At 46.7% G+C, this 72,089-nt stretch overlaps 1 protein-coding gene across 3 annotated transcripts; it reads left to right on the top strand.

The window, feature by feature from the left end:
- Positions 1-3,228: 3,228 nt before the first annotated feature.
- LOC137561728 (T-cell immunoglobulin and mucin domain-containing protein 4-like) lies at positions 3,229-35,182 on the top strand. 3 transcript variants are annotated; one of them, XM_068273067.1, is made up of 5 exons: positions 3,229-3,369; positions 9,434-9,778; positions 30,633-30,691; positions 33,483-33,576; positions 35,028-35,182. In XM_068273067.1, exons 1-5 carry the CDS (start codon positions 3,273-3,275, stop codon positions 35,093-35,095), a joined length of 663 nt encoding a protein of 220 aa, XP_068129168.1. In that variant the 5' UTR covers positions 3,229-3,272; the 3' UTR covers positions 35,096-35,182. The 3 variants fall into 3 exon arrangements, with proteins under 3 accessions (XP_068129168.1, XP_068129170.1, XP_068129169.1); XM_068273069.1 differs by lacking the exon at positions 3,229-3,369 and adding an exon at positions 8,329-8,359; XM_068273068.1 differs by lacking the exon at positions 3,229-3,369 and adding an exon at positions 8,339-8,599.
- Positions 35,183-72,089: the final 36,907 nt, after the last annotated feature.

Below are 72,089 nucleotides of genomic sequence, written 5' to 3' on the forward strand. Positions count from 1 at the left end.
TTACATGGGGAAATGTAAACTGCAGCTTTTCTTACACTGTTAATGGCAAGGTTCTCAAACTTCACACAGTTGGTCACTGGGTGACTAGGATTAATATTTGGAAAAGTAGGTGGAGCCTACAAGAGCCAATCAAAATTCACCTATTGATTTTCAAGGGGAATATTGAAACTGCAGCCATTCTCACACTGTTAATGGCAGAGGCCTCAAACCTGCTACAGTCGGGCGTTAAGTGTTTGGGGTTCAAATTCAGTAAAGGGGCGGAGCCAAAAACAGCCAGATTTCTTTGCTGGATAAACTGCTTCCATTAGCACAATTTTGATGCCAGGAACCCAAAAGCTCACAAACTTGGTCATTGAGTAGTGACTGTGTGTCAAGGTTACAAAAAGTGGGTGGAGTTAAAAACAGATTTTTCTGAGAAATTGTAAACTGCAGCCCTTCTTCACTGTTAATGGCAGGGTTCTCAAATTTAGCATAGCTGGTTACTGGGTGACTGGGATTAATATTCAGAAAAGTGGGTGGAGCCTAAAAATGCCAATCAAAAATCACATGTCACTTTTCAAGGAGAATATTAAAATTGCTGCCATTCTTGCACTGTTAATGGCACAAGCCTCAAACCTGGTACAGTTGGTCATTGGGTCACTGAGGTTCAAATTCAGAAAAGGGACAGAACCACAAACAGTTAATCAGATTTGTTTCATTTCATGGGAAAATACAAATGATTGATGCCAAGGACCCCAAAACTCACAAACTTAGGCATTGAGTAGTGACTTTGTGTCCAGGTTACAAAAAGTGGGCGGAGCCAAAAACAAATTTCACAGGGAAAGTGTAAACTGTAGCCATTCTTACACTGTTTATTTCAGGGTTCCCAATCTTTGCCCTAATGGTCACTGAGTGACTGAGATTAATACTCAGGGAAGTGGGTGGAGCCTATAATAGCCAATCAAAATTCACCTGTTGATTTTCAAGTGGAATATTTAAATTGCTGCCATTTTTACACTGTTAATAGCAGATGCCTCAAACCTGCTACAGTTGGTCATTGGGTGACTGGGGTTCAAATGCTGGAGAGGGGTGGAGCCACAAACAGCCTATCTGATTTGTTTAATTTCTATGGGAATATACAAATTATTGATGCCAAGGACCCCAAAGTTCACAAACTTGGTCATTGAGTGTTTGTGTGTTAGGGTTAGAAAGTGGGCGGAGCCAACACCAGTCAAATACATACACAGGCAACGCCGGGTCATCAGTGGCTGGAGACATATACAAATTTCACTGGGAAAATGTAAACTGCAGCAATTCTGTTAATGGCAGGGTTTTTAAACGTTGCACAGTTGGTCACTGAGTGACTGGGATTAATATTCAGAAAAGTGGGTGGAGCCTACAAAAGTGAATCTAACTTCACCTATTGATTTTCAAGGGGAATATTTAATTGCTACGATTCTTGCACTGTTCATGGCACAGGCCTCAATCCTGGTACAGTTGGTTATTGGGTGACTGGGGTTGAAATTCAGAAAAGGGGGTGGAGCCACACACAGCCAATTAGATTTGTTTAATTTCAATGCAAATTATTGGTGCCAAACAATGCAAAGCTCACAAACTTGGTCAGTGAGTAATTGTGTGTTAAGGTTAGAAAAAGTAGGTGGAGCCAACACCAGCCAAATACCTACCCGGGCAACGCCGGGCAATCAGCTAGTATATATATATATATATATATATATATATATATATATATATATATATATATATATATATATATATATATACTAGACCTTAGGCCCCTTACAATAACAAGTGCCAGGCCTCTGCCGCTACACCGCTCACAACCCCCCTCCCCTTCCGCCCCTGTTGCCACCGCCACATCGCCGCGTACCATTACCCACATGCACACGCCCGTCCTTCCTGCCCTGTCCTCCTGTACTGCCCAATGTCCACCCACGCACCACACATGTGCGCTGGACAAAACGCACGGACACGGGGACAGAGGAGGACGCAAGAACACAGGGGTTTTATTATAGAGGATACATACATACACACTCACACACACTCAGAGGGAGATATTCTTTGCTTGGCAGTTGGAAACATCCATTATTTCCCACAATGCAACGAGGTTCACAGACAGTGTAGGTAGAAAAAACAAAGTCTTGTAAAAGTAATACCTTTTAATGGCTAACTGATAGAGTAAAATGATGCAAGCTTTCTGGGATCTAGTCCCCTTCTTCAGGCATATTTCCAGATGTTAGCTGAAGTAAAACACTGATGCAGGTAAATAGTAAACAAGAAGATGACAGTTTGAGTAAATAGTGTTTACTATTTATCTGCATCAGTATTTTTCTTCAGCTAACATCTGGAAATATGCCTGAAGAAGGGGACTAGATCCTAGAAAGCTTGCATCATTTAACTCTATCAGTTAGCCATTAAAAGGTATTACTTAAGCAAGACTTTGTTTTTTCTACCTACATAATTTGTTTGGCTAACACGGTACAGAAACTCTTCTACTGGTTCACATGACATGACATCACACCATGGGAGGGGTTTCACCACAGTATCAGCTACACATACAACAAACTACCCTCCACCCATCCTGTGCCTAACCTACCCTATCCTGGGCCTAAAACTACCCTACACCCATACCGTGCCTAAAGCTACCCTTCACCTATGCCTGTGCCTAACCTACCCTATTCTGTGCATACCCTCCACCCATCCTCTGCCTAACACACTATCCTCCCCTGTCCCCTCTACCTAACACTAAACTCTCATCCCTTCTGCCTAACACTAACCTTCTCCTATAGGAGGCAAATTCTGATGCCAAATACGCTACCACAGCAGCCAGTGACTGATACAGTAAGGCGAAGGAAGTCTGGGGGAAGGGACAGTGGGGCAAAAAAAAAAAGGGTGGTGGTGTTTGAGCATCTAGAGTGCCCCCACCATCATGAACATGCATAGATGTAACTATCAGACAGTACAATCATAGTTTGCTCTCCTCAGCCAGATGCATTATAGACACTGACAAGCTTTATGTATTTGCAGGTCTCTTGTCATCAGCTCTGGAGGTGAGAGGCATGCTGGGAGGTGCGGTGATCTTACCCTGTGCATATCCTGTAGAGAAGTATGGGAAGACCCCCATGTGCTGGGGAAGAGAGTGTGACACATTTAAATGCAGCAATGTTATCATCAGCATAGTTGGCAGCAGAGTAACCAGGAGGAGATCTGCCAGATACCAGCTATCGGGGGACATCGAAGACGGGGACGTGTCACTGACAATCACTGATTTAACGATGGAAGACCAAGGAACGTATTGCTGCAGAGTGGATAGAGTGAAGAGGGAATTGTTTAATGACCAGAAACACATAATGACACTGAAAGTATATGAAGGTGAGAATCTCTCCATGTTAGTGTAACTCAGCCAATTACTTTGCTTTTCCTGTTTGGATTCAGTAATATGGAAGTTCTACAAAGTGGCACTATTTTTCCAAACTGACCAAACCCACAACTCTGCTGCACTGTCAGAAAAGCCTGCAGTATTTTACGTGATAAACAAATCGAATTTACTTTCACCAAAAGGCTAAGTCAGAAACATGAGAAACACGTTCTTCTCTGCTCTCCATCAATAAGCTAGGAGCAGCAGGCCCGGATTTACATCATAGGCACAGATGTCCTGGCACCCTAGACTTCACCCTCAATGACCCTACAAACCCCCACCAAACAACACTGCAAGTGTGTCGGCTGGCCCAGCTGTCACTTCTCACTTACTTAGGTAGCTACAGGTGTCCTTTAGTATTAGGTAGCCAGAGGTAACTTCTCACCATCATCAGGACTCTGCAAAGGAAAGGAGGGAGGCACATGGGGAGGGGAGTGAGCTGCCTTTCCATCATCAGGCGCCTGTAGGCACGTGCCTACAGTGCCTTATAGTAAATCCAGAGCAGGAAGTGATCACTTTGGGTGATAATCTATTATAGCACATCTATAGGTGTCCATATGCCCAATGCCCCCATTTCTGCTTTTTCTGCTTCAAAAGTCCACTGACCAGGTTATTCCTCAGCTGACCACTGTTGTAGTCCCTGATACCTTCTACTCATAATTCTCCCCTTCCCTCTCCATACAGCAGGGTAGTGGAGGGCCCAGCAGTGTTTGTACAGAGGTTGTTACAAAACGGTCACCTAAAGCAATCACAAAAGCTTGCCTTCTGTGATATCTATACATACTGAGTGCACGCCAGGGTCAAAAAATCTCCTCTCCTGTCACATAGGTGCATACCTCCCAACTTTTGGAGATAAGAAAGAGGGAAGCTTAAGCCATGCCCCTGACACACCCCTGATCACACCCCCGTCACACCCCTAGTAACACATACCATCAGGGGCGTAACTAGACATCACTGGGCCCCCTGCAAAACTTTGGATGTCCCCCCCTCCCGCGAAACTTTGGATAGGGCCCCCACCAGCCTCACTTTCTGCACAGGAAAACTGAGGACCAATGTGATTTCCCCATACAGATAAAAACACTTAGACTTAAAGGAAACGTCAGGCAATCTATGCTACCCCCAGATCTACTTACCCGGGGCTTCCCCCAGCCCCTTGCAGCTGACAACAAGTCCCTGGTTGCAGCTCTGTTCCCAGTACATACATACACACACAGCTGTATTATTTTACTACATGAGAGCACATGCTATATGAAGGAACAACAATGACATGCTGAACGTAAGATATAGTAACAATGTAACTTTGGCAAAGCATTCAGAATGTCACTGATTGTTACTGTTATTACAACAGAACTTGGACTCTGAGTGAGACAACAAGCTCTCAATGAAGCAGCAACAAAAGACATCAATCTCCACACTGAGTTGTAAAAGTATTCAGAGGTCATAAAGTCATTAGCTTGTGTGATAAGAATCTAGGATCCCTTCTGCTGAAAAGGGAACGTCTAGAACTTTTTTCAAAATGTGATGTTTTTGTTTTAGAGTTGTACATCAAGTCTTTAGAACTTTGCTGCAGTGTGAGACAGATGTTTTTTTACGAATCCTAGGGAGCAGGGACAGTGTAAAAATTCCAAAGTGTGTGTGACTCCTTATCTGTGTGGTGGACACATGCAGTCAATATAACAATGCTGTGAGAGCAGAATACGTTTTTTTTCTCCATGACTTAAGCTGTCAGTCTCTCAAACCTTTCCCCCCACGGGCCCCCTGTGGCATCTGGGCCCCCCTGCGGAGGCATCCCTTGCAGGGTCTATTGTTACGCCCCTGCATACCAGATTTCATAAGAAAAAGATGTTGTTTTATAATTCAAACCACACTGGTCTTTTCTGTCCTGGTTCATTTTCCTTCATATTAACATTTTAAAATTAGTAATGGGAATAAAGTTTGGAGTCAATCAAATACATTTTTTAGAAGATAAATATACATATTTACATAGAAATAGGGACAAAGTCCTGAAAGAGGGACAAATCAGGAGGTAAGAGGGACAAAGGGACAGGGCTCCCAAAGAGGGACTGTCCCTCCAAACGAGGGACAGTTGGGAGCTATGTAGGTGCTCTGCCACCTGGGCTGACCTGTGTTACATAGTAGAGTACAGTAGCTAAGAGTCTTCCACATGGGATTTTACATTTATGCAATCAAGTATGATGAAGCTGGCCATACATCTATTGATGTTGTGCTCCAATTGACCATCAGATTTGATAATTTTGTTGGATCAGATGGAAACTGGTGCCGCAACAAGCATGCCTAATCAACTATTCAAATGTATCAATGCTGGAAAATCTTCTGATGTGGTCCATCGGGTGCATGGCTGTAACGGTGTACGATATCACCAGGACCAATGAACGCAGCAACTGCCCCTCCAAATGTTAATGTGCCCCTCAGTGTGCATGCATTGTGACCTCACCTGCCCAGCTGCTTCCCGGTCTCGTTTACTGCTTCTCTCGAGCGTTGATAGGCACACGTGTGTGATGTCACACACAGGGCCGGGCCGAGGCATAGGCTGGAGAGGCTCCAGCCTCAGGGCGCAGTGTAGGAGGGGCGCAGAATTCATTCAGCTGTCATTCCTAATTGTGTATGAAGCAGAAAGAAATAAGAAAAGGGGATACATGGCAGTGACTGCAAGCCATATAACTAGATATTAAGGTGTTGGGGAGGTTGTGGGCCCTGTGGCACCTCTTAGTCTAATAGCAATCAGTGTGTGACAGCTGGGGTGGGAGGGATGGAGGGGCGCACTTTGGTGTCTCAGCCTTGGGTGCTGGAGGACCTTGCCCCGGCTCTGGTCACACACGTGTCATATGCTATACATGCGGTGTCTGGGTGTGACAGTGGTGCTCAGGGGAAACAGAGGACAAGACTGGGAGCAGCTGGACAGTCATGGCCAGTGGCGTAGCTAAGGCTTTATGGGCTCCAGTGCAAGGTTTGCATTGGGCCCCCCAAGCATTCTATACAAAACAATTGATACGGCGCACCAAAACCTGCCAATGGCAACTACAGTGTCAGAGGTGCAAGAAGGGGATGGGGAACATCTTGTTAATGATTACCACTAATCAAAGTATCTATAGAAATGATTATTACCAACACAGGACCAAAAGAGAGCTAATACTGTGGTTGAGCCCCCCGTGGGGTCCCATGGCCCAAGGGCCCTAGAGCGGATGCAACCTCTGCATCCCCTATTGCTACACCACTGGTCACAGTAGCAGGAACAGGTGAGATTTGAATGCATAGACGCTAGAGTTGGGGGGGTGGGGGACACATTAGTATTGTGAGGGACAGAGGACAGGCAGCAGAGGCAGAGTCATGAGGCCAATTCCCAAGGTATTTCATACTGAAACAGATTTGGAAATCAGACCTGCGGTGTATGGGCAGACGATAGATTTCTCTCTGATCAGATTCAATCAGAGAGAGATCTGCCTCATGGTCGTTCTGCCCATACATTGCTATATGTATGGGTACCTTAACAAACCTATTGCAGCTCTGATTCAGCTCCATTTTTATAACTGCATAACACTATCTCTCCTTAACTATGTCTAAGACTATGAGCTTTATTCACAAAGCGGTGCTAACTGTTGTGAAAAGCCCCTCTATACACCTAAAGTCAGTTTGGTCGCGCTAACTATCGCTCGCGCACAAAGTCCCGTGCGCAAAACTTTTCCCGCGCACATCGCTGTGCACGCGAAACATTGCATCGCGGTGCGACGAAAACGGTGCACCCGATGCGCCTATAAGGTCGCATTGGGTGCAACCTTAACATCGCACTATGCAACGTTAAGGTCGCACCCAATGCGACCTTCTAAGTTTGCGAGTGGGATTTTGCACGCAATCTAAATTTCACTGGTGCGTGCTAAGTACTTAGCACCCTAGTTAGCATGCCCAAAGCCTTTACCAGCACCACATACTGTTGCCTGCAGATCTCCATGAGTATATATATATATATATATATATATATATATATATTAGCTGATGGCCCAGCATTGTCTGGGTATGTATTTGCCTGGTGTTGGCTGCGCCCACTTATTCTAAACTTAACACACAATAACTCAATTACTCAATGACCAAGTTTGTGAGCTTTGCAGTCTCTGGCATCAATAATTTGCTTTGAATTGAAACAAATCTGATTGGCTGTTTTTGGCTCCACCCCCTTTTCTGAATTTGAACCCCAGTCACCCAATGACCAACTGTACCAGGTCTGAGGCTTGTGCAATTAAAAGAGCAAGAATGGCAGCTATTAAATATTCCCCTTAAAAATCAATAGGAGAATTTGGATTGGCTGTTGTAGGCTCCACCCACTTTTCTGAATATTAATCCCAGTCACCCTCCCTCCCACCCTCCCGAAAAGGCTGCAGCAGCTGATGTGACATCCTGCAAGTCCGTCCCCTGAAATACAGAGTACTAGATAGTGAGGTCAGGTGGCCTCTCCCACCCTATCCACCCTGCGCCTCTCTGCTGGCTACATGTGATAATATACAAAGAGGCACAATGGAGTCAGCCAGCGGTACGGCAGCTGTCACCAGCTTCCAGCAGCCATGTGCTCCCTCCTCTTGTTAGTCTGTGGCCACTAACGATACAATTTGCTGAACGATCATTTACATTCAGATCAGATTGATGAGATTGATCCAAAATCGGATCAATTTCATTAATCTAATTGGATTGGTTTAGAGATGGTTTGTCCATTAGTGGTCCCAAATGATCAATTCCAATAGTTTGTATGAATAGTCGATCGTAAACGATCATTCGGCAAATTGTGTTGTTATTGGCCACCTTTATTGTCACTCCAGCTTTGTCTCTGTGTTGGGTAAGAAACAAGTCATGTGATGCGGTTGTCAAGCTTCCTGTTTCTCTGCACCTTGTTGGCGCCTGGGTCCCTGTATCTGTTGGCAGCCAGTCACTGACACAGTAAGGAGGAAGTCTGGGGGGAAGGGACAGTGGGGCAATCATGATGCCAGTAAAAAAAAGCATAGCTCCCAATTGTCCCTCTTTTGGAGGGACAGTCCCTCTTTGGAAACCAAATCCTAATAGCAGCTCTGAAAAAAGTCATTACAGCATAAGGAGTTACTAAAAACGGAATCTGATTAGTCGCTATGAAAGTCTTCATTACAGCAATAAGGAATTACCGGATGATAAGTTATACCTGCGGTAAGGAATAGCAGCACACTGTGCCCAAATTACTCTGCCTGCGCCATGATAATGACTGTAGTGGCAAAATTACATTGGAGCAATAGTTGCGCCCAAATTAACTAGCGCTATTATTACTGTGTTCGCACTCTGTCCCTCTTTCTCCCTTATTTGTTCCTCTTTCAGGACTAATGCACAGATCTATGTAAATATATGTATTTTATGTACTGAAAATAATGCTTAACTAACTCTGAACTTTATTCCCATCAATTAAATTGATGTATGTCTTATTTGCATGTGTTAATATGAAGGAAAATTAACCAGGATAGAAAGGACCAGTGTGGTTATGAACCAGGATAGAAAGGACCAGTGTGGTTTGAATTATAAAATGTGAAATCTTTATGGCATGCGTGACTAACAGTGTCAGACAGGGAGCTGGAAAAGCTGAGGAAATCCACTTGCTGGCCAAGCAGCAGTAATCAGGTGTCGCTGCTCACAGTGAAGACTTGCTGCAGGTTTCAATTGGGAGTGATAACACAGGGTTTCTGCTGGTTGGTCAGCAGGTGGATTTCCTCAATTTTTCCACCTCCCAGTCCAACACTGGTGACTAGGGGGTGTGACTAGGGGGTGTGGGAGGGGGGTGGCTTAAGTGTCCCTCTTTTTCATGCCAAAAAGTTGGGAGGTATGTGTGTGTTGGGTTTGAGCACCAAGTGCACCCTCCTTCATGAACTTTATTATTATTATTGTTAATTTATAAACAAGCGTAGATGTATAGATCTAACTGTCAGACCGTGCAGTCATAGTTTGCTCTTGTCAGCCAGATGCATTGTAAACACTGACATTGTGTATTCGCAGATCACTTGTCAACAGCTCTGGAGGTGAGAGGCATGCTGGGAGGAGCGGTGACCTTACCCTGTTCATATTCTGTAGAGGAGTATGGGGAGACCCCCATGTGCTGGCGAAGAGAGCAGTGTGACATCCACTTTATATGCATCTATGAGATCATCAGCACAGACGGCAGCAGAGAGATTGGGGGGGAATCACACAGATACCGGCTACTGGGGGACATCACACAGGGGGACGTGTCACTGACCATTACTGATGTCACTATGGAAGACCAAGGACCGTACTGCTGCAAAGTGGGGCTTCCTGGGTGGTTTAATGACCAGAAACATGAGTTCACACTGACAGTACATGAAGGTGAGAATCTCTCCATTTTCTTCAAGTGTAACTCAGCCGAATCCTTTTCTTTACCTGTTTGGATTAAGCAATATGGATTGAAAGTTTTCTGCAAAGTGCTGTGTCTATCCAAACTGACCAAACCCACAATTCTGCTGTACTGTCAGAATTTGCTTAGGGCTCGTTTCCACTAGTGCGGCGTGCGTCTCGCAGACGCACGCCGGCACTGAGCGGGTGGGTGGGAACGCAGGCGAATCCCATGAGCCGTGCCATGCACGGCTATGGGATTCGCAGCCTCCGCCGTGAATTCTGCGGGGGGTTCCGGCCGAATCGCTCTCGTAAGCGATTCGGCCGCGGCGCCATTATCCCTTATGGGAGTTTCCCCGTGCTATTGATGTGCGGGGAAACTCTGCGGAATCACGGCGCAAACCGTAATAGTGGAAACGGGCCTTCACAGTACACCACAAGGCTGAGTCAGATACATAAGAAAGCTATAGCTGAGCAGGAAGTGATCACTATTCTAGCACATGTACAGGCATCCTTAGGCTTCCCCTCAACAACCCAACCCCCCCCCCCCCTCCCCCCATTTTGGCTATTTCTATTTGAAAAGTCAAGTGTTATTCCTCAGCTGACCACTATTGTAGTCCCTGATACTTTCTACTCATAATTCTCCCCTCTGCATACAGCAGGGTAGTGGAGGGCCCAGCACTATATTTATACAGAGGGCCCAGCAGTGTGTTTGTACAGAGGTTATTACAAAACTTTCACCTAAAGCGATCACAAAAGCTTGTCTTCTGTGATATCTATACATAGTGAGTGTACAGCTTAAGCCAGGATCAAGAAATCTCTTCTCTTGTCACATAGGTGCTCTGCCCCCTGGGCTGGCCTGTGTTACATAGATATTAGAGTACAGCAGCAGAGAATCTTCTACAAGGAATTTTAACCACTTCGCATCCAGACCTTTTTTACCACTTAAGGACCAGAGCAGTTTTTACATTTTAGCTATCTCCCTATTTAATCAGCAATAGCTTTATCCCTACTTATGACACCTAAATGAAATATATATTTATTTTTTTTTAAAGACACACCAGACTTTCATTGTATGGCATTATCTCCCTAGAACAATCTTGTTTTATATGCATTTTAATGAGAAAAAGAGGAAAAAATAGAAAAAAACACATTATTTCTCAGTTTTACAAATTTCAGTTTAAAAATAAAAAGGGCTACTGTAGATAAAAAACACAAGTTTTGTTTGGCTATTTCTACTGTTTATCACAAAACTTAGATTATGTTCCTGTCACAATTTATGGTGAAGATATTTGATTTTGAAATAATACAGGGTGCATTTTTTCAGGGCTGTGGAGTCGGAGTCGTGGAGTCGGGCAATTTTGGGTGCCTGGAGTCGGAGTCGGGAAAAAATGCACCGACTCCGACTCCTAATGAATTTGTAACTGTAATTAAAATAGAAAATATGATAAAATGTTCTATTTCTCGGATAATAGTCATTAAAAATAATGTATATATACAGTATATATACAGTAATAGCTATGTTTAGTCCACAAAAATTAAATAAACCAATCAAAATTAGTTACTTGTGCTGCTTCAATAAAGCAGTCCCCGTATTTTTAAGGTCAGATATACATATCTGATTGTGACTGTATATATGATGTGTACACAGGAATCTCTTATATATACTAAATAACATCTATGCTGTAAGAATAAAGCCTGATGTGTAGCTGTGTCACTAATAGAGATGGTCAATGAGATGGAAATAATTCTGCATTGATGCTGATTTATGCAAATGTATGCACTCCCTTTGCTGATTAAATCAAATAATGTGATATGTTATTAAAATTTGGTTTGGTGACTACAAATTAAAGGGTAACTGAGACGGATGAAAAGTAAAGTTTTATACATACATGGGGCTTCCTCCAGCCCCCTTCAGGCTAATCAGTCCCTCGCTGTCCTCCACCACCCGGATATTCTGCCATGAGTCCTGGTAATTCAGCCAGTCAGCGCTGTCCGGCCGCATGCTGCTCCCACAGCCAGGAACATTCTGCACCTGCGCAATAGTGCTGCACAGGTGTAGTATGCTCCTGGCGGCGGAGTGTGTGCATGCGCACTACGCCCGACTGGCTCAAGTACCTGGACTCATAGCAGAAGATCCAGGTGGTGGAGGACAACGAGGGACTGATTATCCTGAAGGCGGCTGGAGGAAGCCCCAGGTATGTATAAAACTTTAATTTCATCTGTCTCAGGTTTACTTTGTTACACAGTAGTACTATACTCTACATATGCACTCCCCACAGAGCAGCAGGGAATCCACTGAGAATGCTGTGCACATTGAACACAGAGGTGTTGTCTGTTTACAATCTCCTCATTCCCCTGCAGAGTACCTGCACATCATTCTTACATGTACCCACACATCATTCTTACATGTACCCACACTTACATTGCCTAGGGCCTGATAGATGTTCTTTGTTCCGGTTTGTACCTTTTACAAGTACTCTTACCAAGGACTAGTTTTAGTCTAAAGAGAATAAATATAGTAGTCTACATATCCTTCTCACTACAGTTGTCTTGTAAAATTCCTAAGCGTTGGCAGTTAAGAGACGAATTTCATGTTACATACTTTTAATCAACAAAATTGTAATATGCAAATTAGAGGAGTCGGAGTCGGTGGACAGTGGAACTGAGGAGTCGGAGTCTGATTTTTGGACCGACTCCACAGCCCTGCATTTTTTACTATGAATTGAGAAAATAAAAGTTTTTTAATTGGTTAAAATCAATCTTATTGGTTCAGGGAACATATATTCCTTTTCACCAATTAGTGCTGCTGCAGACAGTGCCAGAGGTGTGCACAGAAGCAAGCCCAATGGTGCACAGCTACAAGGCCTGCATCAGCTACAAGACGCATATCTACGTCCTCGTGGCTTAGATGAAGTCACAGAGGACGTAGATATACTGTAGTGGTGGATAAAGTGGTTTAATTGATGCAATCAATTATGATAAAGCTGGTCATACATCTATCGATTTTGTGGCCCAATCATCCATCATTTTATCGAATCGGATGGAAACTGGTGCTGCAACAAGCATGCCCCCATTGAGTATTCAAATGTATCATTGCTGGAAAATCTTTTGACGTGGTCCATTGGGTGCACAGCGGTAATGGCGTGCAATATCATGACAATTGATAAACATGACAGACCCCCAGCCGCTGTCCCTCCAAATGTTAATGTGCCGTGTTCAGTAGAGTTGGGACGAACCTCCGATTTTAGGTTCGCGAACTTCCGCGGAAGGTTCGGTTCGCGTTAAAGTTCGCGAACCGCAATAGACTTCAATGGGGATGCGAACTTTGAAAAAAAAAATAATTATGCTGGCCACAAAAGTGATGGAAAAGATGTTTCAAGGGGTCTAACACCTGGAGGGGGGCATGGCGGAGTGGGATACATGCCAAAAGTCCCGGGGAAAAATCTGGATTTGACGCAAAGCAGCGTTTTAAGGGCAGAAATCACATTGAATGCTAAATGACAGGCCTAAAGTGCTTTCAAACATCTTGCATGTGTATACATCAATCAGGTAGTGTAATTAAGGTACTGCTTCACACTGACACACCAAACTCACCGTGTAACGCACCGCAAACAGCTGTTTGTGTAGTGACGGCCGTGCTGGACTGGTGCGCACCATGGCGAGAGTGCAGGTTTTGGTGGCTTTACAGCCCATATGGTCGCCTGGCTGATGTAGCTGAATGACAGAACAGTGACTGTCCAGCTGATCAAATTTGGTCTGACCACAATGAGGCAACGACCTTATTATCGTGGGTGTGCCCCCCGACACACTCATCTAGGCGCCGGTCATTGCTTCATTGTGATACGCAAGCCCCTTCACCACGGCAAGGTAATGATCACGAAGGGGAATGGGCGCATGTACATGCCTTTTCTTTTGTTGTTGCAGCTGCCCGCAGTGCAGCCAGAAAAATTAGGCAGTCATGTACACGCATCATAAAAATTATTACAGCGGCCGCTGCTAGCAGCGGCCTAAAAAATTCAGCAATCTGCCTGGAGTCCCGGACCCTTTTGGTGGTGGTGGAGAAGGTAGTCAAGCGGCCTGCAGGCAGACATGCTGTGTGGAGTGTTACTGGGAGCGACTTAGTCTTCTTGGGGCAGCCCAGGCGGCCAGTCACACGGCGTGCAGGCAGAGATGCTGTGTGTGCGGGGACTGACTTAGTCTTGGGGCGGGCAGCAGCCCTCCGGGATCCATGCCTCATTCATTTTGATAAAGGTGAGGTACTTAACACTTTTGTGACTTAGGCGACTTCTCTTCTCTGTGACAATGCCTCCAGCTGCGCTGAAGGTCCTTTCTGACAGGACGCTTGCGGCAGGGCAGGAGAGAAGTTGGATGGCAAATTGGGACAGCTCTGGCCACAGGTCAAGCCTGCGCACCCAGTAGTTCAAGGGTTCCTCATCGCTGTTCACAGCAGTGTCTACATCCACACTTAAGGCCAGGTAGACGGCTACCTGCCGTTCCAGTCGTTGGTGGAGGGTGGATCCGGAAGGGCTACGGCGAGGCGTTGGACTAAAGAACGTCCGCATGTCCGACATCACCATGAGATCGCTGGAGCGTCCTGTCTTTGACTGCGTGGACACGGGAGGAGGATTAGTGGCAGTGGTACCTTGCTGGCGTTGTGCTGTCACATCACCCTTAAACGCATTGTAAAGCATAGTTGACAGCTGGTTCTGCATGTGCTGCATCCTTTCCACCTTCCGCTGAGTTGGTAACAGGTCCGCCACTTTGTGCCTGTACCGAGGGTCTAGTAGTGTGGCCACCCAGTACAGCTCATTCCCCTTGAGGTTTTTTATACGAGGGTCCCTCAACAGGCAGGACAGCATAAAAGACGACATCTGCACAAAGTCGGATCCAGTACCCTCCATCTCCTCTTGCTCTTCCTCAGTGACGTCAGGTAAGTCAACCTCCTCCCCCCAGCCGCGAACAATACCACGGGAAGGTTGAGCAGCACAAGATCCCTGCGACGCCTGCTGCGGTTGTTCTCCTGCCGCTGCCCCCTCCTCCTCCTCCTCCTCCTCCCCCAAAGAAACACCTTGCTCATCATCCTCTGAGTCTGACTCGTCTTCTGCACACGACTTCTCTTCTTCCTCCTCCTCCCCCCTCTGTGCTGCCGCAGGTGTTGAGGAAACAGCTGGGTCTGATGAAAATTGGTCCCATGCCTGTTCCTGCCGTAACGGTTCCTGGTCACGCTCATTCACAGCTTCATCCGCCACTCTACGCACAGCACGCTCCAAGAAGTAAGCGTAGGGAATTAAGTCGCTGATGGTGCCCTCACTGCGGCTCACCAGGTTGGTCACCTCCTCAAACGGCCGCATGAGCCTGCATGCATTTTTCATCAGTGTCCAGTTGTCGGGCCAGAACATCCCCATCTTCCCAGACTGTTTCATTCTACTGTAGTTGTAGAGGTAGTGGGTCACGGCTTTCTTCTGTTCTAGCAGGCGGGAGAACATGAGCAGGGTCGAGTTCCTGCGAGTCGGGCTATCGCAAATGAGGCGTCTCACCGGCATGTTGTTTTTGCGCTGAATTTCCGCAAAGCGTGCCATGGCTGTGTAAGACCGCCTCAAATGCCCACAGAACTTCCTGGCCTGCTTCAGGACATTCGCTAAGCCAGGGTACTTTGCCACAAATCTTTGAACCACTAGATTCATGACATGTGCCATGCAGGGTATGTGTGTCAGCTTCCCCATATGCAAAGCGGCAAGCAGATTGCTGCCGTTGTCGCACACCACGTTGCCTATCTCCAGGTGGTGCGGGGTCAGCCACTCATCCACCTGTTTCTTAAGAGCAGCCAGGAGAGCTGCTCCAGTGTGACTCTCCGCTTTGAGACAAGACATGCCGAAGATGGCGTGACAGCGTCGTGCCTGGCATGCAGCATAGGCCCTGCGGAGCTGGGGCTGTGTAGCTGGGGAGGAGAACTGCCACTCAGCCAAGGAGGAGGAGGACAGCGAAGAGCATGTAGCAGGAGGAGAGGAGGTGGCAGGAGGCCTGCCTGCAAGCCGTGGAGGTGTCACAATTTGGTCCGCTGCGCCCTGCTTGCCATCGTTCACCACCAGGTTCACCCAATGGGCTGTGTAGGTAATGTAGCGGCCCTGCCCGTGCTTGGCAGACCAGGCATCCGTGGTCAGGTGTACCCTTGACCCAACGCTCTTCGCAAGAGATGACACCACTTGCCTCTCAACTTCACGGTGCAGTTGGGGTATGGCCTTTCTCGAAAAATAAGTGCGGCCTGGCATCTTCCACTGCGGTGTTCCGATGGCCACAAATTTACGGAAGGCCTCAGAGTCCACCAGCCGGTATGGTAACAGCTGCCGAGCTAACAGTTCCGCCACGCCAGCTGTCAGACGCCGGGCAAGGGGGTGACTGGCCGAAATTGGCTTCTTCCGCTCAAACATTTCCTTCACAGACACCTGAATGCTGCTGTGGGCAGAGGAGCAGGAACCGCTCAAGGGCAGAGGCGGAGTGGAGGAGGGTACCTGTGAAGGTGGAAGGGAGAAAGCGTCAGAAGCAGATAATGCACCTGATGGAGGAGGAAGAGGAGAAGGAGGGTGGCTTTGCTTTTGTGTGCTGCTGCTGCTTTTGCTCAGGTGGCCATCCCATTGCTGTTTGTGCCTTTTCTCCAGGTGCCTTCGTAAGGCACTTGTCCCTACGTGAGTGTTGGCCTTTCCACGGCTCAATTTTTGTTGGCAGAGCGAACAGATGGCTTTGGTCCGATCTGAGGCACACACATTAAAAAATTTCCACACCGCTGAGCCACCCTGGGATGTGGGCACTATGGGGACCTCAGCAGCTGATGCTGAAGGGCAAGTTGGCTGGCTGTACATAGGTGGCGATACATGGTGCCGGACTCTGCCACCAGCTGTTTCTGACGAAGAGCTGCCCCAGCTTCTTTCAGCAACTTCTCTCCTCCTACTACTCTCTGACTCCCCCTCTGAACTGTCCCCCTCTTCATCTCCTCTATTGGGAACATACAGAGGATCCCTATTACCGTCATCATCGTAGTCATCCTGCCCAGCTTTGCTTGCCTCAGACAAATCCAAACTTGCACCATCAGTAGGTCCTTCATCCTCCTGACACGTTACATCCATAGTGTTGGCGCGTAACTCAGACATATGAGCTGGTGAAAATTCATCTGGCTGTAACAACAATGGCTGTGCATCAGTGATTTCACCACTAAATAATTCTTGCGAAGTGTCAAATGCAGCGGAAGTGGTGCTAGTAGTAGCGCTGGTGGCTGAGCAAGATGAGGTGTTCTGTGTCGCTAAATACTCAACCACGTCCTGACAATCTTGGGAGGTGATGGGACGTGCCTTCTTCCGAGCACTGTACTGTGGGCCAGGTCCACACGAAATTACATTTACACGACCTCGCGCAGACCTGCCGGGTGGCCTTCCTCTGTCTCTGGCACTACCTCTTCCTCTACCTGTTTTGTCCATATCGGGTATGCACGGAGTGGTATATCACACTGCGTGCACTCACGTAGGTAGGTGGGTTCACTTAACTGCACAGGTATGCGCACTGATGCGGTGGGTTCACTGAACAGAACAGGTATACAGTGGTGGGTTCACAGAACAGGTATGCAGTGGCAGGTTCACTGAACACAACAGGTATGCAGTGGCAGGTTCACTGAACACAACAGGTATGCAGTGGCGGGTTCACTGAACAGGTATACAGTGCCGGGTTCACTAAACAGAACAGGTATACAGTGGCGGGTTCACAGAACAGGTATGCAGTGGCAGGTTCACTGAACACAACAGGTATGCAGTGGCGGGTTCACTGAACAGGTATACAGTGGCGGGTCCACTGAACAGAACAGGTATGCAGTGGCGGGTTCACTAAACAGAACAGGTATACAGTGGCGGGTTCACAGAACAGGTATGCAGTGGCAGGTTCACTGAACACAACAGGTATGCAGTGGCGGGTTCACTGAACAGGTATACAGTGGCGGGTCCACTGAACAGAACAGGTATGCAGTGGCGGGTTCACTAAACAGAACAGGTATACAGTGGCGGGTTCACTAAACAGAACAGGTATACAGTGGCGGGTTCACAGAACAGGTATGCAGTGGCAGGTTCACTGAACACAACAGGTATGCAGTGGCGGGTTCACTGAACAGGTATACAGTGGCGGGTCCACTGAACAGAACAGGTATGCAGTGGCGGGTTCACAGAACAGGTATGCAGTGGTGGGTTCACAGAACAGGTATGCAGTGGTGGGTTCACAGCACAGGTATGCAGTGGTGGGTTCAATGAACAGGTATACAGTGGTGGGTCCACTGAACAGAACAGGTATGCAGTGGCGGGTTCACTAAACAGAACAGGTATACAGTGGCGGGTTCACAGAACAGGTATGCAGTGGCAGGTTCACTGAACACAACAGGTATGCAGTGGCGGGTTCACTAAACAGAACAGGTATACAGTGGCGGGTTCACAGAACAGGTATGCAGTGGCAGGTTCACTGAACACAACAGGTATGCAGTGGCGGGTTCACTGAACAGGTATAAAGTGGCGGGTCCACTGAACAGAACAGGTATGCAGTGGCGGGTTCACTAAACAGAACAGGTATACAGTGGCGGGTTCACTAAACAGAACAGGTATACAGTGGCGGGTTCACAGAACAGGTATGCAGTGGCAGGTTCACTGAACACAACAGGTATGCAGTGGCGGGTTCACTGAACAGGTATACAGTGGCGGGTCCACTGAACAGAACAGGTATGCAGGGGCGGGTTCACTGAACAGGTATGCAGTGGTGGGTTCACAGAACAGGTATGCAGTGGTGGGTTCACATCACAGGTATGCAGTGGTGGGTTCAATGAACAGGTATACAGTGGCGGGTCCACTGAACAGAACAGGTATGCAGTGGCAGGTTCACTGAACAGGTATGCAGTGGTGGGTTCACAGCACAGGTATGCAGTGGTGGGTTCACAGAACAGGTATGCAGTGGTGGGTTCACAGCACAGGTATGCAGTGGTGGGTTCAATGAACAGGTATACAGTGGCGGGTCCACTGAACAGAACAGGTATGCAGTGGCAGGTTCACTGAACAGGTATGCAGTGGTGGGTTCACAGCACAGGTATGCAGTGGTGGGTTCACAGCACAGGTATGCAGTGGTGGGTTCACAGAACAGGTATGCAGTGGTGGGTTCACAGCACAGGTATGCAGTGGTGGGTTCAATGAACAGGTATACAGTGGCGGGTCCACTGAACAGAACAGGTATGCAGTGGCAGGTTCACTGAACAGGTATGCAGTGGTGGGTTCACAGCACAGGTATGCAGTGGTGGGTTCACAGCACAGGTATGCAGTGGTGGGTTCAATGAACAGGTATACAGTGGCGGGTCCACTGAACAGAACAGGAATGCAGTGGCAGGATCACTGAACAGGTATGCAGTGGTGGGTTCACAGCACAGGTATGCAGTGGTGGGTTCACAGCACAGGTATGCACTGGTGGGTTCACAGAACAGGTATGCAGCCAGACAGGAACAAGTTAAGCCTAACTAATCTTTCCCTGAGAGACAGTCTGCAGCAGCTCGCCCTACTCTCACTAACGCAGGCAGCACACGAGTGACCGTAATGGCCACCGCTGCCTGCCTTATATAAGGGGGGTGGGGCTCCAGGGGCTAGTGTAGCCTAATTGGCTACACTAGGCCTGCTGACTGATGTAGAGGGTCAAAGTTGACCCTCCATGTGCATTATGGGGCGAACCGAACTTCCGCAAAGGTTCGCCTGCGGGACGCGAACGCGAACCATTGAAGTTCGCATGGAACCGTTCGCAGGCGAACCGTTCGGCCCAACTCTAGTGTTCAGCAGAACATTTAATGTTTCCTTCTTTCTTAAAAGAATTAGGACCCCGACATACACTTCCTGAAGATGTCACAGCACAAACCACTGCAAGGAACGCAGAGCTCCATACAAGTAAGTCTTTATACCGTAACCTGACCTGGCGAGGTCGGCTTTGCCAGCGGAGGAGACCGGGAGCCTCCGGAGCTGCGGCGAGGACACAGGACGCTGCCACGGGCTGGAGGAAACCCTAGGTAAGTGGATTTTGTTTGTTTGTTTTTTTACTTCTTGGATGTTTCCTTTAAGCTGATTTTTTTTCTAAATCTACCCAGCAAAGTTAATGGCTGCAATTGGGGACCAGGAGGGGTTAATGGCTAAAGTATTGCAACCATTAATGGTGTGTAAACACTTGAAAGATTAATGAAAGATCTTATGCTGGGGATAGACAGTACGTTTCTGTACCGTGTATCGAGCCGCACAATAGATTGCGGCGCGTCTCCGCGGCCGCCCGGATCGATTCCCGATTGTCTCCGCGGGCACTTCTTATCTTTTCCTCATTTTTCCCTATTGTCCCGCCCACGGTATCGAGCGGGGAAAAGATCTGGCGGAGTATCAGACACGTCGGAAATTATCAGCTGAGCCATCAGCGGCTCGATACTCGGTACAGAAACGTACCGGTTATTCCCAGCATTAGACCAATTTTCCCCCCTTCCATGTAGTATGAGAGCCATACCTACACAGTCTATTCTATGGAGCTGAACTCCCCATCAGATAGAAATCTTTGCAAGATGCTGCACACACAGATGCTGTACACATGCAACAGATCAGTATCTGCAAAAGATCTGTTCCTGCAAAAGATCCGTTCCTGCAAAATGCATTCATAGTCTAGGAGATCTGCAGATCTCATACACACCTTGTTTAACGGACAATCATCAGCGTGCCACATAACGCCAGTCCTGCACTCCCTTCACTGGCTACCTATAGAATGGAGGGTCCTATTCAAGATCGGCCTACTGACATTTAAATCCCTGAATAATCTAGGCCCTGGATACATGAAAGAAATGTTACAGCTGTGTAGCAATCCCCGCATTCTCAGATCCACAGGTTCTAATAATCTAGTCATTCCCAGAGTCCACTTGGAAACTTTTGGTCCCAGAGCCTGTCATGCTGCTCCTACGTTTTGGAACTCCTTTCCTCAACAGATCAGGACAGCTCCATCCCTGGACGTGTTTAAATCCACACTGAAAACCCACCTGTTCAGTTTGGCATTTGCAGAAATATAACTTTTGTTGTGTGACTACTTCATCCTACTACCAATTACTGAATCTGAGAGAGCCTAAGCGCTTCGAGTCCTATGGGAGAAAAGCGCTATAGAAATGTTATTGTATTATTGTATTGTATTGTATTATTATACTATACAATACATAGAAATAAAGATTAACTTGTGCAGCAAAACCTTAAGCCACCCTTCTCATCCCATCTCACATCACTGGCTGCTCTGTGCCACTTGCATTTGCACCTTTTTACCTGACTGGCCCACAGAATATGGTTTAGCCTGCTTCTTTGGTGCCCTTGCTCCTGTGGTGCCATGGCCTAAATCCGGCCCTGGTAACTTGCAGCCTTTATGTGAAGGCCCCTAGCCCAATAAATAAACCTACTTATTTCCCTCAAACCACCCCTCCCACCCCAAGTGCTTACAATGTTTAACAAAGGTGAGTACGCCTCAAACATTTTTGTAAACATTATATTATGGTTTATGATTAATTAAAATCATTAAAAGAGTTTTTTGTGGTTGCATTTTTGATTCCATTTAAAGAGAATCTGTACTCTAAAATTCTTACAATAAAAAGCATACCATTCTATTCCTTATGTTATCCTGGGCCCCTCTGTGCTGTTTCTGCCACTCCCTGCTGCAACCCTGGCTTGTAATTGCCATTTTTATGCAGTGTTTACAAACAAAAAACATGGCTTCCAACCACTCTGAGAACAGCTTACTGTGTGACTCATGCAGAGCTTGGAGAGTGTGTGTATAGCTTCTGCCAATGACAAGCAGTGCTGCACATTCCACACATTCCAGCCTAAGCCCGACAGAGCCGACAGAGGAAAGAAGATAAGATTAATTACAGAGACAGTGCAACTAGGAAAGGCTGCAGTAAGACAGACCACATTAGAACAGTAGTAGGAACTTATAGGATAGAAGAAATAAGGCTCAAAATGTTGTTACAGAGTCTCTTTAAGTCTTTGAGGAAGTATTCAGAGTGTGGGACATGTTTGGGCAATAAAGAAAACCTTGTCAAACATGAGAGAACTCACACTAGTGAGAAACCAATTCATGTGCAGAGTGTGGGAAATGTTTTGCACTGAAATCACAAATTGTCACATGGCAGCTTTCCCACTGGAACTAAGTACCATTCCTGTTTTGAGTGTGGGAAATGCGTTGGGCATAAATCACTGCTTGCCAGACATGAGAGGTCTCACACTGGTGAGAGGCCCTATTCAGGTGGTGAGGATGGGAAATGTTTTGCACAGATATCAGTTTTTCGCGGTTGCATTTGTTTTATTCAATTTAAGTCTTTGAGAACATGTTCAGAGTGTGGGAAATAATTTCGCCTTAAAGGAAACCTTGTCAAACATGAGAGAACTCACACTGGTGAGAAACTAAATTCATGTGCAGAGTGTAGGAAATGTTTTGCACAGAAATCACAACTTGTTACATCCGGCAGCTTTCCCACTGGAACTAAGTACCATTCATGTTTTGAGAGTGGGAAATGTGTTGGGCATAAATCACTGCTTGCCAGACATGAGAGATCCCACACTGGTGAGAGGCCCAATTTATGTGGTGAGGGTGGGAAATGTTTTGCATTGAAATCAGTTTTAAAGAGGAACTGTAACGACAAAACGGCCCCTGGGGGGTACTCACCTCGGGTGGGGGAAGCCTCAGGATCCTAATGAGGCTTCCCACGCCGTCCTGCGTCCCTCGGGGGTCTCGCTGTAGCCCTCCGTACAGAGGTGACGCAATATTTACCTTCCTGGCTCCTGCGCAGGCGCTCTGATGGCTGTCGGCGCCGAAGTAGGCGGAAATACCCGATCGCCGTCGGTTCTGCTCTACTGCGCAGGCGCAAGTTTCCGGTGCCTGCGCAGTAGAGCGGACCCGACGGAGATCGGGTATTTCCGTCTATTTCCGTGCCGAAAGTCGCCACAGCGCCCCCGCTGGAGCCTGCAAAGGTAAATATTGAACTGACAGTCGGCTCTGTCGCCGGCTGTTCGGAGGGCTGCAAAGAGACCCCCGTGGGAAAGAGGACGGCGTGGGAAGCCTCATTAGGATCCGGAGGCTTCCCCCACCCGAGGCGAGTACCCCCCAGGGGAGTTTTTTGGTGTTACAGAGTCTCTTTAAAAAGACCTTGTAATTTTTGGCAAAAATCGATTTTGAATACTTCAAAGAAAACATGTTTTTTATAGTCAGCAGAATGACATTCTGCAGCAGGATTCAGGATGTTATTGCTCTGGGGCTTTCTATACTTACCATAGCAAGTCCAGGACTGGGAATGGGATTGACGTGTGCAACACTGTTCATTGGTGCAGGGATCTATGTGTGTGGTGTTCTCCATCATTCGTCGGGTATTGAGAGGATATGGCACTGGATCATTTCCAGGGATACCGTCATGGGATTAAGGAAAGGTATATATATTTATTGTTAATTAAGATCATTAAAGGACTTTTCGTGGTTGCATTTTTAATTTAATTTAAATCTTTGTGGAAATGTTCAGAGTGTGGGAAATAATTTTGGCAATAAAGGAAAACTTGTAGGAAATATCACACATGAGAGATCTTTTTTTTTTTGAACAAATTTTTATTATGTGGTATTCTCACATCATATCTATTAACATCATCAGCAAAATAGAAATTGCAAGGCAAAAAGTACAGTGAGTAAGACCACGAATTTTCCCCTTTAAAACCCTTCCCCAAAACAGCAGTAAACCCACCCCAAACCCAGAACTTCCCTCCCTCCCCACCCCTTCCACCCTACGAGTCACTGTGTACAATGAATTTTCTAGAAGTAGAAATAGATAGTTCCAGGAGTTAATGTCTAGAGGTAACTTTGAGAGGTCCCAAATTATCTCCTAAGTCTTCAAGGCAATACCAGGAAGTCCACATAAAGTCTCTCATTAAGGCTTGAATTTGTTGCAGTGTGAAGTGTCGGGTTACAAAGTTCTTCCAGGTTTTAAAGAAGGTTTTTGTGCGCTGCTCCTTGGCCTGGAGAGTGTTTAAGCGTTCCATTTGAAAGATATATGAGAGTTCTTGTTTGAGCATTTCTATACTTGGGGGGGGGGTTGGGATCAATGCATTTACATAGGATAGCCCGACGTGCAGCTATTAAAATTATGTGATACAAATGTGATGGAGCACAAACGGGATCAACCGAAGCAGTACTGTGATAGTTAAACAAGAACAAGAGCCTATTTTTTACAATTCTTTTCTTACAAATTTTGTTTGCATATTTGAGTACTTTACCCCAGAAGATCTGAATAATGGGACATTCCCACATGCAATGGTGTAAGTCTGCGTCTTTTAATTTGCATTTAGGGCCCCAGGGATTATAGTAGGTAGGGGTGGTTTTATATTTAATATTAAAAGCAAATTTTCCCCTGTGTATGAATAATAGATGAGATGCTCTCCATTTCTCATCCTTTATAATCTTTCTGACCGTCATATTTCCTATGAGTATGTTATCCCCTACTCCTTCTTCCTGTAAGATATGTTCCCATTTTTTCATAGCTTTGGCTGAGATCTTGTTGTTATCTATTTCCTTTAGGGCCTGATAAAAATCTGCCAACGAGCGAGTATCATTTCCTGGCTTGAGGAGGGCATCAAATTTGGTGGGAATCATGATGGAATTTAGTGGTGAGAGATTTTGGGCAGCCATCGAACGAGTCTGGGCATAGGAAAGGAAATCACTAGAGGGTAGTTGATATTTTTGTCTTAACTCATGAAATGGTAGCCAGCTGCCTTTTTGTATATCAAACATGTTGCCTAGATTCTTTAAACCCCTGTCATCCCATCTTGCAAATTCTTTCTGTTGGATACTAGGAGGATAGTTTGGGTTGCCCCAAAGGGGTAAATATTTACATATTTTGAATGGGAGGGAGCATTTTTTCCGTACTGCCTTCCATGTGGCAATTGTGTCTCTAAAGATTGCGTTGTGTTTTAGCCTCAAGGGTAAGTTCTTGTATTGAGCATGGAGGAGACCTGTTAATGACCAGGGTTGGCTTTGTTCGTTTTCTAGCTTGGTACTCGAGTAACGTTCATTCCCTGTGATCCAATCATGTACATGTCTAAGGAGGGAAGCTAGGTTGTAGTCTCTTATAGAAGGAAGATTCAAACCTCCTAATATTTTTGGGAGGGCTAGATTTTTTCTTGCAATTCTAGGTTTTCCTCCTTTCCATATAAATTTGGACCACAGTGAATTCAAAAGTGTGACGTCTCTATGTTTCAGAAGAAGCGGAATAGTCTGTAGAGGGTAGAGGAGTCTTCCCATAGAGACCATTTTAATCAATGCGACTCTGCCTGCAAAGCCCAAAGGCAGATTTTGCCACCTTTCAAGTTGGGATTTTATACTATTTATCAGGGGTGTATAATTTAAATTGTATAGCTGGGTAGGGTCTCTAGAAATGAGTATGCTTAATAGTGGTGGTGGTCAATTTGACCCCCAAGGATGTCCAGGCTGTGGTGTCTACCCTAGAGGAGAGGGGCAAGAGTTCGCTTTTTGTGTTATTTATTGTAAAACCCGAAAATTTTCCCACTTCTTGAATAGTTTGTAAAGCTATTGGGACTTGTGTAACTGGGTCGGATAAAAATAGCAGAATGTCGTCCGCAAATAAGGCTTGTTGGACGAGTTTGTCCCCAATAGCTATACCCCCTAAAGTGATCTGAGTAAAATTGCCAAAGGCTCTAGGGCTAAATTGAAAAGAAGGGGGGAAAGCGGGCAGCCCTGTCTTGTTCCTCTCCTTAGTTCTATTGGCTTTGAGAGAAAGCCTGGTAGTGAAATTTGTGCCTTAGGCCTTGCATACATGGCTTGAATCGCATTGATGAAAGGCCCCCTGAATCCCTGTTTTCCAAGTATTCCAAAGAGCCAGTCCCATTCCACCTGATCGAAAGCCTTTTCTGCATCGATACTTAGAATAGCCGCTGAACGATTGGAAACAGGGAAGGCTCTGACCTGCTCAAGAATCATCAAAAGTTTACGGATATTTGAAACTGCAGCTCTCCCCCTGGTGAAGCCTACTTGATTAGGGTGTATTAAACATGGCATAATGTTTGCCAATCTATTTGCCAGTATTTTTGATAAGAGTTTGACATCAGGGTCAATTAAAGAGATTGAGCGAAAGGAACTAACTAAATGTGGATCCCTTCCTCCTTTGGGTATGATTTTTATGTGGGCTAGATGGCCCGTGGTAGGATATTTACCTGTTTGCATGATTTCATTAAAGACCTTGACTAAAGTTGGGGCTATGTCTTTTTTTAGTATTTTGAAGTATTCTGCGGAATAGCCATCCGGGCCTGGTGCCTTACCCAGGGCTAATGAGGTGATGGCAGACTTGACCTCTGCGATTGTTATTTTTTCATTTAATGTGTCGCATTCCTCCTGTTTGAGGACTTTAGGCTTTAGTTTGTTTAAGAAAACCTCAAGATCTGATTGTGAATTAGAATTGGAAGAATATAAATTTTTGTAATATTCTGCAAAGAGCTCACAGACTTTGGCCGGGTGATGAGTTAGGGTTCCCTGCCTATCTTTGACAGTTATGGGTTTTCTATTTGTCTGAGTGTTTTTTGACAAAGCAGAGAGGAGTGTGCCTATTTTTTCGCCATGCTTGTAAAAATAGAGAGAGCTATAAGGTCTATAAAATTCTTCTCTTACTCTAAACCAGGTGTCCCCATTTATCTTAGTCTTTATCCAGGTTTTACGATTTATGTCAGTGGGTTCTGCTCTATAATGCTTGTAAGCTTGTCTTACTTCGTTAACTGCTTTTGCGTATTGTGTATCTGTTTCAAGTTTTTTTGCTTTCAGGTAAGCTATGATCTTTCCCCTAAGTACTACCTTCGAAGTTTCCCAGAGCAGAATTGGATTATTGGTATGTTGAGCATTGTCGCCCATAAATTCAAGCCACCAATTATTTAGTAATGTGGTAAATTTTTCATCTTGGTATAATTTGGATGGAAATCTCCATATTATGTCTGTGCCTTTTGGAGTTAGGTCTAGAAGATTTAGGGTGATAGGCGCATGGTCTGAAATGACCATGTCCTCAATTGTTGCACCTTACAGTCTTGGCACGAGATTGTTTCTAATTAGCAATAGGTCTATTCGTGAGTGTGTCTTGTGCCTATGAGAATAGTAAGAATACTCACGTTGAGAAGGATTTAGAAACCTCCATGAGTCTAGGAGATTGGTGGTTTCCATCAGGGCGACAAGTCTCTTGTCATGTGCTCTAGCGAAGGTATCTCTGGTGGATCTGTCTTCGTTTACATCTACCACCGAATTCATGTCACCACCAACAATGAGGTTGGTAGTGACAATTTTCGAAAGTCTGGCGAGTAAGCTGTCAAAAAAACCTTGATTTTGTTCATTAGGAGCATATATATTACAGAAAACAAAGGGATCATTTGCGAAGTTTGTATGTATAATGACCCATCTACCTTGTTGGTCTGATTCACATGCGTTAATCTCTAGTTGTAATCTTTTGTGTACTAGAATTAAAACTCCTGCTTTATTGTGAAAAGCAGGGGCTCCGTAGACTTCCCCCACCCAATTTTTTTTTCATATAGTTAAATTGGTGTTGTTGTAAGTGCGTCTCCTGTAAAAAGCAAATATCAGGAGATAGTTTTTTTGAGGTGAGTTAAGATCCTGGATCTTTTCCCTGGAGATTGAAGGCCCTTAACGTTCCATGAGATTATACGCATGTTCTGTCAGCTTCAAAAAGGTATAATAAGCAAGCTATCAACCCATAGAATGTTAATAACAATTTAACTGTCATGTACATCAGTGACTCGTTACCCACCCTTGCCCTTACCCCTACTCCCTTAAGAAATTTCCCCTTTAAACTGGGGAGATCTAAATGTAGGTTAGCCGTTGGCCATAGTAGGGAGAAAACAAAACACATTTCCCGTAAGAGTACTTCTCTTTTTTCCCGGTGGTAGATCTTCTCCTCCATTTTAAGCTCCGTAGCGGCCAAGCCCACGGGTGTAGTAGGGCCTCTCATGTAAATCATGAACGACTGGAATAGTGGCGGCTGGTAAAAATGAAGGTGACCTCAGGTTTCGTTGTCCTCAGCCTCATGGGAAGGTGATCCTTGGCGTGAGGTAGTTGCAGAGCGTGGTGAGTGTGTAGGGCTGGTGGCATTTTGTGCGAATCTTCTTGCTTCCTCTGGCGAGAAAAAAGTAAGTTGTTTTCCGTCAGCAGCTGTGATACGCAGTATGGCGGGGTATAGTAGCATGAACTTAAAGCCTCTGCTTGCCAGGGTGTTGCAAAGAGGGACATATGCCTGTCGTTTTTTGGATACTGCTGCTGAGTAGTCGTTAAATCTTCAAAACTCTTCAGTGAGATTGTTTAACATATGGTCGTCATGTGCTCGGTAGGCAGCCATCAGTTTGGCTTTTTCAGCAAAGTCCAGGTAGCGGATCATTATCATTCGGGGAGAGGCACGACTGCTTTTGGCTTTCAGTGGGCCTACTCTGTGTGCTCTCTCCACTTTTAAGGGAGAGTCTATTCCCAACGCTGCTGGAAGTTCTTTGGCGCAAATGTCCATGAGCTGGTTTGCTGGAATATCTTCCGATAGGCCTACCAACCTAACATTGTTTCTGCGAGATCGGTTTTCCAAGTCCTCAATTCTGTCATGCGAGTCAGCATTGTCTTTAAGTAAGATATCAATCAAGTCTTTTGCTTTCTGCAAATCGTCCTCACAGGTGCTTACACGTTGTTCAGCCTCTTTCAGCCTTTTACTGTGTTGCTGCACCTCCTGCTTGATTCCTTGCAATGATTTTTTTATGGCAGATTGTATAGTAGCCTGTAGCTCAGGCATAAGGGCCTTACCTACTTCCGCAGCCAATCTCTTATAGTCTATCTGGAGCTGCGAGCCATGTCTGGTGTCGGCTGCTGATTCATCTGATGTGTGGTATTGGGCTTGTGGTGCCGCCTCTACTTCAGCCGTTTTAGCGGCCTTCTTGCTCGTCTTCCCGCCCGCCATCTTGGATCCCTCCCCCTCCTGGTCTCCTCTTTGCTTCCTCTCTGAGCGTGTAAGATATCGCTCCATCTGCTTTTCAGTATGCGCCCGGGGGGTCTGCGAGGTGTCCGGAGGTTAACGCGGGAGTGGTGGCAGGCTTTGTGCTGGGAAAATTGCTTCCATGGGCCGCGGCGTTCAGGAGCTCCTCGCACTCACATCCACCTCACGGGCGCCGGAACCGGAAGTCACATGAGAGATCTTGTACTGTCAAGAAGCCTTTTTCATGTGCTGAGCGTGGGAAATGTTTTTCACAAAAATCAGAGCTTGTTTCATATAGCAGATTTTACACTGGAAATAAGTACTATTCATGTTCTGAGTGTGGGAAATATGTTGGGCACTGCTTATCAGACATGAGAGTTCTCACGCTGGTGAAAATACTATTCATGTGATGAGTGTGGGAAATGTTTTGCAAAAAAATCAGTTTCAAAAGCACCTTGTAGTTTTTAAGAAAATTGATTTTGAATACTTAAAGAAAACATAGGGGATCCCCTTCTACCCACGTGGGGCTCCACTACCTGAGTTGTACCAGAATCAAATGGCCCTTGGTATGGGCAGTACTCTTAAAAAGAAAGTTGACCAAGCTTCCCCCTCTCCTCCAGAGCCCCTTCCCATTCAGTGGGCAAGGGTCTCTTCCACACCCATGATGAGAAGGTAGGAGTGCTGATGCTCGGGGAAGGGGGGGTTATGGTGGCATCTGGGAGTCCCCTTTAAGCTGGGGACACCTAGATACCTGCCCCCTCCCCATGTGAAATGAGTATATGTATATGGTTGCTGACATACCCCTTACCCATTTCCAAAAGGTATCTTTTGGGGTACATCTCTTTAAAGACCGTTGAAAACCTGTTTGCACAAAATATATCTTTTTGGCAAATATTCTGCCATTGATCTCCCTCCGTCATGCCACTGTGGGGGGGGGGGGGGGGGGGGGGGCATTTTTTACAGAAATTGTTGTTGCAGAAAAGCCCTGAAGGTTTTGGAAGTTTGTTACCCAATAAAGTCAACAGGGCTTTCTCTAAACAATCATTTTGCAATGTTCGGCCATCCCTAATTACAGGCAAGTGCTAACTAGCCTTAGTACTATATGTACCCATAATTATCTCATCATGTTACCTCAGTTCAGTGACTTTATCTTTTCACAAATCAATACACTAAGTAGCATAAACGAGTCCTCATAATTGAAATATAAGAGCACTTATAGCCATTAGATTCCCCACATTGAACACAAGTGACTGATAAGTAGTGACTTACACTGGAAATATTTCCCACACTCAGCACATGTATAGCACTTATCACCAGTGCGGGATCTCTTATGACCGACAACTGATTTTTGCAACAATGCATTTCTCACGCTCAGAACATGAATATGGCTTCTTGCTAGTGTGTGATCTCTTAGGTTTGACAAGTTCTGATTACTGTGCAAAACATTTCCTACACTCACCAATATAAGATCTCTCATGAATGACAAGGTTTCATAAAATCCCAAAACATTTCTAAGACTCAGCACATGAATAGGAGTTCTCATCACTGTGAGATCTCGTGTTACAAGAACTGATTTATGTGCAAAATTTGATTGGTCCATTTTGAAGCTGCTTAAAAATCGAATAATCCTGTATCAGCCTGAAATTATTTTTATTTTATTGACCATCCTTAATGCTGGGCAGAATAGAATGTAAATTTTCAGTGCTGAGACATGCCACGGTGATCTGCCATTTCTACTAAGGGGTATGCAGGTAACAATGCAGAATTATTTTGTCCCTCTAGGTGGCGATGTGTTGGATCATTTTACATCTACAGAAGTAACAACCACACAGATAATGGAGGTAAGTCTGATTCAAACGTTTCATACTATAGAGCTGCCAGTATTACTTGTAACTTGTGCTGGTGTTCAGGTTTGTGTCTGATTCACTCTGAAAATCACATAGTTGGAAAAATACAAAGCTGAATGTCTGCAAAATTCCTGGCGGGGAATTGTTTATATGACAACATAATGCTCTGGACCCCATTCATGGACAGCATTCCGCAGGGCGATGAAATCCTATTTGGGTAGAAATATTTCTTCCCAACATAGGCTCTGGACACCATGTTTGTGGTGACAGGTGTCCTACTAAATGACATGGGTTATGAACTCATTACATATAAATCACATCATATCTCAGGTGAGTTAGCAGAGAAGAGAGCAGACAGCATGAGTCATCAGAAGGGAGGGGTGAGGAGGGAGTTAGCAGAGAGAAGAGCAGACAACATGACTTATCAGAAGGGAGGAGTTAGGAGGGAATTAGCAGAAAGCAGACAGCATGACTCATCAGAAGGGAGGGGTGAGGAGGTAGTTAGCAGAAAGGAGAGCAGACAGCATGACTCATCAGAAGGGTGGAGGGAGTTGGGAGAGAATCAAGGCAGAGCTGCAACTCCCATCATGTCGTTGTGAAATTTCAACACAGTTTTCTGTTATTTGGACTAGAAAGAGGTAAGATTTTACCAAATAAGAAGCAGCAATGTTTGTAGACACATGGGAGGGCTCAGGGCCTCATCAGGGTATCTCTGTAGCTGTAGTCATGTTTTCTAATGAAATATCCATGATTAGACATATTGGGCATCTAAAACCTAGAAGAATTACCCAGAGGTGGGGTGTACAGTCAGGTTTGTGGCAGGTTTACTTTAAATTAAACCTGAACTGATAAATGAAAATTAAATAATATGTGGTGTTCCTAAAACTTATTCTTGATGGGCTCCAGTGTAAACCCCTCCTCCACATTCACTATTAAATCATCTGTCATGCAGCCCTCTACTGGCCAGACCGTTTAGTGCCTCCCAATCTGCTTCAGCCCACAGACCACCCTGTCTTGTGGATAGAATTGATGTGCTGGAGTAGTTGAAATTGGGCATGCAGACAGGAGGGAAAGTGTGAACACACACACAATTTTATGGGTAAGCTGCCACCACATTTCAATTATAAAGGGAAAGGTCCCTTCTGACTATTCTAAGCCTTCAGAAAGAAAAAGGTTAAAGAGGAGCTGTCAGCCATACTAAAGAAAAAATACACATATGTTAGTAGATAAATACTTGCTGTACTTACATAACATATGTATTGCATTGTCCACATTTTTATTTTAGTGATTTTCTATAGTAAAAAAGAGAGAAAATCTTTCTTAGGATTCTCCATTTTAACTATGTCTATCTTGAAGCCAATCCTGATGTCATTTCCTCCCTTACTCTCCTCTGCCTGATTGTGTATGCATTGCCCACCCTCCTCCCAGTCTTCAGGCACTCCCACCCAGCTCTGCAATAGAAAGTGCATTGTCTCAGCATGAGAAATATTGCCCAATCAGAGAGGACCAAAGGTGTGGGAGGGGAAACAGGAGGGGAAGAGGCTTCAGCCAATCAGGGTGCATTAGTTAAGTCTGAGAGGAAAGTAAAGAAGCAAAAAGACAACCCAACATGCCCTGCAACTTCCTTTATGCGGCAATGTACCATGCTGCAAGATGTCGGGCCAAAGTTCGGTGGTTGGGTGCATGGCGGGAACAGCATGCAATTTCCTGGTAATCGCCGCAACCATGCGCCACCTCGCCGCTGTGCCCCGCCATTCCAAAATGTATACATTACCTGTCCATGGCCTTTGCTTGTCCCCCGCTGCTCCGGGCGCATTCTCATCTTCCGCATACATGCACGCCACACGTGGTTTCCTAGTAAGGGTGCATGTGTGATGTCACACACGCTCGCCCTTACTAGGAGACCATATGGTGCATGCATGTATGCGGAAGAGGAGAATGCGTCCGAAAGCCGGCGGGGGACAAGCAAAGGCCGTGGACAGGTAATGTATCACTTTGGCACAGCGGGCATTAACCGATTACTTTAGCAGGTTAATTGTAAAGCCCCTATACATGTTATTGACAAATATCTGCTAGGCATGTTAGGGAGAATAGTGGGAACAAGTCCTTTTTGTTTAAAGACCTTGTAGTTTTTTTGACAAAATTAATATTTAAAATGTTAAAAGAAAAATGTTTTTTAAACTTGGTAAAATGATTCAAGGAGTTAAAAAGGCTTGGGAGGAGAACACACGCTGTTCATTTTCTTAAAATGTGCATCCAGAGCTTGGAACTCGGTATATATTAAAGTGTACTGCAGAAAAATGCCATTTTACGCATCTAACAAAAAGTTGCAAAGGAACTTTTTAAATTTATTTCGTCAAAAACTACAAAGCCTTTTTGAAAATTAAATTGTTTTTACTTGCTCCCACTGTTTTACCCAGCACACCTAGCAAATTGTGACAATAGCATATATTGGGGCTTTGCAATAAATCGTTAAAGTCATCATCAGTATTGACTTCAACGTAGAACGTAATTTTACCAAATTTAAAAGCTATATTCTCTTTGAACTTTTAAAAATGTATTTTGATAAAAAATGACAAGGGTTTTGGGTTTTTTTTTTGCTTGTTTACACTATTCTCCCTATCCATGATACGCGTGGGGTTGACTGTGCTGTATACATTAAAATGCACATTTTTTTAATTGCTCTTCAATAAAATAGGAATATAAAATACGTGGTGCACTAGAGCTGTATACGATAGGTCTGTGTGGCCAACAGGACTTACCTCTGATCTCTCTGTCTCCCCAGACAACTGCAGTATTTAAATGTTCCGTCATCTTCCTGTTTTTCCGTATTTCTGCTCTGATCCTGTTCATCCTGACATCAGCGATCCTGTCCAGCCGTAAGTAATTCCCATGGCAAAGGGAAACAACACAAGACAAGGCAAATAACAATTATTTTGGGTTTTTCTCCAGGTGGACTCAAAGTGCTTGAGCTGCAACCACTAGGGCGCACTCAGTTAGGCAGTAGCAGTGTTAGGGAGTATAGCCCAGTGACTCCTTACTGAATAGGTTCTGGCTTACTGAAAAGGAGGAGCCGGGAACCCAGGTCCCCAGTGTCAGAGGCAGAGCCCTTAACCATTCAGCAGTCCAATGTCTGTGTCATCAGAACCAATCAGGAAAGCTGTTTAGGTACAACTCTGTGTCTAAACATACCGCTTAGTAATCAAATGCCAAAATGTTACCTTTTTCTTTGTCAATGGAGGTCCTCCCAACTAGCTGATATACAATCCCCCGTTTCCAAAAGAACCAACCACTATACTCACAAGGACTTTCAAAAGCGCTGGTGACAGCATGACACTGGGACTTACACTGGGACTTCCATCTAGCCACCATCAGCTTCTGGTAAGACAGGACAGCCCACATTCCTATCCTTTGCTGCTGATTGGAGAGAAGGTGTGGCTATGGAAACCACAGACCTCCCACTGAGTATATCAGGATATGCCATGAAGATTGAGAACAGCATTCATAAGAGCCAACATAAAACAGATACTTACCTAGGGAGGGGGAAGCCTCAGGATTCTAATGTGGTTTACCCCGTCCCTCGCCTCCCCTCCATTGCAGTGCTAGCAGTCCACCATAAGAAAACAATAATCACGATGATAATACCAAAAAAAATGCTTTCTGCTAGTGCTCCAGCAAAAATAGCCAAGAACGATGGGGTCCGCTGTACTGTGCAGATGCGGGCCATCTTTGCCTGCGCAGTAGAGCAGACATGATTGAGCTCAGCTATTACCGCCAGAGCCCGAGGGAAAGACGCTAGTGCGCTTGCACAGGAGCACCAACAAGCGGACTTTCAGGGGAGACAACGCTGCATCCCCTCTACTGAGGGGGACACGGAAGCATCTTTAGGATCCAGAGGCTTCCCCTTCCCAAGGTAAGTACTCCCTAGGGGCACGTTTTTCCCTTCAGGTACTCTTTAACTGATTGCATATTTAGTATGGGTGCTAAACATACCCTCCACCCCCCCAAGCAAAGAGTTGTGAGGTACATTAGATGGTTATGGGAAGTGCAGCTCATTATGAAGCCCAGTGTCATTGCTTGGCTCCACCCCCTCTATGATGTGCTTAGGAATGTCCCAGAAATTCTGGGGATTGAGCCACGCCCCGAATGAGAAGAAGTAATATAACTTAGTGTAGACCGAAATACAGCTCCAGGCCTGAAATAAGATCTGTTCTGCCCAAGAAATCAATGGCGGCCATTTTCTGTAGTGCAGGTTTGAGTCTGATTGGTTATTCCGGGAAATGCACGCTGCTTTATTCTGTACTCATATTTACATCTTTTGTCTCACTAGTTTTATGGGAAAGCTCCAGCTGTGAAAATGGATGTTCTGGCAGATGCAAGAAGTCGACCAATGAGTGATGCCCACACTGGATTCCCCCGCAAGAGTCTCGCATGAAAACAAGAAACAGGACTTACTGTATATCAGCCTCACATGTGGAGCTTAATTTCCCCTTATGGACCAGAGCAGATTTGACATTTTAGCTATGTCACTATATAATCGGCAGAAGCTTTTAACATCATTTCAGATACTTAAAGGACCTCTATCGTGAAAAATGTAAAATATATATAATGACATACAAATAAGAAGTACATTTCATTAGAGCCATAAAAGATTTTTCTCCTATGTTGCTGTCAGTTACAGTAGGTAGTAGAAATCTGACATTACCAACAGGTTTTGGGTTAGTCCATCTCTCTATAGGGGATTCTCAGCATGGCCTTTATTCTGTATAAAGATACTCCCTGAAAAAGGTTGCAACAAAGATGCTGACCAGCCTCCCTGCTCACCGTATATTTTTTTTCGGCAGTTGGATGGAGCAACTGTCATTTACTGAGTACTTTTGAAAATAAAGAAAACTCTAAGAATTCCCCATGAGGAGATGAGCTGGTCTCAGCATGGCCTTTATTCTTATAAAGACTACCTGAAAAGGATTTATACAAAGATGATGACCAGCCTCCTGTAGTCACTTCACATGTTTTTGGCACATGGACTGAGCAAATGCCATTCGCTAAGTGCTTTGGAAAATAAAGAAATCCCTGAAAATACCACATGAGGAGATAAGCTAATCCAAAATCTGTTGGTTCTGTCAGATTTCTACTACCTACTGTAAGTGACAGCAACATAGGAGAAAAGTCATTCATAGCTCATTTTACTCAGGAAGAAATGTCCTTAATACTTGTATGTTACTATATGTATTTTACATTTTTCGCGGTAGTGGTCCTTTAACCACTTGAGGACCACAGTTTTGAACCCCCCTAAAGAACAGGCCATTTTTCAATAAATTGGCCACTGCAGCTTTAAGGGCTCGCCACATGTCAGCACACAAGTGTGTCCCCCCCCCCGCCCTTTTCTCCCCACCAACAGAGCTTTCTGTTGTGGGGTCTGATCGTCCACCCCCCCCATGTTTATTTATTTTTTTTGTACATATTTATTTCTATTTTTTACTAATACATTTCCTATTTTTTATTTTTTCTTCTAGTCACTCCCTCCCCCGCCAGCCAATCACTGTGATTGGCTGTCATAGGCTTCCGCCTATGACAGCGGATCACCTCCAAGCCTACAGAAGGGACAGCCATGTAACGCAGCTGTCCCCAGTACAGAGTAGTGTTGGGCGAACAGTGTTCGCCACTGTTCGGGTTCTGCAGAACATCACCCTGTTCGGGTGATGTTCGAGTTCGGCCGAACACCTGGTGGTGTTCGGCCAACTGTTCAGGTTCCTGAATGCCCGGCCAAACAGGGCCCTGTTCGGCCGAATACGGCCCCCCTATGGGGTCGCAGGCATAAGGGGCGAGCATGCCCCGATCGCGGGGGGGGGGGGGTCGGAAATTCCCCCCACCCCCTCCGCTAGCGCTCCCCCCTCTGCCCGCTTCCACATACAAAAGTTTGACGAAAGTAAAATAGTACCGGTGGTGGTGGCTGGCTGCTGCAGTGGCTGGCTGGCACTATGAAGTGACTGAGGAGGAGGAGGAGGAGTCAGGGGCGTAGCAATAGGGGTTGCAGAGGTTGCGACCGCATCGGGGCCCTTGGGCCAGAGGGGCCCTGAAGGGCCCCACCCTCAACTGCAGTATTAGCTCTCTATTGGTCCTGTGCTCATAATAATCACTTCTATAGATACTTTGAATAGTGGTAATCATTAACAAAGTGCTCCCCATCCCCTTCTTGCACCTTTGACACTGTAGTTGCCACTGGCAGGTTTTGGTGCGCCGTATCAATTGTTATGTATAGAGTGCTTGGGGGGCCCCAATGTAAAACTTGCATCGGGGCCCACAGCTCCTTAGCTACGCCACTGGGAGGAGTAGGACGCGTTGAGGGAGGCCGGGCAGCGGGCGGTTCAGTGGTAGTACCCTTGTGGTACTTCCGCCCTTTCTCTGACCTCACGTCCTCTGCGTGATGACGCATACGAGGGTACGCGTGACGCGTACCCTCGTATGCAGAGGACGTGAGGTCAGAGAAAGGGCAGAAGTACCACAAGGGTACTACCACTGAACCGCCCGCTGCCCGGCCTCCCTCAACGCGTCCTACTCCGACTCCTCCTCCTCAGTCACTTCATAGTGCCAGCCAGCCACTGCAGCAGCCAGCCACCACCACCGGTACTATTTTACTTTCGTCAAACTTTTATATGGGGAAGCGGGCAGAGGGGGGAGCGCTAGCGGAGGGGGTGGGGGGAATTTCCGACCCCCCCCCCCCCCCGCGATCGGGGCATGCTCCCCCCTTATGCCTGCGACCCCATAGGGCCCCCAAAAGCGGGATGTTCGGGGAGTTCGGGGTTCGGCCCGAACATGCCGAACATCGCGGCCATGTTCGGCGAACGTTCCCGAACCCGAACATCCAGGTGTTCGCCCAACACTAGTACAGAGCTGCCGAGGATCGCAGTGCTGTACAAGCTAATTAGGCGGCGGTTTCACTGTCTAACAGTCTCCTAGCGGCGATCGCCGTTGGGAGGCCGAAGGCAGAGCAGAGCTCCGCCTAGCAAGTGGAGATGCGCGCGCCAATCGGCGTTAGGCGGTCCTGGGGCTGCTGCCACGTCCATCGGCGTGACGCGGTCGGCAAGTAGTTAAACCCAATTGTATGTGGTCCAGTGTTAGGCATGAAAATAATCCAAAGACATAGAGTTGTTTAGGCAATACCTTTAAAGGATTAACTGTACAAGATTTCCTTGCAAGCTTTCAAAATTTTAAGCTTCTTCTTCAGACTTGATACAGAACTGGAGCATATCCATTTTTGCATTATGCCTGAAGAAGAAACTTAAACGTTTTGAAAGCTTGCAAGGAAATCTTGTTAAAACACGCCCACATGGTTAAAACACAGTTAAAATATGCCTACACTCGCTGTGCCACAGACTCCTACATTTTTGCCTGAAGAAGTGTAAGATTCCATTGAAACGTGTTGCAGCTGGAGTGTTTTATGTCGTAGATGAAAGCTAATTTAGAAATGTAACTACATGTGTCACATATCCAGAGGCAAGACCACCATTACCTCCTTTTTAACTGGCTTTTAGTGTATGTTATCCTAAGTGCCACCTCTGTTTACCTGTTACTTTGATTTGTGTTATCCACCCTTGGTAGAGAGGTGTCACTCCTTTTCTCCTTATTCTACAGAGAACTACTCTTTTACCTGAGTGGGGTCGGGTTTGTTCCCCCACCTGCCTACACAGTGGTTGCCTTTAAAGTAACTCACCTATGTAATGATTACTCCTCTCCCTACTTTACAACCACACAACTTCACAAACTTATTACGCTATATTGGGCAATCAATTTCTCTCCCCATTTTTCCAAATGTATGATATACAGAATGTATACAGGGGTGTAACTACAGGAGAGAAGCCCCTGCAACTGCGGTGGGGGGGGTCCAGTGCTGTGAGGGGGTCCCCCAACTACTTATCTTCCCTTCCTCCTATAAAGGGGACCATCCAGTCACTGGTGTAGCTAGAGATCGAGAGGCCCCATAGCAAAACCTTCATCCATCATACTGTATATAGGCCCTCTTAAGCAATGCCACCTGCCCCTACCCTATGGATATGAGTTCATTGGGCAATTTACGTTCTCATGCAATTAACACTACATATAGTCTATGGGCAGTGAGACAAAGTAAGGCTGGATGCACACATAACATAACAAGAAAGGCTGCGTTGTATGTCATATTAATGTATGTTGTGTGCATTTTTGGTGCATTTGCGATGCATTTTTTAAACGTTTTGCGTGCGTTTTAATGTGTTTGCGGTTCGCATATACAAAACGCATATGCGTTTTCCATGCGTTTTTATATTTCCATTTATGCAAATCACTAGGAAGACAACAGGAAGCGGAAATACGGCAAAAAAAATTATTTTAGGTGAAAATATATAAAAACACATGGAAAACGCATGGAAAACACATGAAAAACGCGTACCATTGTGTTCCCATTGACTTTCATTATATGCGTTTTTGATGCACCTATGAAATATTATGCAACAAAACCAGCTTTTTTAAAATTGCAGGTTTGAAAATGCATAGAAAACTCATATGCGTTTTCATATGCATTTTTTCCATAGACTTCCATTAGCGGCAAAAACGCAGCATTTTCCGCAATGCTAGTATTTCTGCTATGTGTGCACCCAGCCTCAGGGAGTGTAGAAATACAGGGAAGTTAATGGTGAATACATTATGTACCACCTGGGCCCCCTCTGCTCCAGGGCCCCATAGCACCTGCTATGACTGCTATGGCTATTGCTATGCCCCTGGGTGCATCCTTCAGATCAGGCGTTTTTGTTGGTTCATTTGTTATGGGTGAGAAGATTATCATGGCCACACTACTTTATGAACCTTACAGGATGGGCCCCCAGGCTGTGAGGGTCAGCAAGGGGAGGCAAGGGAAAGGAAGTGAGCATTAGGGTGCCCCATCAATGTTTTGTTGGGGTCCTCATGATTTGTAGTTATGCCCCTAAATGTATACATTGCCTGTGAAATGCGTGTTATGCCGTTTTTGCGTAGTCCACATTATACAAGCAACATACGCATTGTGTGTTATGCAAATTACCTGCTTTGCATAATGCCTGGTAAACTGTATGTGCTCTGCCTACGCTTGCCCGTTTACTGGTCGGTACAGTGGAGACGGTACAAAAATCAACCCACTCCAACTCCGACTCCTCAGTTTAGGAAACCACCGACTCCGACTCCAGGTACCCTAAATGCCCCCGACTCGTCGACTCCGACTCTTTAGTCTAATTCTTACCAGGGTTGTGATTTTGGTAAAAAAAAAAATCACCCGACTCCACGGCCCTGATTAGAAATACACTTCACTGTATAGTGATGATATTCAATTTTGAAATAAAGGTGCATTTTTCCTACATCGTGTTCTTTTTTACTCCTTGAACTGTAACTATAATAAAAACATTGTTAAAGTGGACCCAAATCAAAAATACAAGATTTCAGAAATAAAATCTATTTTCTAAATTATACAGTAATGATCAGTGGTGCTCAGCAGAGCTCGAATATTCGAGTAGCTCGAATATTCGAGCTCTTTTTCAGCTATTCGAGCTCGGTATTCGAGCTCCGAATAGCTGTAGCTATTCGAATGGGCTATCCGAGTACACTCGAATAGCCCATTCACTATTCGAGCTATTCAAGCAACCCGGCGCTATTCGAGCTCGGTACCGAGCTCGAATAGCGTCATAGCCCAGATTGATGTCCTTAGAGCCAATCAGAGGGCTCCCAGGCCCTCTGACGGCAGCCAATCACAGAGGGGGACCCTGGCCAGCCCCTACCCTATAAATAGCGGCCGCCATGTTCCGTTTCTCCATGCTTGCCTGAGACTTGTACAGAGAGAGAGTTGCTCCTTTGTGCTTTGGCTTAGCAAGTGCTCTATTGTGATCATTTACCTAGCGTTTTTGCTCACCTACACCTGCCATATACACCTATATTGTTGTTAGTTAGATAGACATTGTATTTTAGTTAGTAGCTTGTGTGTTACATTAGAGACAGGCAGCTGCTGCAAGCTTACAGGTTTAGGCCTCAGGGGGGCCTTGCCTCTGTGGGCAGCTGTCCTCTGTTTATTTCTCTCATCTATACCAGTATTTCTGCTGTCCTTTACTAATAGTATTGTAGTTATACTGTACTAGGAGTAGGACACTCACTGACTGTCACTGTTTATAGGCTACTAGCTAGCTCCTGCGTGTGTGCACTCACTCACTGTCTGTGTGTACACACACTCTATTTCCTTCTGATTACTGATAGATTATTGTTAGTTAGTTGTACTTACTGTTACTACTTACTCTTACTGTACTAGGAGTCTAGGACACTCAGTCACTGTGTTCATAGGCTACTAGCTCCTGCGTGCGGGCACTCACTGTCTGAGTGTACACACACCACCCACACTCCATTTCCTTCTGATCGCTGATTGATTATTGTAATTAGTTAGTTCTACTTACTGTTACTACTTACTCTTACTGTACTAGGAGTCTAGGACACTCAGTCACTGTGTTCATAGGCTACTAGCTCCTGCGTGCGGTCACTCACTGTCTGAGTGTACACACACCACCCACACTCCATTTCCTTCTGATCGCTGATTGATTATTGTAATTAGTTAGTTCTACTTACTGTTACTACTTACTCTTACTGTACTAGGAGTCTAGGACACTCAGTCACTGTGTTCATAGGCTACTAGCTCCTGCGTGCGGTCACTCACTGTCTGAGTGTACACACACCACCCACACTCCATTTCCTTCTGATCGCTGATTGATTATTGTAATTAGTTAGTTCTACTTACTGTTACTACTTACTCTTACTGTACTAGGAGTCTAGGACACTCAGTCACTGTGTTCATAGGCTACTAGCTCCTGCGTGCGGTCACTCACTGTCTGAGTGTACACACACCACCCACACTCCATTTCCTTCTGATCGCTGATTGATTATTGTAATTAGTTAGTTCTACTTACTGTTACTACTTACTCTTACTGTACTAGGAGTCTAGGACACTCAGTCACTGTGTTCATAGGCTACTAGCTCCTGCGTGCGGGCACTCACTGTCTGAGTGTACACACACCACCCACACTCCATTTCCTTCTGATCGCTGATTGATTACTAGTTAGTTCTACTTACTGTTACTACTTACTCTTACTGTACTAGGAGTCTAGGACACTCAGTCACTGTGTTCATAGGCTACTAGCTCCTGCGTGCGGTCACTCACTGTCTGAGTGTACACACACCACCCACACTCCATTTCCTTCTGATCGCTGATTGATTATTAGTTAGTTCTACTTACTGTTACTACTTACTCTTACTGTACTAGGAGTCTAGGACACTCAGTCACTGTGTTCATAGGCTACTAGCTCCTGCGTGCGGTCACTCACTGTCTGAGTGTACACACACCACCCACACTCCATTTCCTTCTGATCGCTGATTGATTATTGTAATTAGTTAGTTCTACTTACTGTTACTACTTACTCTTACTGTACTAGGAGTCTAGGACACTCAGTCACTGTGTTCATAGGCTACTAGCTCCTGCGTGCGGGCACTCACTGTCTGAGTGTACACACACTAAATTTACTTGTGATTACTACTGATTATTGTAACTGCTAGTTGTACTTCCTGACTGTTACTACTTACTTACTGTACTAGGGGACACTCACTCAGTCACCTCACCAACCAACCCACTCCATTAAAGTACCCCACTTTTCACCCGCCCTTTTAAAAAACTTTTGTCTATACGCCCAAAACATTGAAGATGTCTGGAAGTGGCAGCCAGCGCGGTTTGGGCAAGGGGAAGGGCAGCAAGGGAATCAGGAGGAGAGGGAGCAGCATTGTGGCAAGCCGCGGCCGCGGGCGCGCCACCATGCACAGTTCCGCAGCAGCAGCAGCAGCAGCGTCAGTGGCTAACATTCCTCCCATAGCCACTGGCCGTGGACGCCTTGGGCGCCGCCCAGCAGGAGCATCTGCAACTCACGCTGCAGAGACACAGCAGCAGCAGCGTGTAGCACCTGCTCCCATTTTCCTCCAGCCGGGTCGGAAACGTCCCATTGAGGAAAAGGATGCAGACACTGTGGTGCAACTCATGACGGAGGATGAGCAGCCCGCCATCAGCTCTGCATCCGAGGCCTCCACCCTCACCACCACCACCACCCCTGTTCGCAGCAGCCGCCCAGCAGGGTCTGGGGAGGAGGCCAGTTCACCGTCACTCGCCGACCTGTCATTCAGCAGTCTTTTGACCCCAGGCATCATGAGCAAATTGTCTGCTGTTGTTGGCGATCTTGAGGAGGAGATGCTGATGGGCACTTTGGGGGATGAGGGATTGGACAGCAAGACTGTGGCGACAGTCAAGCAGCCCATCCATGCATCAGGAGAGGAGTTTGGGGGGTCCTCATCCCAGCAGGACATGTTTCAGGAGGGGGAGGATGATGATGACCCGGTGACAGACAGAGACTGGGTGCCACCACCTCCAGGGGATGTCGTCCTCAGCAGCTCTGAGGAGGAGGAGGAGGATGCGCTTGTGGGCCTTGCAAGGAGGCGCATCATTGCAAGCATTGGCAGCGTCCCACACCCTGCTGGTGTCTCAGGCTCAGCAGCAGCAGCATCAGCCAGTACCACCACCAGCCGCACCCAAGCCCCCCCCCCAACCACCACAGGGAGACAGGCAGCAGCGCTTCCATGCCGTAGGGGGATGTTTCTGTCACCAATCTGGCGCTTTTTCACCATGCCCACTGTGTACAGCAAGTACGCCACTTGCAACCACTGTCAGCGGAAGTTGAGCAGAGGTGCAGACCCCTTAAAGTTCAGCACCAGCTCGCTCATCAACCACCTTGCGGCTAAACATTTCCACCAGCATGAGGAGTTCCAGAGGCTGAAGGCATCTGGTGCTGGCAGTGGCACCACACCCATCACTGCACAGCCTTCAGCAGCAGCAGCAGCAACAGCAGCCACCCGCCCTCCTGCTCCTCCAGCAGCACCAGCAGGAGTGCGGAAACGCACTGCTCCTCCCCCCTCTGCAACTCCTGCCGCCGACACTGAGGCCTGTTCTGGCAGCCAGTCCTCAGTGGCCTCCTCTGCTGTGTCTGCTGATTCCCGTGTCAGCAAAAGGCCACGCCAGAGCCTTTTGAGCGAGTCCTTCCAGGGGGTGGTTAGGGCTCTGCCTCCCAGCAGCCGTCGCGTGCGACAGCTGAACGGCTTGCTGGCACGGGCCATGTGCTCCCAACTCCTGCCGTACACGCTCGTGCAGGAGGGGAGCGACATTCGTGCGCTGCTTGCTTGCGCAGCCCCAGACTGGCAGCTCCCCAGCAGACACTTTTTCTCCCGCAAGGCCATTCCTGCACTGCACCGCTTTGTGATGGCCAATGTGGAGCGAGGGCTGGAGCACGCGGTTGGTGAAAGGGTCCACGTCACCATGGACTCCTGGAGCAGCCGCTTCGGGACAGGCCGCTACCTGTCCTTCACTGTCCACTGGGTCAGCTTGGTGGAAGGGGGTGAGGATGGGAGAGCAGCAGTGGGCACAGCAGCAGCAGCAACACAGTGGGTGGTGCCACCCCGCAGGGTCAGGGGAACTGCAGCAGGTTCCTCCGATCCTCTGCCATCCTCCGGCACACCTGGCCAAACCCCCCGCCTCAGCAGCAGCGTGAAGGCCCGCCACTGCCAAGCGCTGCTGCACTTGGTCAGCCTTGGGAAGACCAAGCTGACGGCAACCCATGTGTTGGCCAAACTCCAGGAGCAGGAGAGGATTTGGCTGACCCCCAGAGGCCTCAGAGTCGGAGAGGTGGTGGCCGACAATGGGGCCAATCTGGTTGCCGCAATACACAGGGGAAACCTGACCCACATCCCCTGTCTTGCCCACGTGCTGAACCTGGTGGTGCAGAAGTTCCTGCGCACCTACCAGGGGATGGGCGAACTGCTGGAAACGGCAAGGAATGTTGTGCGTCACTTCCGGCGCTCGGCTGCAGCCTGTGCGAGCCTGGAAGACGTGCAAAAGGAGCTGGATCTGCCACGCCATCGGCTGATCCTTGACGTTCCGACTCGCTGGAACTCCACCCTGGCGATGTTGGAGCGTCTGGTTGAACAGAGGCACGCTGTCAAACAGTACCTTGCCCTGGCCACTGTTTCCGCAGCTCTGAGAAGGGACAAGACCAGCAACTTCCCGTCCATCGTCCCCGATGATGACTGGAGGCACATGCAGCAGGTGTGCTTAGTGCTGGCTCCCTTCCTGCAGGCCACAAACATGGTGAGCAGGGACCATGCTATGGTCTGCGAGTGGGTGCCCCTGGTTTCTCTGCTGAACAGGGCCCTCGATGCTTTGCTGGAACAGGGAGCGGCAGCCTTGGACCAGCAGGAGCGGCAACCAGCTGCGCAGTCCACCTCTGAGGGGGAGGAGGAGGAGGACTTGGTGGAGGTCCCTGACCTGGCTGCTGATGAGGGGGATCAGCACAGCGCAGCTGAGTTGGTGCGGGGGTGGAGAGAGGATGAGGCGGCAGAGGAGGAGGATGAGGACAGCACTGACGTCGATGTGCCAGCAGACGTGGCCCGCCTCTTCCCAATGGCAGCGCACATGCTGACGTGCCTGCGCAGGGACCCCAGGGTGATCCAGATGAAGCAGAGGGAGGACATCTGGATCAGCATGATGTTGGACCCACGCCTCAAGGGGAAGTTGAGCCAGTTCCTGCCGCCTGCAGGAGGAGACCCAGCGCAACAAATAAGGAGCTTGCAGCAGGCCCTTGTTGAGCGCTTGGAGGAAGCCTTCCCCCAGCCTTCCACCCCCACTGTCCAGCAGCCAGCACAGAGGCAGCAGCAGGTGCCTGCATCCAGCAGCAGCAAGCGCCCCACAGACCTGCTGTCTCTCAGCCACGAGCTCTACAGGACTGTAGAGGCTCCGGCAGCAGTGACTAGAGAGGAGATGCATGCAGCAGCATCCTCCTCCGGTCACAGCCAGCGCCTGACCCGCATGGTGGCTGACTACATGGGGTCGTACAGCGGGCTTGACAGCGATGCCCCTGTTGATCCCATGGAGTATTGGGTCAAGCGCATGGAGATCTGGAGCGAGCTGGCGCAGTACGCCCTGGAAGTGCTGTCCTGCCCCCCTTCCAGCGTGCTGTCCGAGCGCTGCTTCAGTGCAGCTGGTGGCGTGGTCACCGAGAAACGCTCACGTCTGTCTCACAAGTCTGTGGACAGACTGACGTTTCTCAAGATGAACCAGGCGTGGGTGGAAGGCGAGTTCCTGGCCCCTGTTGTCGGCGAGAGGGGGACATGAACTGGCTGCCGGAACCATCGTTAATGTGCCTTACCACTCTTTACCACCTCCTGGCTCCTGCTCACTAAGCCAGCCTGGTTCACTTTGACTATTACGTCACCTGCAGCCACACATTTTACACCTACAGTGGGCTGCTGTGTACTGCCCTTCTGCTGTCTGTCTGTGTTTCCCACTGCCAGGGTACACAGATGATTTACCTTCTGCTGCCACTCTGCCACCAGCTATTACGTCAAACAATAGCTATATTGGTTGCAAAACCAAAAACCAAAAAACCATAAAAAAAAAAAAAGGTTTAATTTTTCTGAGGTGCCCGGGTTGAAAACTGTGTTGTCCCAGTTGTGTATTGGACACAATGTGGGCTGCACGACCGCTGTCTGGGACCTCCTGTTGTGTTTATTTACAGCCCTGGTATCACCGCTAGGTACCAGGGCCATTATGTCACGCTGCCTACCTGCTGCCACACTCACACTGCTCCTCCATACCTCCTCCTGCTGCTGCTGCTGCTGTCTGTCTGTGTTTCCCACTGCCAGGGTAAACAGATGATTTACCTACTGCTGCCACTCTGCCACCAGCTATTACGTCAAACAATAGCTGCTCGCCTACTCCTCCATTCCTCCTCCTGCTGCTGCTGTCTGTCTGTGTTTCCCACTGCCAGGGTACACAGATGATTTACCTTCTGCTGCCACTCTGCCACCAGCTATTACGTCAAACAATAGCTATATTGGTTGCAAAACCAAAAAACCATAAAAAAAAAAAAAAAGGTTTAATTTTTCTGAGGTGCCCGGGTTGAAAACTGTGTTGTCCCAGTTGTGTATTGGACACAATGTGGGCTGCACGACCGCTGTCTGGGACCTCCTGTTGTGTTTATTTACAGCCCTGGTATCACCGCTAGGTACCAGGGCTATTATGTCACGCTGCCTACCTGCTGCCACACTCACACTGCTCCTCCATACCTCCTCCTGCTGCTGCTGCTGCTGTCTGTCTGTGTTTCCCACTGCCAGGGTAAACAGATGATTTACCTACTGCTGCCACTCTGCCACCAGCTATTACATCAAACAATAGCTATATTGGTTGCAAAACCAAAAACCAAAAAACCATAAAAAAAAAAAGGTTTAATTTTTCTGAGGTGCCCGGGTTGAAAACTGTGTTGTCCCAGTTGTGTATTGGACACAATGTGGGCTGCACGACCGCTGTCTGGGACCTCCTGTTGTGTTTATTTACAGCCCTGGTATCACCGCTAGGTACCAGGGCTATTATGTCACGCTGCCTACCTGCTGCCACACTCACACTGCTCCTCCATACCTCCTCCTGCTGCTGCTGCTGCTGTCTGTCTGTGTTTCCCACTGCCAGGGTACACAGATGATTTACCTTCTGCTGCCACTCTGCCACCAGCTATTACGTCAAACAATAGCTATATTGGTTGCAAAACCAAAACCAAACAAACCATTAAAAAAAAAAAAAGGTTTAATTTTTCTGAGGTGCGCGGGTTGAAAACTGTGTTGTCCCAGTTGTGTATTGGACACAATGTGGGCTGCACGACCGCTGTCTGGGACCTCCTGTTGTGTTTATTTACAGCCCTGGTATCACCGCTAGGTACCAGGGCTATTATGTCACGGCGAGCTGCCTGCCTCATTGACTGCCTGCTGCCACACACTCATCCTCCTCCTCCTGCTGCTGAATTTACCTCCTGCTGTCTTTGTGTTTCCACTGCCAGGGAGCACATACAATGGCGCTTCCAACATGCGTGCGCCCACCAGCTATTTGTTACGCTCAAAAATAGCTGCATTTCTTTAAAAAAAAAATTGAAAAGAGAAATACGTGAAGAAGACGATATTGAAAAGGAAGAGGAAGACGATATTGAAAAGGAAGAGGAAGACGATATTGAAAAGGAAGAGGAAGACGATATTGAAAAGGAAGAGGAAGACGATATTGAAAAGGAAGAGGAAGACGATATTGAAAAGGAAGAGGAAGACGATATTGAAAAGGAAGAGGAAGACGATATTGAAGAGGAAGAGGAAGACGATATTGAAGAGGAAGAGGAAGACGATATTGAAGAGGAAGAGGAAGACGATATTGAAGAGGAAGAGGAAGACGATATTGAAGAGGAAGAGGAAGACGATATTGAAGAGGAAGAGGAAGAGGAAGAGGAAGAGGAAGAGGAAGAAGATGAAGAGGAAGAAGAAGAAGAAGAAGAAGAAGAAGAAGAAGAAGAAGAAGAAGAAGAAGAAGAAGAAGATGACAATATAGAAGAAGAAGAAGAAGAAGACGACAATATAGAAGAAGAAGATATAGAAGAAGACAATATAGAAGAAGAAGATATAGAAGAAGACAATATAGAAGAAGAAGATATAGAAGAAGAAGATATAGAAGAAGAAGAAGAACAAGTATATACAGTAACACTACTGAACAAAATTAAGGACACAACTAGTGTTGGGCGAACATCTAGATGTTCGGGTTCGGGCCGAACAGGCCGAACATGGCCGCGATGTTCGGGTGTTCGACCCGAACTCCGAACATAATGGAAGTCAATGGGGACCCGAACTTTTGTGCTTTGTAAAGCCTCCTTATATGCTACATACCCCAAATTTACAGGGTATGTGCACCTTGGGAGTGGGTACAAGAGGAAAAAAAAATTTAGCAAAAAGAGCTTATAGTTTTTGAGAAAATCGATTTTAAAGTTTCAAAGGGAAAACTGTCTTTTAAATGCGGGAAATGTCTGTTTTCTTTGCACAGGTAACATGCTTTTTGTCGGCATGCAGTCATAAATGTAATACATATAAGAGGTTCCAGGAAAAGGGACCGGTAATGCTAACCCAGCAGCAGCACACGTGATGGAACAGGAGGAGGGTGGCGCAGGAGGAGAAGGCCACGCTTTGAGACACAACAACCCAGGCCTTGCATGAGGACAAGAAGCGTGCGGATAGCATGCTTTGTACCACCATGCAGTCATAAATGTAATAAAGATAAGTGGTTCAATAAACAGGGACCACGCGGCAACGCTAACCCAGCAGCAGCACACGTGATGGAACAGGAGGAGGCGCAGGAGGAGAAGGCCACGCTTTGTGAGACACAACAACCCAGGCCTTGCATGAGGACAAAAAGCGTGCGGATAGCATGCTTTGTACCGCCATGTAGTCATAAATGTAATAAAGATAAGAGGTTCAATAAACAGGGACCACGCGGCAACGCTAACCCAGCAGCAGCAGCAGCAGCAGCACACGTGATGGAACAGGAGGAGGCGCAGGAGGAGAAGGCCACGCTTTGTGAGACACAACAACCCAGGCCTTGCATGAGGACAAAAAGCGTGCGGATATAGCAGCAATGCTTTTTGCCGCCATGCAGTCATAAATGTAATACAGATGAGAGGTTCAATAAACAGGGACCGGAAACGCTAAACCATCCCAGATGTTCATCGGTCATGTTACTTGGTTGGGGTCCAGGAGTGTTGCGTAGTCGTTTCCAATCCAGGATTGATTCATTTTAATTTGAGTCAGACGGTCTGCATTTTCTGTGGAGAGGCGGATACGCCGATCTGTGATGATGCCTCCGGCAGCACTGAAACAGCGTTCCGACATAACGCTGGCTGCCGGGCAAGCCAGCACCTCTATTGCGTACATTGCCAGTTCGTGCCAGGTGTCTAGCTTCATGCCCGGTTTCAGGTCCAGCGGTGCCAGCCACAAATCCGTCTGTTCCTTTATTCCCCTCCAAATTTCCTCCCCTGTGTGCTGCTTATCCCCAAGGCAGATCAGCTTCAGCAACGCTTGCTGACGCATGCCAACAGCTGTGCTGCACTGCTTCCACGATCCTACTGCTGCTGGTGCTGGGTTAGCATTTCCGGATGAGGTACAGCTTTGAGATGCGTTGGAGGAGAAGGAGTCAGAGAGGTAGGTGCTGCTGTTGTTATCCAGCTGTTTGCGGCGTGGGCAACACCCGCGCCGTAGCAGGTGAGGAATCGCTGCCAGGCTCCACAAGGTTCACCCAGTGCGCGGTAAGGGAGATGTATCGACCCTGGCCGAACGCACTCGTCCAGGTGTCAGTGGTGAGGTGAACCTTGCAGGCAACGGCATTCTTCAAGCTTCGGGTTATTTAGCTGACCACGTGCTCATGCAACTCAGGCACTGCAGAGCGCGCAAAGTGGTAGCGGCTGGGAACCACGTAACGTGGGATGGCCACTGACATCATGCCCTTGAAGCTGTTTGTCTCCACCACTCGATATGGCAGCATTTCGCAGGCCAGAAGCTTGGCTATGCTGGCTGGCTGTTACTGCCACGGCCCGGGGGTCATTTGCTGGCAATTTCCTCTTGTGCTCAAACATCTCAGAAACAGACAACTCAACCGTAGCGCTGCACACCGAAGGGCTGTTGGTTGTTGTGTTTGATGAACACTGGGAGACCTCAAGAGCACTAGTCCGGAAAGTGACAGTGTCAGCATCGTCTGATGTTTGTGAATGTTGTGAACCACGCAATGGCTGGGCTACTGCTGCTGCTGAGGCGGGTCTGGTGGTGAGTCTGGTGAACCCAAGGGAGGCAGTGTTGCTGGTGGTACCCTGTCCTGCCGCGTTTGCCCACAGAGTGGGATGTTTGGATAGAATGTGGCGGCTCATGCTGGTGGTGGAGAGGTTGTTAATACTTTTCCCCCTGCTCAGGCGGGTCTTGCACACCTTGCAAATCGCCATGGTAACATCCTCAGTGCAGTCTTCAAAGAAAGCCCAGACTTTAACTGGCTGAGGACTCGGACCTCGTGCGTGATGTGCTGGTGCTGCTTAACCCACTGCTGGACGCTTGAGAGGTCATCCAAGTAATTATCTGGTCCTGTTCTTTTGGATCTGTGAGGGTTGTTGTCCTGGACAACATGGGCAGTATTGAGTGGGTTTTCTTGGGTGCTCCCCTGTGGCCTGTACGTGAACCGTCAGGGGAAACACCTCTTCCCTTGCCCCTCCCTCTTTCACCGGATTTCTTCCTCATTTCACTTATCCTTAAAGTACACGCTGACTGGCAGCAGTACAGTGGCAGTACAGAAATGCTATACAGTGGTGGGTGAGCGGTGTACCACTATTGTCAGCAGTGACACAGAGCACAATGCTATACAGTGGCGGGTGAGCGGTGTACTACTGTTCCCAGCAGACACAGAGTGGAAGTAAACACAATGCTATATAGTGTGGCTGAGCCGTGTACACAGAGTGGCATTAAACACAATGCTATATAGTCTGCTATATAGTCACCCCGAACAGGGTGATGTTCTGCAGAACCCGAACAGTGGCAAACACTGTTCGCCCAACACTACTGGGAGGGAACGCAGATTTTAGTACCTAAACACACGATACAACATGTTTTCCGGGGTCGGACTCTGAGGCACATACAGATGGTCCCGATCATCATCCTCATCATACAACTCTTCTCCTGAGTCTGACCCACCCACCACCTCTGCCACCCCAACATCCCCAGACACAGACCCCTCATCGTCCTCAACATTAACTTGGGATGCTGGCCTGAGCCAGACCTCCTCCTCCACATCAGGCCCCATCATCTCCTCAATGGCAGCCCTCATTAATCGCTCTGGCGACGGACTGATGGACACAACGTTCTCCTCCGGGGAGGGCTGCTGCTGACCACTGGCTGCTGGGGTGGATGTTATAGCTTGCGTGGGGCGTTGGCTGTTGCTGTTGTTGGGAGTGCTGCTCACAGCGGAGGTCTCTGGGGAACTCATGTTGAGCTCATATAGTGGTTGACGGTGAGTGGAGTATTACTGATCCCAGCAATATACACACTGACTGGCAGAGTACGCAATGCTATATAGTGTGGCTGAGCGAGGTACACAGAGTGGCAGTAAACAGAATGCTATATAGTGTGGCTGAGCGAGCGGTGTACCACTATTCCCAGCAGACACAGAACAGTGAACAGAATGCTATATAGTGTGGCTGAGCGAGCGGTGTACCACTATTCCCAGCAGACACAGAACAGTGAACAGAATGCTATATAGTGTGGATGAGCGAGCGGTGTACCACTATTCCCAGCAGACACAGAACAGTAAACAGAATGCTATATAGTGTGGCTGAGCGAGCGGTGTACCACTATTCCCAGCAGACACAGAACAGTGAACAGAATGCTATATAGTGTGGCTGAGCGAGCGGTGTACCACTATTCCCAGCAGACACAGAACAGTGAACAGAATGCTATATAGTGTGGCTGAGCGAGCGGTGTACTACTGTTCCCAGCAGACACAGAACAGTACACAGAATGCTATATAGTGTGGCTGAACGAGCGGTGTACTACTGTTCCCAGCAGACACAGAACAGTACACAGAATGCTATATAGTGTGGCTGAACGAGCGGTGTACCACTATTCCAAGCAGACACAGAACAGTGAACAGAATGCTATATAGTGTGGCTGAGCGAGCGGTGTACCACTATTCCCAGCAGACACAGAGTGGCAGTAAACAGAATGCTATATAGTGTGGCTGAGCGAGGTACACAGAGTGGCAGTAAACAGAATGCTATATAGTGTGGCTGTGCAAGCGGTGTACTACTATTCCCAGCAGACACAGAGTGGCAGTAAACAGAATGCTATATAGTGTGGCTGAGCGAGGTACACAGAGTGGCAGTAAACAGAATGCTGAGCGAGCGGTGTACTACTATTCCCAGCAGCGACACACAATGACTGGGGGGGACCCTGGCTAGCGTGGCTGGAGCGCGAACTACCCTGCCTGCCTACCCAAAGCTAAACCCACAGACAAATGGCGGAGATATGACGTGGTTCGGGTATTTATTTACCCGAACCACGTGACAGTTCGGCCAATCAGAGCGCGTTCGGGTCCGAACCACGTGACCCGTTCGGCCAATCACAGCGCTAGCCGAACGTTCGGGGAACGTTCGGCCATGCGCTCTTAGTTCGGCCATATGGCCGAACGGTTTGGCCGAGCACCGTCAGGTGTTCGGCCGAACTCGAACATCACCCGAACAGGGTGATGTTCTGCAGAACCCGAACAGTGGCGAACACTGTTCGCCCAACACTAGACACAACTTCTCTTTCCACATTTTTTTTTAAAGGAACATCCCCACATAATCACTTGCTGTTGTTACTTGGAAAAAAAGAGGTTTCTTGCATCATTCACCCTCAAAACAAGTGTTGGAAGCTATTTAAGGCCAATTCGAATAGTCAGCTCGAATAGTTAGCTCGAATACCGACTCGAATAGTGAGCTCGAAGTTCGAGGTCGAATCGAATAGTAAAAATTATTCGACTCGAATATTCGAATGACCTCGAATAATTTACTTTTCGAATTCGACCAAACTCGAATTTTAAAAAGGGGTATTTGAGCACCACTAGTAATGATAAATAGCAGCCTTTTTTCAGCAGCATGATGACAAATATAAAATATTTTACATTTATTGGATGAACCCCTCCCTTCCTTTCAAATTGCCGGGATTTTTCCGGCAAACTGGTGGAGGAGATAAAAACAAAACATAGGCTGCTACTGATGATGTCACAGGGGAGGTGATCTCAGCTTGTGTGAGATTTCACATAGACGACGCCCCTGTGAGGGAGGGTAGCTGATGACAAACACACCCATGATCTAAATCCTCCTACTAAGCTCAGAAATAATGGCTGCCACCTGTATAACCCTAGTTATGAAAAGAGAAGGGTGAAAAGCATGCACTGAAATGCTCATAGGCTTAAAGGAGTGTTTATTTATCTTTGTATGTGTCAGAGTGGTGCAACTAAATATTTTGAATTAAAAAAATGTTTGGTTTGGGTCCGCTTTAATTGAAAAAAAATGGGGTAAGAGGAGGTTAATAGCCTCTGCCAAAGTCATTTTTTATTATGTAGAGGGTGTGGTCTCAAAAGTGGACATGGTTATGAGGTGGCTAAACAATAATAACATTATAATTGCCCCATACTTCGTTCCCATTGCAGAATCTTTCTTGAGCACCTATTACAAGATCCCGCTCTCCTAGTTACACCCAATGTAGTGCCCCCATTATGGTACATTCTATAGTGTGCCCCCTTGTAGTGCCTTCATATATACTGCCCCTTTATCCCCCTATCTATGCTCTCTAATGGTAGCCTCTACGTTACACTGCCATATAATGGAACTAATGTTGTGGCTCCTTTCTCTGTGCACCTTATACAGCCCAGTTAACAAATGAGATCAGCAGTGCTGCTCATCAGGATTCCGGATATCCGGGTAACCCGGATATCCAAACTTTTTTCCGCTATCCGACCGGATTCGGTTTCCGGTTACCTGGGCCCAAATCCGGATAGCTATCTGCGGATAGTTGGCTGGGCAATGCCGATGTACGCGGATACCGCAGATATTAACCCCTTCACTATCACTACACTATTGTTGTATTGTTAATTAGCTTGATTTCATTGTGTGACCGTCAGTGTTTGTGCTGCAGGGCTGCTGCAGCTGCTATGTAACTGTGTGTGTGCTGTGCACAGACCAGGCCAGCTGCCGCCTGCTGGCCAGCTATTAGCCTTAGCTAGCTACAGTTTAGATTAGGTTAGGGATTAGGGAATAGGATTACTGTGTTATTGTGTAGTTAGTACTGTAATATTGCAGTCAGTGCTAGTAGTTGTTAGAGTAGTAGTAGTACTGTGTTAGCTTTCTACAGAACTGCTGTGCTGTGAGCAGTGCCAGTGTGACAGTTAGTGTGTACTAGTGTCTTCTCCTCTGCTGTCTGACTGTCACTCAGCACTTGGCACATGTCACGTGGCACTTGGCACATGCCATGTGCCAAGTGCCACGTGACATGTGCCAAGTGCCACATCCGGCATGCTCCTGGCACACGTTACACCTGCTGCTGCTGCACTGCCCTGCTCCTGCTGCCTTTGTTGCTCCCACCGCCAGGGTGCCACAGGCCACTGCTGCTGTGCTGATACCACCTATATTTAACCCAAAACACAATTGCTGCATACTTTTTTTTTTTTTTAAATAATGATTATACATGCCTCATTTACCCTAAAAAACATTTTTAAAACAATTTAAAGGCCACTTCTGGTTTTTCTATCCAGATATCCGAATCCAGATGGATACCCCGGATACTGAGGTCAGATAGCCAATTCAGATCCGGATTGGAAAATGTTGAAATCGGATATCCAACCCGGATCACATATCTGGGTATCTGGAACCGAATCTGATCCGGATTTTGAAAAGGGGTATCCAAGCAGCACTGGAGATCAGGACTGTAGGTTCATTCTTAATCCATTCTTAAAGCAATCTTAAAGTGAAAAGAAAAATGCCCATTTACTTACCGGGGGCTTCTTCCAATTCCCTGAAGTATGCCTTGTTCCTCGCCTTTATCCTGCACTCTCCTGTTTTTCCGATATCCCCGATATTTTATACTTGTTCCCATGGAATCAAACTTCACATTTTTGGGCCGTTCGTATCAACGGGTCATTCGTAAGACAGGTGTTCATACATCTGGAAACCACTTGTAGTGGCTCTTGTTCATTGCCCCCTAATAGTGCAATGGATACAGAGGTGCCAGAAGGATAAAAGTATCTAAAAGGTTTAAAACATAAGGCAGTGGTGGACTTACCTCCTCCAAGCAGACACAAAAATTGCCAAGTTTATTTGCCTATACCGGGGGACAATGCAACGTGTTTTGCATGTTTGAGCCCACTTCATCTGGCAATAATGGAGTAATAGCATGTCAGGCTTGTCTGGTCAATGATTATAGGTCAGGCTGTATGCCCATATGATTGACCTATAGCCCAGCCCGTAACACCTGCACAAACTCCTACCTAGCACAGAACTACAATAACCCTGCAGGTAGATGTATCATACAGAATGACAGATAGTATCCACCAAACAGAACCAATAATAATCATACAAGGCACAGTATCATAAGTATAATAGTCACCTGAAGCCAGGAGGATGAGGCAATCCAGATGAGAGTCAGATGACTGCAAGCGGGAGGAATGGATAGCAGTTGAACATGGTCAGTACTAGCCAGATGTCAGTCCAGGCAGTGTTCTTGCAAGTCCTTATCCAGGCAGGGGCCGATCCAGGTGGCAAACAGACAAGTCCAGGTACAATAGAAGAGTTGGCAACAGGTAATCCAATAGAGCGTGGTCAGGATACAAGCAGTGTCGGCACCAGGGAATCAATGTAGAGAAAGCGTGGTCAAGATACAAGGCAGAATCGGCAGCAGGAGTTAAATGGTTTGTGAGCGCATACCTAGCAAGCCAAAAGCTAATGCTATCACGGGCGATGTCTGGGGCGCTCACCATGCACAAATACAAGGACTAACCAATCAGAAACAAACAGAATTGAAAACAACCAATAGAAGCTCAGCGTGTCAACTGATCAGCTGACACACAACACACACACGTGGTTATTGTTTACAGCAGCAGAGCGCGTACTGAGAGCGTGTCCGCCACCTATCCAATGGGAGCTGAGCACCATGCTGCTGTCCAGTGATGTCAGCGGCCTGCCGAGACCCGGAAGCTTGCGCCTCAGCCCAGGTCTTGGCATTCCGCCGACATGAATGCCCCGATGATCTTACATAGCATATGTGGTCAGTAGAAGTTCCAGGCGCCTCTGTCAAAGGTAATTCCAGTATCGTTCCACCCACCAATCCCAGGCTGATCATCACAGCCTTTCTCAGGCTGCATCTCTATCCACTTCAAAGCTAATTTCAGCCACGACTCCAACAAAAAATTCATGAGGTTAATAAATGCAACTATTAAAACCTTTAGCATGTCTCCACCCACCATGTGCACTGCTTCACATATTCCGTCCTCCTCCCCCATATTACCATGTGACTCACAACCTCTACCCTCCACCCTGGCATCAAGTGACACAGTCTCTGCCCTCCCCATCATGTGACTCACAGTGTCAGTCTTCCCATCATTTGCCCTCCCCCTTTCTATCATGTGATTAAGCCTCTGCCCTCCTCCTTCCATCAGGGCACCAATGACCTGCTGCAACAGGTTGCTTGGTAACACTCATATTGGAGGACCGTGTGATGGGTGTTTGCAGCTTTGCCGTTTCTCAGGAAACAGACATATAACTATCACGCTTGGTAGTATGCGTGTGCACAGTAATCAGATTTATACGTAGTCAAACAAAGCTAGGGTCATACACGAGTAGTCAGATGGCAGCGGTACAATGGGTCGAGGCAAAGGCTTGGTCGTTTAACAGGCTCGGTATCATACACGGGTAGTCAGATGGCTAAGGTACAATGGGTCGAGGCAAAGGCTTGGTCGTTTAACAGGCTCGGTATCATACACGGGTAGTCAGATGGCTAAGGTACAATGGGTTGAGGCAGAGACGTAGTCAGGGAGTAGCAAAAGTCATACACAGAAAATCAATACAGCAATATCACTAGTCTAAAGGATAGATATAGATCGCAAACGCTGCATATATATCTATCAGAGCAACTAGACTAATCACAATCTCTAACACAATATATCACAAAGACAGAGTGTCGTGCACCAGTGTACTGAATGCTAGGCATGGCACAGGCAAGGACTGACTGAGAGACAGGTGTTTAAATATCCCAAAGCCTGCCCAAAGCTGGCCCCAACCCACAGCGACCAATCAGCCCCTACCTCAGTGTCAGCTGACCCCTCTCAGGTAACACTTTCATTGCCGGCGTCGGGGGACATAGGAGCGGCTCTGAGCCACGCACGCCTGCCCAAGGATGCAGGGGAGACGCGCACACCCAGCTACTGCCGCAGGGGTGCTGGGAATGCCGCCTGGCAAAAAAAAAGAGGAAGCTTGTGCCCGCGCTCCGCCATCCGAGCTGCTCACAGGTGAGTCCCTTACAATAACACTATGGAATGGAAATACACAATAAGGTGCAGCACATCATGCATTAGCAAATCAATATTTATTATTGTACAAAAAAATCACATTAGCTACAAGAAATTTTAGGAAATGTAGCGGTTAGTAGAAAAGGATTTACTGTTTTTTTTTTTACATCAAGAAATGAATGTGACACAGTTTTTGTCTAATCTCCAGGTGTTGCAGTTCTTCTTACTGTGGTTTATTCTTCGTGGGATTCAGTGTCTGGCCATTGTCACTGCAAGGAATACAATAAATGCGGTTATGATTTGCTGTGGAATGTCCCCACCAGAATACATACAGCCACAAACATTTACACACACATACACACAAACATACCCGTATATACTCGAATATAAGTTGACCTTGTGTATAAGTCGACTACAATATTCAACCCTCTTAAGATGGAATTTTTTATTGACTCAAGTATAAGTCTACCCAGCAAAGTTAATAGGTGCTCCTATTCCTGAGATAGGTTTTGATGCGCTGAATGCGTGCACGTTTGTGCTATGCATGTTACAGGGCCAGAGTTAGGACACATGACACTGGGCTACCTCTACGCAGTGTATGTGACTACGCAAGAGACTTATTCTTGTAACGAAGATCCCAGCTTTTAACTTAGCTGTAGGGACAGCATTGATTGCTGCATGATTTTTGTGAATGGATTCGCATGAAGATTTGCATGAGGAAGTTAATTTGAACTTTGCTGTTTTGCTTGCCACACCCCTTCCAGCACCAGCACCTCCCTATTACATCTGCAAGTGTTTAAATGCCCTAGCTTGAGGTGAGTAGCCTGGATTTTGTTTTTTTTCCGCTCATAATATGGTAACGGTTTTATTTTTACTTACTCTATGTTTACAGTGATAATACTGTTCATTTTCATTACACGCTTTTTCAGACTTTTAACCTTTTTTACATGGTTCACAGCCCCTTTTTGCCTCATGCTGTATGCTATAAGTATTACTGGTATTTTTGCACCTTTATCCTAAGAAGCCTTAATAGAAGACATCTACTTGCATCAGATACTCTTGTCTGTGATGGAACCTAAATGTCCCTGCCAAACAGCACTGGTGATATCTGCAGTCCTGGTTAGAGGTCTTCCTGCCATTTCTCTTCTGCCACCAGGCTCTCTGTCTTGTGCCTCTACCTCTTTATCCCCCCACCCTTCTATGCATCTCCCTCTTTCATATGTCCCCATTTTCTGATTGTCCTCAGAGGAGCTCACAATCTAATCATACCATAGTCATAGTCTAATGTTCTAGCACATTATTGTGTATTTATATAGCACTGACATCTTCTGCAGCACATTACAGAGTACAGTCATGTCACTGACTGTCCTCAGAGGAGCTCACAATCTAATCATACCATAGTCATAGTCTAATGTTCTAGCACATTATTGTGTATTTATATAGCACTGACATCTTCTGCAGCACTGTATAGAGTACAGAGTTCCATAAAGGTTAGCTCTGTCCTCATCCTGACAACTCCTTTTCCTCAAAAATACCCCAAAATTTGCAGCAATATGTGCAGCGCCCATACCATCAACCCTCCCATCAAAAAAAAATTGGTTGCAAAAAGTACACCTCCAAAGAAATCCTAATTGGTGGTGAAAAAAAACAAGATATAGATAAGTAGTAATAAAGTTATAGGCAAATGAATGGAAGGAGCACTGACAGGCGAAAATTGCTCTGGTTTTTTAAGGGGAAACCCCCTTTGAGGTGAAGTGGTTAAAGTTGCAAAGTTCCCTCACTGGAAGCACTGTTGAGGCTTTTTACTAATCAAACAAACCAATCTTTGGCATAATAATATTTGCAGCATACTTTGGGCCTGATTCACAAAGCGGTGCAAAGTGTTTGCACGCGAGTGAAAACCCCTTTATCACGCCTAAACTCAGTTTAGGCATGATAAGAAGAAACTCGCGCAAATTTTTTGCGCGCGCAGCACCCGGCACTTCGCGCGAAGCTCCCATTAAGCCCTATGAGACTTTGCGCGCGCATACGCGCGGTAGCTTCGCGCGAGTTAGAGCACAAAGCGGTGATAACTTTGCTAGTGCAAAGGTTATCACGCCTAAAGTCTTTTAGGCGTGATAACTGAGTTATCACCGCTTTGTGAATCGAGCCCTTTGTGAGGTTAAAAAAAATATATAATATATGCAGACTCAGTGCTTGATTCACAAAGCCATGATAACTGTTATCACGGCTGTGAAAAGGTGCTTTGCGCGTTTTAGTGCGTTTTCACGTGAAAACCGGTTATCGCGTGCAAAAATTCACGTTTGTGTGCTAACGCGAATTTTCACGTGTTAACGTTCACACGATAACACAAATTTATCACGCGAACGCAGAACGTTAACACATGAAAAATTAGCGTTATCGTGCAAATGCGAATTATTGCGCGCGATAACCATTTTCACATGAAATTTCGTGCAATTCACTGCTTTGTGAATCAAGCCCTCGGAATGTAGGTATTTGGTCCCCTCTATTACATCTCTAGCCTGTATTCTGTTAAATATGTTCTGAGCAGCGACTGCAACTGTAAGCTCTTGTTTGCGTGTAAACTGACTCCTTTAAATAGTACATCAATGCTGAATGTAAGAGGAAGCGTCTGACCACAGACATTATCAGGCAGATAGATAGAGCAGCCAGCTCACGGTACGTGCATACATACATACATGTGAAGCACAGCATCGAGAACTGATATGTCGGCCAGAAAAAACAACACCCAGACATGGATTCTTTATCTTTACATCATATGTCTTTACCTCCTGACTCTGAGTGGTGAGTACTGATGTTTCTAGAAAAGAACAAAAACACCAACTGTATTTGTAAAGTGCTTTTCCCCCATAGACTTTAAAGCAAACCAGCATGTCTCACCAGTAAATTGTGGGGTGGAATGTCCTACAGAGGAAAATCTACCGCCAGGCTAAACATGTCTTTTCAATTTGAATTTAGCTACCTCCAGGGCTGGAGCTGCCTTTATGGAGTGTGATAAGGAGTTCCAAAGGATCTGGGCAGCATGACAGGAGGCTCTGGCTCAAAACATTGTGAGGTGGACTCAGGGGGTTACCAAGTTATTAAATTAATCTCTAGATTTTCCCTTTCCTCATTCAAACAAGAAACTGTAACACCACTATTTGAAAAACCTTCTCTGGATCCTACAACCCCAAACTGCTGGAACAGCACATCTAGTAAGAACTATCTGACTTTCTCTCTACTAACTTCTTGGACCCTTCCAGTCTGGCTTCTGTTCTCATCAATTCACTAAATTGGTTCTCACTAAAGTTGTTAGCCACCTCCTGGTTGCAAAATCTAAAGGTACATTTTCTGTAATAATAATACTCCTTGATCTTTCCTCTGTATTTGGCAGTGTTGATCATTCTCTGCTTCTCAGGTCTGGATTCACATGACAGGAGCCTATAGGCAGTTAGGCACACATGTCCTGGCACCTAAGACTTTGCCCTCCGTGAACTTACTTCCCTTTTCTTTATGTAATATCCATATACAGCAGCCCCCTCTTCCATGTGTAACATCCATGCACAGCAGCCCCTCCCATTCCATGTGCAGCCCTCTCTTCCATGTGTATCATCCATGTACAGCAGCCCCTCCCATTCCATGTGCAGCCCTCTCTTCCATGTGTAACATCCATGTACAGCAGCCCCTCCCATTCCATGTGCAGCCCCCTCTTCCATGTGTATCATCCATGTACAGCAGCCCCTCCCATTCCATGTGCAGCCCCCTCTTCCATGTGTAACATCCATGCACAGCAGCCCCTCCCATTCCATGTGCAGCCCTCTCTTCCATGTGTATCATCCATGTACAGCAGCCCCTCCCATTCCATGTGCAGCCCTCTCTTCCATGTGTAACATCCATGTACAGCAGCCCCTCCCATTCCATGTGCAGCCCCCTCTTCCATGTGTATCATCCATGTACAGCAGCCCCCTCCCATTCCATGTGCAGCCCTCTCTTCCATGTGTATCATCCATGTACAGCAGCCCCTCCCATTCCATGTGCAGCCCTCTCTTCCATGTGTAACATCCATGTACAGCAGCCCCTCTCCTATTCTATGTGCAGCCCCCTCTTCCATGTGTATCATCCATGTACAGCAGCCCCCTCCCATTCCATGTGCAGCCCCCTCTTCCATGTGTATCATCCATGTACAGCAGCCCCAGAGCCGGATTAAGACCATGCAGAGCCCCAAGCAGAGCAATAAATTTAGCCCCCCCCACCACCACCACACTGTTGAAAGGATGTCTCCCCAGCATACAACATCTCACAAAAATGAGTGCTCCGCTCACTTTTTTTAAATATTGTATTTCATCTTTTCATGGAACAGACAGCATTGAAGATATGACGCTGTGACACTATGTAAAGGAGTCAGTGTACAGCTTTTCTAACAGTGTAAGGTTATTTGCTGTGCAATAACATCACCACACAGCCAATAAAGGACAACTGTAGCGAGAGGTATGTGGAGGCTACCATATTTATTTACTTTTAAGCAATACCAGTTTCCCAGCTATCCTGTTGATCCTCTGCCTCTAATATATTTAGCCACACAGACCCTGAACAAGCATGCAGCAGATCAGGTGACATTATTGTCAGACCTGACATTAGTTGCATGCTTGTTTCTGGTGCGATTCAAACACTACTGCAGCCAAATAGATCAGCAGGGCTGCCAGGAAACTGGTATTGTTTAAAAGAAAATAAATATGGCAGCCTCCACATACCTCTCGCTACAGTTGTCCTTGAATGTCTAAACCACTGGCAACAAAAGTGAGTACAGCAAGGCAGATTTAAGATCAACTTCATGATTGTTTACACCGAAAATGTGATGCCCCTTGTACTTCTTTATTGTTGCCTAAGCCTGCCACATGGCAAATGTGACTGTAATGTCTTGTACACACCATGCTATTTCCCATTAGATAGATGAGTTGAATCAATTATCTCTGAAAAGTCAGAATAGATTTCCAATCATTTTTCTTAATATTTTCCAAACACTTCTATACAAAACTGATCAGAAAACGATCGAAAATCAGAATCGGATCACGATCGGATCTGTCAGAAATAATGCATTTGGCCTATCTATCTGACGGGAAATTGCATGGTGTGTACCGGGCATTTGGGTTGTGAGGATCTCGTAAAGCAAGATTGGAGTTTATTCACTGCAAGATCAAATTTGTCAGTTTTGCTCCCTCATTCTCACTAGTCATATACAGTTCAATAATGCCCCAATATGTCTAGCCAATAGTTCATTATTCCATTAGAATTTAATTTGTGATCAACCTCTGTAACAGCAAGTTTAATTCTGATAGGCTTCAAGAGAACTCCATCAAGCTTCAATCAAACTGCAAGTGCTGTACTGCTCAATGCAGAGCAAAGTTATGGACCATCAATCCCCCACCACTCCTGTCCTGCCCCCATACCACAGAGATTGATAAACAGCACAATATTGCTTAAAAGCTAATCGATTGGATATGTACAGTGGCTTGCAAAAGTATTCGGCCCCCTTGAAGTTTTCCACATTTTGTCACATTACTGCCACAAACATGAATCAATTTTATTGGAATTCCACGTGAAAGACCAATACAAAGTGGTGTACACGTGAGAAGTGGAACGAAAATCATACATCATTCCAAACATGTTTTACAAATCAATAACTGCAAAGTGGGGTGTGCATAATTATTAAGCCCCTTTGGTCTGAGTGCAGTCAGTTGCCCACAGACATTGCCTGATGAGTGCTAATGACTAAATAGAGTTCACCTGTGTGTAATCTAATGTCAGTACAAATACAGCTGCTCTGTGACGGCCTCAGAGGTTGTCTAAGAGAATCTTGGGAGCAACAACACCATGAAGTCCAAAGAACACACCAGACAGGTCAGGGATAAAGTTATTGAGAAATTTAAAGCAGGCTTAGGCTACAAAAAGATTTCCAAAGCCTTGAACATTCCACGGAGCACTGTTCAAGCGACCATTCAGAAATGGAAGGAGTATGGTACAACTGTAAACCTACCAAGACAAGGCCGTCCACCTAAACTCACAGGCCGAACAAGATGAGCGCTAATCAGAAATGCAGTCAAGAGGCCCATGGTGACTCTGGACGAGCTGCAGAGATCTACAGCTCAGGTGGGGGAATCTGTCCATAGGACAACTATTAGTTGTGCACTGCACAAAGTTGGCTCTTATGGAAGAGTGACAAGAAGAAAGCCATTGTTAACAGAAAACACTGCCCATCACTATGAACACACCATCCCCACTGTCAAATATGGTGGTGGTAGCATCATGCTCTGGGGGTGCCTCTCTTCAGCAGGGGCAGGGAAGCTAGTCAGAGTTGATGGGAAGATGGATGGAACCAAATACAGGGAAATCTTGGAAGAAAACCTCTTGGAGTCTGCAAAAGACTAGAGACTGGGGCGCAGGTTCGCCTTCCAGCAGGACAACGGCCCTAAACATAAAGCCAGGGCAACAATGGAATGGTTTAAAACAAAACCTATTCATGCGTTAGAATGGCCCAGTCAAAGTCCAGATCTGAATCCAATCGAGAATCTGTGGCAAGCTCTGAAAGCTGCTGTTCACAAACGCTGTCCATCTAATCTGACTGAGCTGGAGCTGTTTTGCAAAGAAGAATGGGCAAGGATTTCAGTCTCTAGATGTGCAAAGCTGGTAGAAACATACCCTAAAAGACTGGCAGCTGTAATTGCAGCAAAAGGTGGTTCTACAAAGTATTGACTCAGGAGGGCTGAATAATTACGCACACCCCACTTTGCAGTTATTGATTTTAAAAAAATGTTTGGAATCATGTATGATTTTCGTTCCACTTCTCACGTGTACACCACTTTGTATTGGTCTTTCAGGTGGAATTCCAATAAAATTGATTCATGTTTGTGGCAGTAATGTGACAAAATGTGGAAAACTTCAAGGGGGCCGAATACTTTTGCAAGCCACTGTATGAGCAATAGATTACTGGAAGATTCAATCAGTGTACAAAATCGATGTGTGTATAGCCAGCTTTAGATATTTTTTGGCCAACTAGGGTGATAAAATTAAGGTCAAGTTCAGCAATGACAGGAACCAACTGTGAACATCACAAGCAGAACTCCTATCTCTGTAGTAGAGCATTGCTGCAGAGATCTAAAGACTAAATGAGTTGAACAGAGACAATAAACAGTACAGAGACAGACACAAAATGTGCCTCTTATGTGGGAGATAAAATTAAGGCGAATAAGTTCAGCAAAGACCGGAACTAAACATTACAAACAAAAGTCATAGGCTTTTGAGCAATGATGATGCTACTATGAAAAAAGGTTTAACTACAGATGTTTTTTCCACATCAAATTTCTCTAGCTAAGCTAGCAAGCGGCTCCTGTATGAAGAGTTCACATTCCAGCACCCAGCCCATGTCTGACAGCTCTGAGCTAAGAGGAGGGGGGTAACTGTGTGTGCCTGCTTGTATAACTTCTTATCTCATGTAGTAGAGAATTGCTGCAGAGATCTTGTTTTTAAAGACTGAAAGAGTTACTAAAGGACTACATGAACAGAGGCAATAAATCTTTATGGGGCCCTTTTCGCCTCCTGGGGGCCCATAAGCAATTGATTAGGTTGTCTGGTTGAAGATCCGGCTCTGAGCAGCCCCTCCCATTCCATGTGCAGCCCCCTTTTCCATGTGTAACATCCATGTGCAGCAGCTCCTCCCATTCCATGTGCAGCCCCCTCTTCCATGTGTGACATCCATATACTGCAGCCCCTTTTCCATTCCATGTGCAGCTCCCTCTACCATGTTTATCATCCATGCACAGCAGCCCTCTCCTATTCTATGTGCACCCCCCTCTTACATGTGTATCATCCATGTACAGAAGCCCCTCTCCAATTCCATGTGCAGCGCCCTCTTCCATGTGCATCATCCGTGTACAGCAGCCACTCCCATTCCATGTGCAGCCCTTCTTCCATGTGCATCATCCATGTACAGCAGCCATTCCCATTCCATGTGGAGCCCCCTCTTCCATGTGTATCATCCATGTACAGCAGCCCCTTCCATTCCATGTGCAGCCCCCACTTTCATGTTTTGCTCCCAAACTGATCCTCCCTTTTCCATATACAGTAGCCCCTCCTCTATTTCCAGCCACCCCTTAGGCAGCACTCACCCTAGTCCTGGGTTTTTGTAGCCTTTCAGAAATCTGGCCCTGAACTCACCTCATCTCTCTGTATACACTGAGTGGCTAAATTAATATTAATATTCAAAAAAATTCTTCTTATTTCTCCTCTGCAGGTCGGCCAGGAGCAGCTGTACGAGTGACGGGATCAGTAGGCGATGCGCTGACCCTGCCCTGTAATTACCGGTATACTCTTTATAGTAAAGACTTATATGAGATATGCTGGGGACGGGGAAGCTGTCCAATCGTGGGGTGCAGTGGTTACATCATCAGTACAGACGGCTGCAGAGTGACCTGGAGAAGATCTGACAGATACCAGCTACTGGGTAACATCACACATGGGGACGTGTCACTCACCATCACTAATGTCACCGAGGAAGATGGAGGAATATACTGCTGCAAGGTGCAGATCCCTGGATTGTTCAATGACATAAAAAGAGACATCACTGTGACGATAAACCCAGGTGAGAGATGCCCACTGCCCCCCCCCCCCCCTCTTTTCGCTGAAGTAATGTTTAAGCTACAAAGTTTTAGCCACATTCATACAATAAATGTACTATGTTAAATGGAACACATGCAGCTTGATTCACTAACCACAGGTCAGCGGGTGCGCCGTAGTCGCACCGCACACTATTACCGGCTGCGCGCGCACTGCTCTGGGCTGTGCACGATGTAGCTTTGCGGGGTTATTACAGCCTGCAAAGCTACTTTTCAGGCACTAAGTGGCTATTCACCCCGGCACTATCACTCAGCGCAGGTTAGTGAATCAAGCCCCTAATGGGCTTGATTCTCTAAACTGTGATAAGTCATATCACGGCCGGTTTCGTGGATATTTTCGCGTTTGCACGTGATTGCGAATTTGCGTGTGCAATTGTGCCTGCACAGTAGAGACCCGATGACGTCACGTACACCACGTGACCCGTGCCATGGAGCGCACATGAAGCCAACCCGGAAGCAGACCTGACGAGGTCAGCTTCTTCAGCGCAGGACAACGAGAATGAGAGGAGTAGAGATGTACCGAACGGTTCGCCGGCGAACGGTTCCAGGCGAACTTTGGGGGTTCGCGTTCGCCTGCACCAGGCGAACTTTTGCGGAGGTTTGATTCGCCCCATAATGCACTATGAGGGTCAACTTTGACCCTTTGCATCACAGTCAGCAGGCACATTGTAGCCATTCAGGCTACACTAAGCCCTGGAGCCCCTCCCCCCCCTTATATAAGGCAGGCTGCGGCGGCCATTAGCCTCACTCGTGTGCCTGCTAGAGACAGACTAGGGACAGCTGCTGCAGACTTGTTCTTCTAGGGACAGATTAGTTAGGTTCTTGGCTGCTTAGCTTGCTCCTGGCTGATTGTTATTGCTTTTATAGCATCCCTCAATAGCTCTTTTCAGAGCTCATCCTGTACTTTTTTTTTTTTCTGTGTGTCAAACTGACACTTTTGTTGCATGCACAGCCTTGTTAATTGATAGTGTGTGTGCCACTGCCAGCAGCCCAGCACATTCAGTGACTACCTGTGTGTGTGACAGGGAGCTGCACATTGTACTACCCAGTACTGCATATACCCCAGTACCTGTTGTGTTTACTTAACCCACCTCATCACTGCATATACCTAGCTTTGTGTTGAGTGAACACAGCTCACTGCATCTAAGTACCTTTACTGTTCAGTGAACCCGGCTCACTGCATCTAACTACCTGTTGTGTTGATATAGTACTAAAGAGAAAAGATACCCCTATACACAGCACCACTGCAGACCATATGTATCAATCAAAAAATATATTTTTATTACAAGCTTTGCAAACACATATCAATGATACACAAAAATTTAAAAACATCTAAAAACAGCATAATATTGTATTTCCAGCCATATTCAACATAATGGGCCTGCTAGATATAATAATCGATTATGTTCGGTCTCAGTGGATGTATAACCTGTAACCACTGGGGGCTCAGAGAATGAGCCCCCTCGTGGATGAACCCGGGTTCAGTAAGAATTATAAAGTGCAAAAATTGGAACCATGAAAGTGCATATAGTGCTACACAAACAAACAATCATTCAACATATGCAATAACTGTGCAACCTATCAGACTAAAAGTGCAGTTTAAATACTGTCAGAGTCACTAATGACCAAGTGGAAGCAGCCTATTAGGATCTGCAAAGAAGTGAATAAGTAAAAGATACTTAGCCGGGTATGAAAAGAAAGGCAGGCAGACTGGCTTGGAAAGACGGAAGTATCCCCTCAGGACATAGCCCACATGCTCCGCGGTCGTCACTCCGCTTTGAAAGGTGAGGTAGATAGCCGTCGGCTTGGAAAGACGGAAGTATCCCCTCAGGACATAGCCCACATGCTCCGCGGTCGTCACTCCGCTTTGAAAGGTGAGGTAGATAGCCGTGCTGTATAGCCGCCATTGCAGCTTTAAATAAGAAAGAGAAGGGTGAACCACTCCCTACATCATCTCCAGCTGCCGGAAATGATGTAAGCCAGGAGGAAGAGGAAGAACCAGTGTGGAGAGCAAACCTCAGAGCAATGAAAAAGCCATATAAGGAGATGTCTCAGAGAAATGTGGGCTGCAAATCCGCGCCGCCCAGTGGTAGAAAGCAGAAATGCAGATAATACACATCTATATCAGGTTACTGCAATAAGATATAGGAGATATAAAGGATGTAGATAATCAGAACCACACCACCCGGTGGCAAAAAGTGGAATTGCAGACTAACACATCTTATGCACTCTAGTGTAGAAGCTGCAATCCATATATATGGATGATCTATGACTTAACCAAGTGGCAAAATGTATAATTACAAACCTCACACATCTCTGCAGTCAAATACAGGAATATCACAATAACAAGATATCAGAATACACACATGAAGTAATGCATTAGGAAATCGCAATCTCCTCAAAAGTTCTAATTACTGAATGCGAAGTCCATAGGCGGCAACAGAAATTCCAACCTTCTTACAATACGCATAGAACCATGATGGGCAATCTTGCGTTAGGCCAAAAAATATGCAGTTTTACAAAATATCTCTGCGAGTCCAACAGCGTCCAAGTACAAAGGTCCACATACAATGTCCACATATGCAGGCCATTACAGCCTGGACAAATCTTGAAAAAAATAGAAAGATAAACATATTTATCAACAAACATCAGAACCTCTACAGCTCCATGTACAAGATTATGCAAGACCATGGAAGTTACAGAAAAGGACCCAATTTCAACAGACATTATATTATGTTATCCCACAAAGCCCGACCAATTTATTTCCTCATTTAGGCCCCATGGGTTCATACTCTTCAACTGAAAGATCCACCTGGCTTCTCTTTTCAAAAGTAAGTTCACCAAGTTACCGCCTCTAATGCCAGTTCTAATATGCTCCAAGCCACATACCACCATATCTCTATAGGAACCTCTGTGAAATTGCAGACAATGTGCTGCCACAGAGGTGAGGGGTTTACCTTCCCTTTGATCTCTTTCTGCAAGTCTGATATTGGAGAAGTGTTGCTGTATCCTGATTTTAAGCATGTTTTTTGTCTCACCGACATAAATCATACCGCATGAACATAGGAGGGCATATATAACACCCTTAGTCTTACAATTGATGTAATCCTTGATTTTAAATGTCTCCAATTGCTGTGTGTCCATGATCTCATTACGTGGTCTCATGTGTATGCATATATTACATTCTCCACATGGATGGCTACCTTGTAGTCTACCTCCACCAGTCCTGGTACTTCCCCTGGTAAAGTGGCTGGAGCAAAGTTTGTCTTTCAGATTGGGGCATCTTTTAGCTGTGATCTTTAGTACTATGTATACATGCTCTACCCCAGCACACGCAGTCATTATTACTTGGGGTGCTGACAAACTCTGTTTGTACTGTACCTGTTGTGTTGAGTGAACCCACCTCACTGCATCTAAGTACCTTTACTGTTCAGTGAACCCAGCTCACTGCATCTTACTACTACCTGTTGTGTTCAGTGAACCCAGCTCACTGCATCTAAGTACCTTTATTGTTCAGTGAACCCAGCTCACTGCATCCAACTACCTGTTGTGTTCAGTGAACCCACCTCACTGCATCTAAGTACCTTTACTGTTCAGTGAACCCAGCTCACTGCATCTAACTACCTGTTGTGTTGAGTGAACCCACCTCACTGCATCTAAGTACCTTTATTGTTCAGTGAACCCAGCTCACTGCATCTTACTACCTGTTGTGTTCAGTGAACCCAGCTCACTGCATATACCTAGCATCCCCCCGAGATGGACAAAATGGACAAACCAGGTAGAGGAAGAGGTAGAGGCAGACCTAGAGGAAGGCCACCAGGCACCGTCAGGTCTGTGCGAGGTGGTGTTGCTGTGATTTCGTGCAGACCTGGCCCAAAATACAGTGCTCAGAAGAAGGCACGTGCCATCACTTCCCAAGATCAGGACGTGCTTGACTATTTAACACAGAACACCTCATCTCCCGCAGCCACCAGCGCTACAACAAGCACCACATCTGCTGCATTTGACACTTCGCAGGAGTTATTTGGTGGTGGTGGTGAAATCACTGATTCACACCCACTACTGCAACAACAACAAGAAGGCACAGGTACACCACCTCATACGTCTGAGTTAGGTGGCGATAGTATGGACGTAATGTGTGAGGGGTATGATGAACCACCTGAAGTTGGTGCAGTTGAGGAGGTGTCTGAGGAAAGCGAAGCTGGCCAGGAGGATTATGATGACGATTATACGAATACCACATATGTTCCCGGTAGGGGAGATGACCATGGGGACAGTTCAGAGGAGGAGTCAGAGAGGAGTAGGAGGAGACGACTCCATGATAGAAGCAGAGGGAGCTCATCCTCAGAAACAGCTGGGGGCAGTGTCCGGCGCCATGTATCGCCAGCTATGGCCAGCCAGCCAACATGCCCTTCAACGTCAGCTGCTGATGCCACTGTAGCGCCATCACCCCAGGGGGGCTCAGCGGTTTGGAAATTGTTTCACGTGTGTGTCTCAGATCGGAGCTAAGCCATCTGTTGTCTCTGCCAGCAAAAATTGAGCCGTGGTAAGGCCAACTCTAACGTAGGGACAAGTGCCTTATGAAGGCACCTGGAGAGAAGGCACAAACAGCTATGGCAAGAACACCTGAGGAAAAGCAGCACCCCTCAAAAGACAAGCCACCCTCCTTCTCCTCTTCCTCCTTCAGGTGCATCGTCTTAATCCACTTTCTCCCTTGCACCTTCACAGCCACCCTCCTCCACACTGCCTCTTCCCTTCAGAGGTTCCTTCTCCTCTGCCCACAGCAGTACCCAGCTGTCCGTGAAGGAAGTATTTGAGCGTAAGAAGCAAATGTCTGCCAGTCACCCTCTTGCCCGGCGTCTGACAGCTGGCGTGGCGGAACTATTAGCTCACCAGCTATTACCATACAAGCTGGTGGAGTCGGAGGCTTTCATTAAGTTTGTGGCCATTGGTACACCACAGTGGAAGATACCAGGCCGCAATTATTTTTCACAAAAGGCCATACCCAAACTGTACTGTGCAGTTGAGAGGCAAGTGGTGTCATCTCTGGCACACAGCGTTGGGTCAAGGGTCCACCTGACCACGGATGCCTGGTCTGCCAAGCACGGGCAGGGCCACTACATTACATACACAGCCCATTGGGTCAACCTGGTGACCGATGGCAGCAAGCAGGGAGTACGTGGCTGCGCAGCGGACCGACTTGTCACACCTCCACGGCTTGCAGGCAGGCCTCCAGCCACCTCCTCTCCACCTGCTACCACCGCTTTGCTGTCGTCATCCTCCTCCTCCTCGGCTGGTGCCGCGATCTCCTCTCCAGCTACACAGCCCCAGCACCCCAGGGCCTATGCTGCATGCCAAGTACGACAGTGTCACGCAGTGTTAGACATGTCTTGCCTGAAAGCGGAGAGTCACACTGGAGCAGCTCTCCTGGCTGCTCTTAACAAAACAGGTGGAGCAATGGCCGACCCCGCACAAGCTTGACATCGGCAACGTGGTGTGTGACAACGGCAGCAATCTCATTGCTGCGTTGAATTTGGGAAACCTGACACACTTACCCTGCGTGGCACATGTGCTGAATCTGGTCGTGCAAAGATTTGTGTCCAAGTACCCAGGCTTAGAGGACGTCCTGAAGCAGGCCAGGAAGTTGTGTGGGCATTTCAGGCGCTCTTACAAGGCCATGGCACACTTTGCGGACATTCAGCGTAGAAACAACTTGCCGGTG

This window comes from Hyperolius riggenbachi, chromosome 3, assembly GCF_040937935.1.
Source record: "Hyperolius riggenbachi isolate aHypRig1 chromosome 3, aHypRig1.pri, whole genome shotgun sequence".
NCBI lineage: Eukaryota > Metazoa > Chordata > Amphibia > Anura > Hyperoliidae > Hyperolius > Hyperolius riggenbachi.

Coding starts and splice junctions, on each gene's coding strand:
- LOC137561728 (XM_068273067.1), top strand. CDS start 3,273: ATGGAAGACCAAGGAACGTATTGCTGCAGAGTGGATAGAGTGAAGAGG. Junction 3,370..9,433: donor GACACTGAAAGTATATGAAG/GTGAGAATCTCT, acceptor GTGTATTCGCAG/ATCACTTGTCAACAGCTCTG. Junction 30,692..33,482: donor CAACCACACAGATAATGGAG/GTAAGTCTGATT, acceptor CTGTCTCCCCAG/ACAACTGCAGTATTTAAATG.